The following is a 70,053-nucleotide window of genomic DNA, read 5'->3' as shown; positions in this document are numbered from 1 at the left end:
GCTGCTTGTATCTTTCTGGAGAAGACTCCTAAAGATGATGGTGTGGCTTTTTAGGCTCCCAGCTGCACATACTCAGGAATGTTAAAGACCAGATCTCCCAGTGAAGCAGAGCACCGGGCCAAAAGCTGGCACTTCTACCATCACCTTCAACTGCCAGTCAGTGCACCAAGGCTTGTGGTCTCTCTTATCCCTGGGTTGTGAGTAAAAGTCTGAAGGTTGGAGTTCCTTTTAGCCCATTTATCTTCTGGTTCTCTGTAGAGAATTGGTTTTCTAATTTGCCTTCAAATGTAGCAAATGTGGTTGGGAATCACAGCACGGTAAAAGGAAGGCAACTGAGTAAGGAAGACAGCTGGGTGATGTGAACCATGTCTTTTGTGTTCACATCTGTTTAAGGTCCATTTACTGGGAAAAAAAAAAAAAAACACAACACAACAAAAACCAAAAAACAACAAACACAACCTCGGTAAAGTTTCAGCATCCTTCCTCCATCAGATGAATTGTGAGCTCACTGTTAACATCCTCATTTATACCTAAAATACTCTGGAAAGACAAGAGAGAAAAAAGAGACTTCAAATTCTTGCAGTAAATGGAGGGACCACAGGAAGATTGCAGGCCCTGGACATCCATCCAGGGAAGGTGCAAACCTGGTGTGGGAAGCAGCTCTGGGAGCCCTGCAGTGTGCTGAGGAGTTATTCCCAGCCACAGTTTCAGGCTGGTTGAAGATTAATCTAGTTAGTGACCCAAAGGAAAACACAGGAACAATATGATCAGCTCAGCAGTTCTAAAATAATTTTGGCCTCTATTATGTCATCCTCTTTAAATACCAATTGTTTGTTGCTGGTTCTGTTGCCCATCAGCACTATTACTAAGAGCTGCTCTTTGCCATTTGTTCTTTCCTGTCCTCTTTGCAATAACTTCCTCCCTTTGCTTTTCTTCTACCTGGGAGCTGGACATCTGTCTTCCTCCTCGTTATGACAAACAGCTCAGAGCTCTTCTTTTCCCCTCTCTGCTCAGCTGAGAGCAGTGCTGGCTTTTTCCTTTTCTCCCATCAGCGTGACAAAGCTGCTGCACTCCCAGGCTGGCCAGATGTGTGGATGGGCTGGGAATTCCGACAGCTGTGGCTGGAGGGCATTGATGGGAACAGAATTCTGAGAACTCAGTGAATGCAGATGCTAACAGGAAAATGTTAGTTCCCAAAGTGGGTTTAAAAAGTTACTTATTTACCTGTGAAGTGGGAAGTGACAGGTCAAATCCCCAGTCCACCTTCTTTGTGGTCTCAGATGTTTGGGTTTAATTTTGGTAAAATGCCAGTAACTGCTGGAGGTTGTTCCTTGGGGCAAACTGCCCTCCTGCTGTGGTCATCAGTGGTGGAAGGTCATTGATTTATGAACTGTGTAAACCAATTGTGGTTGTTGCTCTGGGATTACGTGTTTTGAGGAGATCATTAAAAAGGCACAGCTCACAAAGTGATTGATTCCTTTGCTGCTCAGAGTTGGGCTGCCAGTGTAGAACATCCTGCATGTTTGAACTCAGCCAGTTGTGCAAGATGAACTCAGTCCTGGCTATTTCACCCCTTGTGTTGAATATTTCTTGATGAAAATATGAAAGTGCTTGAAAACTTCTGAGTTTTGCACGTCAGTGTTCAAGGTGACTGTCATTAGAGCTTTGCTTGGGAGAAGCTGCCCCGTTCCTGCCCTGAGAGGAGGGCTGATCTGGAGGCAATTCCTTGCTGCTGGAGAAGGAACCTTCAGCTTCACATGCTGGATCCCACCAGTGAGGTGGGACAGGCACGTCTTGGCCACGCTCAGCCCTGCAGCTGCTTGTCTGCCTGTAATAGGCATCTCTGTTGGCTTCTTCGGAATCAGACTAAACCTTCTTCATGCCAATTTTTGGGGACTGCAAAAGCTTCAGGAGTGAGAACGAGATCCAGTTTGAGGCAACTGATTTTTTTAACTGCTTTATAGAGGTAAATTTGAACATCTGCAAGTTGTCATCCTTCTAATTTGGCTTTTCTTGGAAACAGCCAACCACTCACACTGAAGCACAGAGCATCTCAGACTGGACATCCAGGGTCCCTGGAAATGCTGGTGTATTTGTACACCTTGAGCAGAGCCCAGCAGGTACAAGGAGGGATGGTGCTGATGGGCAGGATCTGTGCTGGAGCCCGAGTTTTTCAGTAAATGCATTTCTCTGCACTCTTCTCTGCAGCACAACCCTGTGCAGGGCTGATTCATAACAGGCCTGGGATTTACTGCTCCCAAACACGCACAAGACAGAACCTCTCCTGATGCCCAAGGTGGCAGCATTTTTAACATCACTTGCATAACCCCCGAGCACCATCAGGGTCTCTCTCAGTGCCAGATCAAGGCTCTCTGGAGCTTTGTGTCACATCCACACTCTGTTTGAGATTGCCCTTTGGTTCATCACTGATTCTAGTTCCTCCTACATGAAGCATGTGGCCACAGAGCCCATGAGGCCACAAGGGTTGTCCCTTCAGCCTGGAGGTCCCATCAGTCACAGCATCTGTTTGACTTCCAGCCCAGGTTGTTGGGTTATTCACAGAAACATTTTCTCCTCTTGCAGCACAGACATTCAGTCCTCACCCTTTACCAGGGTAGTGGGATCTCTCCTGTGTGGAGGTGGTTCCTTTCTTTTCTGGGAAGTCTCAGAGGAGCCAGTGTGAACTGGGGAGAACTGAGATCTTCCTGGCAAAGAGGAGACTCTGGGGAAGAAACTTTTTTTTTTTTCTCCAGAGCTTTCTCTCCAGGACAAGTATTCTTAATTACCACAGGGTAATTACTAGTGGATGAAATCCAAGCCCCTGCAGGCTCTTTGGTCACCAGTTAGTGACTTCACTTTGGGCTGAGTTTCACTCCCTCTTCAGCTCTGTAAAAGCCTGAATTGATGCCATCAAGAGCAAAAGACAAAGCAGGGGGTGTCTGCTGGTTTTGAGCTTGCACAACCCAAAGTTCAGCAGTGTTTGCAGGCACAATTAAAAGCCTCATGGTCTTTAAAACCCTCTTGCCAATGGTGGGATTCCTGCTGCCAGAAGGACACTGAGGTCAGAACCCGGAGGGCAGGATGTGTCCCAGGGCAGGTCGCTGAGGCAGGACAGACAATTCACATCCCAAACGCTCCCGTTTTCCTCCTGCTGCCAGAGGGGTGGCTCAGCCCAGCCCTCAGCGCAGGGGGGACGGTGTCCAAACCTCAGAGTCACTTACAGGAATGTGTCTCCCCTCCTTCAGTGCTCGGGCTCCCCAGGCCGGCGCTGGGAAAACCGGCTCGTTTCCTCGGGAGGCAAAAAGCTGGAGGCTGAGCCTTTGCGGCTCCCGCCTGTTCTCGCGCTGAGGATCACTCTGCCTGGGACACTAGTGCTTTGCTGGGTGAGGTGGGTGCTGGGGCCAGATCCCCCATCCCGGGGAGTGAATGGGATCCCCGAGGTGCGGGGAGGAGCGGAGGGGCTGGTCAGCAGGGCAGGACCCCCCTCCCCGCCCCTGCTCTGCTCAGCCGCGGGATTTGGTGGGAAGCGGCCAATGAGGGGCCGGGCTGGCTCCAAATCCAGCTTTTTGCAAAGCCCCAGATAAACCAGACTTCAGTGATAAGGCGAGAAAGGTTAGGACGAGAAGCGTTACAGCAGGTCTGGAGAGGTAAGGTGGCAGTTGGGTCTGAGGTGGGCGAGCAAGTGGCCCCGGCCTTTGCGTGGGTGACCCAGAGCTCGGGCAGCCTGGAAGGGGCAGTTTCCTTGGCTGCAGAAGAGGAGGTTGCTTTGCTGGTGTTCAAAGAATTAGATAGCTGGAGACACTTGGTAGCGTGATCAGGAAGCTGAACACAGATCTTCTGTATCTTTGGAGCTTCTGTGCTCATTCTGGGTGTTAAATAAGTTTCTTGGGAGTGAAGCTCTGGAAAATCGTCGTAATCTGCCGGCTCGGGGAGGCTCTGGGCTTTGAAATGGAGATTTGTGGTCTGAAACTGCTGGGGAGCTTTCCACCTACAGAGCTGGGTTGTTAGAGGATCCAGTTTTTTGATGACTGCTCCTTCTCATTGGTCAGATCCAGGTACAGAAATGGAAATAGAGGAAATAATTAACTGACTTAGTTAAAACAAGGAGATATAAAAAAGTAACAGTTGATGATGTAGAGCTGAACAGAAGGTGCATTGGTCCCTTCTCACCCTTGGTTTGAGATCTGTTGCTGATCAAAACTTGTAAGGAGCTTTTTAAGCTGTTTATAACAGCATAGGCAGGAGCTTTTCCTAGACAGTGGTAATCTCTTCTGTAAGCCACCTCAGATGGATGTGACATGTCCTCACCTCCAACCCTGCCACCCCTGCTGTTCTGTCCCTCCCTGCTAAAAAGAAAAAAAAAAAAAGTGGCAGATGTTGGAAAGTAGAGCCCATTGGTTTCATGATGCTGCTTGGGGAATATGATCCAGATCCTACAGGAGAGAGAGAGAGAAAGCAACAGAGTGAAAGAGAGAGGAGGCAATTTGGAGGCTCTGGAAAATAACTTGCTTATTTTAAAGTCTAGTATAGAAAGTTAAATCTTTATAGCAAGGTCCAGGGATGAAGCAGAACTGCTTGGGAATCAAGGAGGTTGCTGGGTTAATGTAAGTCATTTTAGAGTTGGTTTTTTTGTCTTTTTTTTTTTCTGCACAAAGTTTCAAGTGCATTGAAATGTCTTTGTCTTCTAGTGAAAGGTGCCTGAAATAAGGGTATTAAGATCTGAACAAGTTCTATAGTAACAATCTGGCTCTTACTGGGGGTTTCTTAACTTAGTTTAAGGCTTTAAGTAAAGCAGCAAGGTTCCCCATGGAAGGCACTTCAGTCCATTATTCCAGCTCCTGATCCCAGTTAGTTACAGGGCACAAGGACAAAAATCAGAAGAATATCCTAAAACTGGAGGCAGCCAAAACCATTCATAGTCCTATTCCTTGGGTTTCTGCCAAGCAATTAATGGAAATTGACACTATTTGTGTTGTCAGGTCAAAATATCCACTCCTGTCAGATCCTCTAACTCCTAGAGGGAAGCTCAGAGACAATCTAGGAAATATCCCACTGCTGTGCCATGAAATGGCTGTAGCACAGGTTGGAAAACGCATCTCAGATGCAGTTGGCAGGAAGAGAGGATGTGTCCCGGGGCTGCCCAGCCCAGCTCCCTGCCCTGTCCCCATTCCTCGCTCTCTTCTGGCCACACTGACTCTCTGCTTCCTTCCCTCCGCAGCTTTCCATGAAGGAGGTTGGAGACGGGCTGCACGAGCAGATGAACTGCATGATGGGCGCGCTGCAGGAGCTGAAACTCCTGCAGGTGCAGACGGCGCTGGAGCAGCTGGACATCTCGGGCGGCTCCGGGCGGGAGCAGCTCCAGCGCTGCCAGGGCAGCCGCGATCTGCCCGGAGCCCGGAGGGACGAGCGGCCGCGGGGGAGGGTGTGGGCGGAGGAGCAGAGCCCCACGGCCCCAAAACCCCCGGGTTTGTCCCTTCCCGCTGCGCTCTCAGAGGGCAGCAGCCTTGGAGACACCTCCTCCTCATCCTCCCTCGGGAGCCTCTGCGGGGAGGGGGTTTATCACCCGAGAAGACCTTCCTCCGTGTTGAGCAGAGCAGAGCACATCCACCCGAGGAGACTGGAGCCCCGGAGCCAGGACAGTGCCTGGGGACAGCCTGTGTGCTGGGAGTGCCCGGGCTGTGACGATGGCCATGACTGGACATCATCCCTCATGTCCCAGAGCAGGAACAGGCAGCCACTGGTCTTGGGGGATAACATCTTTGCAGACTTGGTTGGGAACTGGTTGGATCTGCCAGAGCTGGACAAGAAGGGGGAGAAGAGCGAGGCATCCCTGTCCATGAGCAGATCCCAGGAGCTCTGCAGGAAGTTCTCCCTCACAGCCAACATCTTCAAGAAGTTCCTGAGGAGTGTTCGGCCAGACCGAGACAGGCTACTTAAGGAGAAACCCTGCTGGCTTCCTCCTGAAGACAAACAGCCAGAAATCTCCAAGAGACCAAAAAAGATGAACAAACTCAAGGGGACATTTTACTTCCCACTCCACGGGAACATCCGGAGCCATCACAGCAAAGCAGAGCAGTGCCCAAAGGCAGAAAGCAGTCGTGAGAAACCCAAAACTGGCACCAAGAAAGTCCACAGTACCATAGACTACACCCAGTCTGGGTTTGACATCAATACAGCTGTTTGGGTCTGAGTTTGTTCGTGTCCCCTGCTCTGCCCAGCATTTGTTCCACACCAGAGAGGAGCTGGAGGCCACACACATTGTTTCAGGAGACTCCCAAGCTCTCAACACGGAGAGAGATGAGAGAGGAGTCCTCTGCAAAACCTGCTGTGGGCTTCAGTTGCCTGCAAGTGGTGCTTCCCAGGGAACTACAGAGACTTTGGAGACACATATTTTAAAAAATAATCAGGATCTTTAGCAGCTTTAGGGTGAGCTGTGCCAGAGGCCCAGCTCCTGGAGCCTGGCTCACTACAGCCATGTGGGCATGTCTGTCACCTCGACTTAAACTCCTGCAGCACAAACCTCCCTGGGTGCTCGTGTGTGTATGAGTGTGCAGATATCTATACAGTTTGTTGGTTGTTTTTTTTTTAAAAATCTATTCCTGCTTGTGTGCACTGAACACTGGGTTATAAACCTGCCATCAAGTGTTGTACCCGAAGCACTTGTTATTTAAATGGAAAGAAATAAGTTTGAATTTCTAAGACTTGAGCAACTTCTCTGTGGGGGTGTTGAACCCCAGCCCTGCTGTGTTGCAGCTCTGGGGTTTTCCCCCCTCAGCTGCATCTCTGCCCTGTCCCAGCACCTCTCCTTCCCTGCCAGTTAAACCAGTAGGATCCAAGGCTCCTTCCAGGGCAGCTTGTGACCCTCCAGCTCCCGCGGGTTCTGCTTCTCCCCCCGTGCCCTTCTCCCCACAGGTCACACCAGGCACAGTGTTGCAAACGTTAATTGCGGGTGTTGCACTGGGATACAAGGTTGCAGCAGCCGGTGATTGTTGTTGTTTCCTCTCGCTGTTGTGTACAAACCGTCTCCACATACCGAGTTCCTCAATGTCCAGCTCTCCGACAGTTACCAATAAAGTGTCCTGAGCCTCAGCCGGGGGGCTCCCCCCTCAGTCCTGCTCTTCTCCAGCCCCTGGGTTTGCTCCCAGGTGAAAGCCCAGCAGGCACGAAGCCTGAACTGGGAGCCTGCGGGCTGTGCCAGCCTGTTCCCAGCGGGACAGGCAGCCTGGGGAGCAGCCAGGAGCGTTTCCATTCCAGGAGAGGTTACAAATCACGGCGGGGAGAGGCTCCTGCAGGGCTCCCAGTGCTGCTCCCGGGGCTCATCCCACTGCAGCCCCTGCACGTCCCCGGGCAACGCTCTGGTGTCCATCAGCCCAGCACGGGAAAGGCAGAGGGAGAAAAATGGCTGCTGAGGGAAGGGCCTGGGCAGTCCCCAGCTCCTCACTTGCTGCAGGAGTTGAACGTGCTGGAAGTGACTCCCAGGGCAGGTGGTGGCAGCAGGGGGGGGCTGCTCCCGGGGCTCCTCAGGCTGCAGCCACCAGACACCTCCTGCGTTCAGCCGGGCTGTGTTGCACAAACCTGCTCCCCTCACTCCAAGTTTAGGAAGGGCTTCTGTGAGCAGTGGTGTTGTTTTTTTAACACATGCAATTCTATTCCTGTTGCAACTTCCCAAGACAGAGGCCAGTGGAGCAGAGGCGTGGAGGGAGATTTTTTTTTTCCCCTTGAAAATTAAATATAGGCACAAGCCAAGCCCTGTTTCTGCCCATACAAGGAGACAAGTGGGTTGGCATCTGGGTGCTCTGCTCAGCACTTTTCCAGGAACCTGAGTTGCAAACAAGCTTTTTTGTTTTTCCTCCTCGTGGCTTTTGGTCCGGCTGTTTACCCCCTTTTTCATTCTCTGGACATCAAAAGGCCATTTCTAAAGCATTTTCCTCCTTTTATCAGCATCGTCCTGTTTGTTGCAAGTCCACCCTCCCAGCTCTCACTGACCTTTCCACAGGGGCAGCAGAGGAGAAGGAGCTTTTTACAAGTGGCAGCACGAGAGAGAAGCAGCTTTTCGTGCCGCAGCCCCTGGCGAGCGTGGTCTCACCCCAGGGCTTCCCCCCTGCCCAGGCACACCCAGGCGACCCATTCCAAGGTGGCATTTCCCTGTGGCACCCCCTTCCCCAGGGGCACAGCCCGGCCGTACCTGCCCGAGCTGAAGGCTTGAGCCCCACGGAGAGATGAGAAGAGGCTGCAAAGAGCTGAAATCCCCACCAGGGGCTTTTTTAAACTCGTCACCGAGCATTGCCCTCAGCTGTGCTGGGGGTGGGCAGGGGGCGAGGGCCCAGCTGAGCACGGTGGGGACATGAAAAGTGCATTTCTGCAGGTCTTACCTCTCCAAGCCTGTGTATTCTCCAGCAAAAGGGAAGTGTTGGTGTAGGACACAGGGAGGTTCGGGAGCCTGCACTGCACATTGGGAACCCCCTCCGTGGGAAAAGTGCTCCTCAGGGATTTGCCCTGCTTCCTCTCACTGGTGCCCCCCAGCCCAGCACCTCCAGCACCCTGTGGAGGCTCCGCAGCCCCGGGCTGCACAAACCTCAACCCAAACCCACTTCACAGCACACGTGGCCCCTCTCACATGCTGCATCCCCCCCAGCAGCTGTCGTGGTGCTGCCCCCCCAGCTATGGGGTCTCGTGGGGAGCTGATGGGAAGTTTCTCTTGAGAACAAGCACTTCTGGCCCCTCTGGCTCCCAACGGCTGCCCTGGCCCATGGGCAGCACTGGGTCATCCTGCCCGTGCATGTCACGCTGGGGAGCTGCTCAGGATCAGCTGCTGAACCCAACCCTTTCTGTCCCAGCCTTGTCTGTCCCTGCTCAGAGGAAACCCGATTGTTTCTAGCTTCATGTGCAAAGGGCAGCTCTTGGCCTCATCTCTGCCCACGTGTTCCCTCCCCACCCCAAATCATCTGCCAAGCCTGTGCCCACTCCCCCCCAGCTCCCGTGAGCTGGATCAGGGCTGGCAGTTTTGGGGCCAGAGCCCATGGGGGGGTCCCTGCACATTTTCCAGGGTGTCCTCAGTGACAAATTTGGTGTGACCCAGGCTTCAAACAGCCACTTGAAAATTGCTGGTGAATGAAGTTTGATCTCTAAGTTCTTAGGAAATAAAAAACACTTAATAAACATTTGTAAGATGCATTCAAATAATAAAGAATATCAGCCAAGTCAGACATCCTACCTGATTTAATCTCCAGAGCAGGATCTGCTAATAGGTAAGATTTTTCAATTACCATTTCACTTCTCCAAGGATCTTCCTGGAATTTTAATGGCTTTTTCTCTTTTATTTTTTTCTTATTTTCTTTCTTTATTTCCCTTTTATTTTCTTTTTCTTTTTTTTTTTAAACACTAAACTGCCATGAAGTAGTTCCCTGTTATTAAGTATTAAACCTACCTAATTAGCACAATGACAGTCTTTAATGAGTCCCTGGCTCTGTGGTGTCTCTGGTAGTTAACAGCAGACACAGGACAGTCACAGCAAGAGGTTTCCCCACGATCCTGCCCCGTGGAAGGCAGGGATGGCAAAGGGGGCTCAGACCTTTGGATTCCTTAGAAATCCCTGTCCGAGGGGTGTGGGAAGGCCAGAGCAAGGGCAGGGGGCTTCACCTGAACACCAGCGTTGGCTCAGCCCAGCCCTTCCCAGCATCCAGCACTGCTGGGGAGGGTGGGGGTTGGATCTGGCTTAATGCACAGAGAGGATTTGGCTCTTGGCATTAACCAGGTGCTGCTCCAGCGCCGCTCCCGGCCCAGCCCCCCGGCTCCCGCTGACCCCCGCTCCAGATGGCCTCCAGAAGGTTCACAAATGGGCCTGTAATTAAAAAGCCTTTATTTCACAGCTTATTCTTCTGACAATGGGATGGGGCTGCTCAGGCTCAGGCAGGGAAGGGCAGCACCGGCCCCTGCTGCCCCCACGGCTCCAGTTTCTGATCTGCAGCCCCAGACCCACTGCTGAGCCCTCCCACACCTCCCTCCCCTTCCCTCATGGTCCCCAGCTCCATCCCCACTGACCACCTCAGCTCATGTGCCTGCCTAACCTGAAAGCCTTTCTGACTAGAGACAGCAAATTTAACAAATTCCCCTGGTACTGAGGCTGGAAGGAAGAAGCCAATTGTCCCAGCCTTGCTGAACTAGGATCCATTTCAGGCAGAGCCTAGAACTGCTTCAGTCACTCCAGCACCTTCCCAATCACCCTCTTGATATTATCAATCAGCAGCAGAATCTCTTCTACTTCTTTAAGCAACGTTCCTGAGACCTGGACCACGCTCCCTCAGCATCCTGGTCTCTGCAGAAAGAGGCTGCAGCTTGTTTCTCTTCCCTTTTGTTCAAGTTCATTTGTATCCACGTGGCATTTCTAATCAGGAAATCTTACCCCTTCCAGCTGGCAGGCAGGCTCAGCTGCTGGTTTTAAAGCATAAATAAACCCATTTTTCTGCAAGAGTTGGCCACAGCCAAGGCCAAGATGTGGCCCCATCCCCAGAGCAGTGTCACCCCTGGCCCAGCCCTGCCCAGCCCCCCGGGGCCATCTCAGCCTCCTCGTGCTGTTCCACACCAGGGCTGGTCCCAGCCCTCTCCAGCCTCATCTCATCTGTGTGTTTTTCAGGAGTGTTTCCTACAGCAACAGCTCGAGCAAAGCCTCTGGGCTGGCTCAGATTTCCCAGCTTCCTCTGGGTAGGGAGGGGAAGGGGGGAAAATCAATATCCCAGAAAGCAGAAACGTCCATGTCGGTGCTGACCTTGGGTGGGCTGGAGGTCAGCTCTGAAATCACTTCCCAACTGGCTCTACATGAGCACTGAATTCCCACTGGAGCCACAGGACACAGGCTCCAGGAGCCAGAGGGGTCCCTGCTCAGGTTCCCTCCATCCTTGGCACCAAATCCCACCCGGGCCCTTTGCCAGTGCGGGGGGAAGGGGCTGGATGTGGCCACAGCCTGGGGTGGGAGCCAGGGGGAGCAGCCCCGGGGGCTCCTGCTTGTGCCATCCCCCCCGTGGGGTGGGCACAGGTCCTGGTGGGCACAGAGCCCTCCCTGGCAGGGCCCAGAGCTGGGGGCTCCTGGCACAGGGCTGCTCGATGCCAGCTTTTCCACCCGTGTCTGTGCCTGCTCCAGCACCACAGCCCTGGGCTGGGGGGGGTCTCAGGAGTGAGGAGGATGATCCTGCTCCCTCATTAACAGACTAAACCAGCAATTCAGGCTGGACCTTCCCAGGGGGCTCTGACGCATCCACCACATCGGGCTGGTGTGTGTGTGACATTTCCAACCTAGAGATAAGGAAGGTGACAGCCTGTGGGGCTAACGAGTCCCTCTCTGCTCAGCTGTGACAGCCCAGCCTGGCGGGTGGGACCAGAGGGGCTGTCACCTCCAAAGGAACACCAAGGGGAGGCCCTGGGATGGGACAAGCCATTGCCTGATGAAGAAGTTGCTTTATTCTGAAGTGCACCTGCTAAGACCAACCTCCCTTTGTCCCCTGAGGATAATTGAAGTGTCACCCCAGGCCCCCCCCTCCAACCTCCATTCTCTGTGCTCTGTGGGGCTGAAAAAGTTCCTCAAAGGACTGAGCAGGTGTCTGGCAGGGAGCAGGACCTTTGCAGGTCCCTTTGGAAGGTCAGCAGGGAGTTAGGCCCTGGGTGGCACAGTGTCCCAGCAGCAGCTCTGGCAGCAGCGTGGGCAGAGGCTGTGGTGGCAGCCAACAAGGTCTCAGAGCACGTCAGTGTGCCCAGCACCTTTGCTGACCACATCCAGACCAACATCTCTCCCATTAGCCAGCGTGGGCAGCCAAGGCAGCCAGAAAAAATGTTCTGGGAACCTGGGGGACCCAGTCTCCCCCTCACCCCTGCCAGGGCAAAAGGAGCAGCTCGGGTCCCTGGAGCCACAACCACCACCATCCCTGCAGAGCCCAGTGTGTTCCCTCCTCAGGACCATGGTCCATAACCCCGCAGGCTCCAAGGGGGCTGCTCGTGTTCAGTCCCATCCTGGGGTCCCTTGGCTGCAGCTCTTCCCAGTCCCTGCTACAGAATTCCCCTTCCTTGTCTGTTCATTCCTTTCCAGACCAATTACAGAGGGTTTGCAGCCAGAGGCAGCCGGCCAGGCCTGGCACAGCAGCTGCCTGATCTGCATGTGCTCATGCTAATGGGGTGGAAACTGCTCCTGGGCGGCTTTGTCCTGAGTTTCCTGTGCCCTGAATTGAGCTCTGCTTGGGAAAAGGAGGGATCAGGTCCTCTGGATTTGACAGAATTCAAGAGGTGATCTTTCTATTTACTGCTCACCTGGGTTTCAGACTCTCCACTGGTGCCAGCAATGCTGTTAGCACGAGGATCAGAGCCTTTCACAGAATGTGTTTGTCATTTGCCTTTTTAAGGCGTCTCCTGAGATGGATGGGAACAAACACTCCACTTGCAGCCACAAACAGAGCCTTGGGAAATTCACTGGAGATAAGATGTATTGCCAGGCGAAGTCGAGCAAAAGTCCTCCTGCTGCTGAGCTTTTGTGGGACCTCTAAATCACTCCACAATGGACAGGATAAGACCCTCTTACCCTGCCTGGAAAACAGCAAAACCTGCAGTTTCTTACAAACAGCAGGTGGGTGATTCCTCCTTCCTCCTTTTCCTCTGCTCAGGAGGGACTTGGCGAGGGCTGGATGAGGGTGTGCTCAGGCCCTTTGTGTGCACATGTAAATCTCTTCTGGAACAACCTGTCACTCCCACAGCGTGTCAAAGGTAAATGTCCCCCAGTCTCCACCAGAGGGGATTGTGTTCCCAGCAGGGGTTCAGGTTTTTGCCATGATATGATTTAATGTGACAGGTGTAATTAGATATGACACATCTTTGCAACAATTCACTACCTTGGAAAACCACAAGCAAAGCTTAAAATAAAACAGAATGTTTAGACTCACATCTCTGGGCGTCACAGCTGGGGGAGAAAAGAGAGAAAAGCACCAAGTTAAGGACTTTCCAGCACTTCCTCTGGGAGACAGCAAAGTCAGAACACGATACTATAAATTAATTATTTAGATCCCAGCCCTGCAATGAGAGCCATCTGGCCAGATGCCTTTACCCTTATCAGAGCCCCTAATAACCCTCCATGCAGAACGAAAGATCCACCCACGTGTGTCTCTTAATGGTCTGAGGCTTCACTCCCTGCCTTGAAACAGGCAGAAATAGAACAAAAATTACTCTTAGCAGTTGGGTTCCTGAGCTCTTTCCGTTCCTCTGGAATTAAGACAAGGTCTTAAACCTCCAGTGCCTTTGACTGGGTTTGCACAGGGAGCCCTTCGGGCGGGGCTGCGGGTCCAGCCTGAGCTGGCGCTGCTGCTCCTTCCCAGCCCCGCATCCCGGCTCAGGCAGCGGGAAAACGCCGGGAGCAGGAGATGGCAAAGCCACCAGCTGGCCCAGGAGCCCTGCCGGCCTTTCCCAGGGAACAGACAAGAGGGAAAGGGTTAAAAGCTGTCTCCAGGCAGGAGAACAAAAACGCTATTGCGCTCATCTTGCTCGCTACGCTCATCTAATTACGTTATTTAACAGGATACTCTCTCATTGATTTTAATTACTCACATAATTTGGGAAGTAATTCACAGCGCGTCCCTGCAGGGTGCATGAGTCTGCGTTGGGAACAATGTGCTCGGAGTCTTCCTCGGCCCATGGAGGGGGAGGCTGGGCAGGACCAGCCCCGGTCCCGCCGGGGACGGGCCCTGGAGGCTCCTTCCCTGCCCGTTCCCCTGGGGAAGGTTTCCCTGCCCGGGCCAGTTTCTCCCCCAGCACAGGAGCTGCCAGGGGAGCTGGGCTCGCACCACGACCAGCCATCATCACCCGTGGGTGCCGATGGGGACCCACCCCAGGCCGCCCCCGCACCGCTCCCCCCCCCCCCGGGCTGGGATTCCGGGATTTCCAGCATTCCCGCTTTTGCGGGAGGTGTTGATGCCGCAGCCCCGGCCCCAGCTGCCCCGCGGGGGGGGCTGGACGCGGCTCTTTGTCCCCCGCTCCCCCTGGCAGAGCAGCTGCGGATTCACTGTCCCCGGGACACGGGGGGCTCTGCCAGGGACGATCCGCCGGGTCTCGCTGGCTGGGGGAGAAGCTCGACCCTTCCCGCAGCGCTCCCTCCGGACACTCCTGCAGCACCGAGCTCCCCGAGGAGCGTTCATCCCGCAGCCCCCGCCGCCGGTGACCGTTCCCGCTGCCCTGACCCCCCGACCGCGGTCACAGCCCCCGCAGCCTGAGCCCGGAGCTCTGAGGGCTCAGCAAAGCCGGGCTTGTGCAGCCCCCAGCACACACTTGTTCGGTTTCTTCACTGTCTTTTGTAAGTTCCCGACTTAATTAGGATGCGAACAATCCCAGAGGAATGTTTAATTAATATTATAAAGCAACAATGGGATGATTAAGCAAGTCTGGACAGCTGCTATTTATACCCAGGGCATGTGGCACTTGTTGGGGGCGAGCGTGTCAAGGAAAAATCATTCCACAGACCTCACTGTGCAATTTTATTGCTTGTTTTAATTGTCTGGTTCAGTCCTTTTCTCCTCTTTGTGCTCGCTCAGGCAGAGCAAGAGAAACAGAGATTGAGCTCAGAGTCTCTTGTTCAGCATAATTACAGAGTGAGAGCTTTCAACCGAGGAGCTGCTCTCCCAGCTCTTCTCTTCCCCAGCTACTAGGTCTCCAGAATCAACCCAGCGGAAGCTTAGGGCACTGAACGCCCTGAAACTGGTCCAGGAATATCATCCAGGAGGCCCCTTCAAGCAGAAAAATACCCCAGAGGATAGAGACAGGCTGGAAGAGCTTTGCCAGGAGCAGCAGCTGCTCAGCTCCCCTGTGCAAGGGGACAGGGTGGGACAGGGATGTCCTGGGCTGGGGCACACGAGGCTCAGTGCAGCCCCGGGGACCTGGAGGGGGCAGCCAGCACCACCTCCCACCCCCCTGGAGCCAAATACACTCCTCAGATGGTTAAGTGATGCTCTCATTGCACAGTGACTTCACTGGCAGTGGTTTTTAGGGCATTGGCTATTTAGGAAATATTTCTCCTTTGCTTCTCAGAAGCCTGCATGCAACCTGAAGTAATTGTATTTGCCTTGGGTTGAACTCTTTGCAGATGCTAAAAATAAACACTTGATTTCTTCTGCTTCCCATAGAGCCATCTCCACCGAGAGCAGCAACCAAACAAATGGATAAAACATTAAAGGAAATGGGAAATCCAACAGAAGTGAGGGGGCAACAGCAACACCCCCAAGCCTGTCAGGAACCTACAACTCACATAACACGACAAATAAATCCATGGCTTCCAGAGGCAGGGAACCCTGCAGGTCCCAGCCCCCAGCTCCAGGAGCTGAACCTCCCTGGCTGAAGCCAAGACCCCAGCACAGCCCCGGGGGCTTTTTCCCTGGAAAATACACTCGGGCAGCTCCCAGAGTTGGGTCCTGCAGCGCAGGAGACTCTGAGGAGCCTTTTCCCTCCTCCCAAAGGCAGCAGCTTTGCCTCCAGCTGCCCTGACTCATCCTTACGTGTCTTATTCACCACCTCACACTTACTCAGTTATTACTTCAGCCCTGGCCCCGCTCTGGGAAGCTTATCTCACACTGAATCCCTCTCGGTCAAGCCCCAACACTGATTGTTTCAGAAGCAGAGGGCCAAAAGCTGCCTGCCAGCTGTTAATCAAGCCCCACATCATGTATTGAATAAAGGGGAACACCCTGAGCTCAGGAGTGCAGCAAATCCAGGTCCTGCTCCTGCAAAACCTGGTGTGAAACCTGCAGTGGGACGGGCCAGCTGTGACAGACACCCCAGTGTGACACACCAAACCTGCAGCCTGCCTGAGGTGCACATGCCCATGCTGCAGTGAGTACCAACCCCAAGAGCAGCTTCTCTGCTTTGTGCTCTCATTCTGACACCCAAAACCTGGCTGGGTTTAGATCAGAAAACTTCACTCCGAGCCCAGAAAAACATGTATTACTGTCTGCCCAGTCAGAGCCTGTGATACACTGACTGACAGGACAAGTATGTACCTCCCTGTGCTTAAGTCCTGCAGAAAATGGATGTTTCTCTCACTTCCATTGAAATTGGTGTATGTTTCCAATGGCACCTCAGGAAACAGGAGGCTTTTGTCCACTGTTTAGGTTTTCTTGCCAGATTTCTGGTATTTCTGCACGAGGCAGCACCCAGAGCCATGGGCCAGGGTGCACCTTACAGGACAGAAACTGAGGGGCAGGAGGGTAGTGGCCTCACCATGGGACAGAGAGATGCTCCAGCTCGGGTTGTCCTTGCTGTCACATTCTGGGCCGACTCTGTCACAGCTTTAGCTGCTGCTTAGCAAGGTGCAACCTCTGCCCTTTGCTCCTCACACCCGTGGCTGTGCTGGGCCCATCCCTGTTCTGCAGATCAACTGTGACCAGAGCCTGAGGCCCCCGGTGTCGGGTCCCCCTCATTTCAAACATCATTTATCATAAAGGATTAACACGCAGGGCACCTGAGCAGCCATAATTAATAACATAAACTGCTTCAAATCAAATGAGTTCTCCTGTGAATGGGAAGCCACACTGACACAGCAGCTCGACACGGCTTCTTTCCAAAGCTGCATGGAAAAGGTCGTGTGACACAGGGTGTTCGTGGCCCCCAAACTCTCACATCCACACACCCACCTGGGGAAGGCTGAGTACAGGTCTAACATCTTGGAAATCAGCTTGTCCCCTGATGTTAGCAACCTGGGAGGGAAAGGGCAGCAGAGCTGCAACCCTGCTTGCTTTCACTGAGCTCCATCACCTTGCTCTCAACACGCCTTGCAAAAAGCTTGATTCACATTTAAAACATTTGTGGGGAAAAAAGGAGGAATTATTTTTAACTTCGATTGTGTGGCGAGGAGCTGAGCTCTGGCTGTTGCTCCGTGGGGTCGTCCTGAAGGGCACCCAGAGGTTTCTCAGGTTTCTTGGCTGCAAACCAGAGCTCCACGGAAATTAACTCCAGGAGCCTCGGGCAGCATCCTGCAGCAAAGGTGGCCCCGTTCAGCACAAGGTGGCCGTGCCCCACTGCCAAGGGGAGATGCTGCCCAGTGCTGCCTCCTCCAGCTCCATAAAGCCCCAGTGTGAGCCCACGGAGCTGCTCTTGGCCCCGTGAATTTGTCCTTTGTTGCTGGGGCGGTGGCGCCGGGAGCAGCTGCCTCCCCGCCGGCCGAGCTGTGCCCGGGAATGCTGCCAGGGGCTGCAGTGTCCCCCCCGCAGCACAACGGGCTCCTTGTTCCCCCCTGGACCACTGTGACGTGCCAGGAAAGGGGTTGGCTCGTAGCCTTTGACATTGGTACCACCCAAGGAAAACACCAGGGATGCTTGAGCTGGGGCTGCTGCGGGAGCGGCCGTGGAGGAGCCACCTCGTGTCTTCTAGTCAAGGGCTGGGAGGGCCAAGCCAGCAGGACAGACACCTGGGGCACCAGGACAGACACCTGGGGCACCAGCACGGGGCTGCAGCTCCAGCTCTGTTGCTGACTTGTCCAAAACCTCTGAGAAGTGATGTCCTCTGAAGTGCGTCCCAAGGGAGAGAGGATCCAGGACACTGTGGATAACAGGGTGTCACTCACTGCTCTGGCCTCTACCTGCTGCTGAGACACAAGGCATGAGCTGAGTTTACTTGTGTGTAGGTTCTCTGCAAAACGAGGGAGAAAAGGCTGCTTTCAGTCCTGGGATGATACACTGTTTCCCAACACTGGCATTAGCAAGTAAGTGAGCCCGGCCTCAGCCAGGAGCAGCAGCAGCACAGAACTGTGCAAGGGCGACTCTGAGTTTGCAGCATGGCTAATTAGCCCTGGCATAGCCTCTAATTACCCAGTTTCTAGTGCTGGCTTAGGGCTCTGCACTGAGCTGCCCTGGGCTGGGAGCTCAGAGCCCTTCACAGCACAGGTCCTTGTTGGCCAAACCTGCCCATCCCTGGCTCCAACCGTGGGCAGGAGCCTCCAGCACAGCCCAGGCCCCCAGGGGTGCAGGCAGGTGCAGGCAAGGGAACCTGGCAGGGGAGCAGCTCCTGTCCCTGCTCCCAGCAGCCACCCTTGTGGAAGGGAGCTTGTTTTCCAGGTGAGTGTGGGTGAAACCCTCACAAAACACCACACAGCACCTTGGCCACTGGTAGTGGTAACTGATCCTTCCCTGGTAACGGATCCAAGTTAAACCCAGGAACCCCCACAGGCACCAGGCTCAGGCAAGCTCTGGTTTTACTGCTGGACATTTTTTTTTGTGCTTTGCCATGCTGCTGGGGATCTTCCAGAGCAGCTCCTCTCCCTCCTCCTGCACAGGCTCTGCTCTGAATTTGGGGTGTTCTTTGCAGGGGGTCAGGAGGCAGCCCCTGCCCACGTTGGAGCCAGGGCACCCATCAGGGAACTAGTGTCCAGCCCAGCCTGGCAGGGAGAAGGGTCAGCACATACCTGGGCCTCTGCAAAATTCATTTTCACTCCTTCAGTACCTAGTCCTGGCAAAAGAAATAAAAGTAATTAGTTTGGCTGACTTTGCAAAGGTTCACTCTGAACTTCACATTTATTTTCTTGTGTTGCTGCTGGATGTGAGACCTCAGACACCAGCACTTGGCAACGTGGGGATCAGCCCTGCAGCTCAGAGGCAGCACAAGTCCCACCTGCACCAGCATCCCCGCTCACTCTGGGGACAACACAAGGTTTCCCTCCACAGCTCCTGCTTCTCTCGAGCTTGGATCACAATCAAAACTCACAATCACGGCTCTCAGGCGAGGGAGTTACCAGGCAGTGACTGACTGATCCAACACACATCAGATGGGAAAATAGGATTTAAAACAACCTTTAGATAGCACAGAAAATAGCTAAATACATTCTGAGAAGTGTAAGAGTACAGACAGCAGTGCATCACTTCAGCTGCATCTGTGCACAGCTCGAATCACTGCAATCAGGAGCAGGATGACTCTGGGGACCATGGGGCTTCATTGAAATTGTAAATGTGTTCCTTTCCTCAGAGCAGAGTGTTACTCTGCTTATTTGGATGCTGGTCAAAAGCAGAAGCCTCTGACTACATCTTGGGGGTTTTTATTTTAACCTTACTTCAGGACATTCTTCAGTAAACTCATCTTTAACCCAGTGAAACATGAAGCACCTGGTGCTTCAGGACACGTTCTGTGGGATGTGAAACTGTGTCGTCTCTGCTGCAGCCCTGGGCAGAGCAGGGGCTGTTGTGCTAAAATCCATCGGGTTAAAGAAAAAAACTGTATCCAGGGAAGAGAAGAAATTAATTGTGTAGGTGTCAGGGGAGCACCCAGGGGTCCTGAAGCCCGGGCTTCACTCTCCCGACTCTCTTCGCTCCTTCAGCGCGGCCCCTGCCCAGCCCCGGCTTTTCCCACACCACCACCTAGTGGCAAAGCCAACAGGCTGGAGAAGCGTTTCCACCGCTCCTCGACCTCTTCCTCCAGCCCTTACACCAGGTTTACTGCTCATTTGGGGACCCACAGAGCCCCAGGCTCCGCCTGCCCCCGCCTCTGCAAACCCCTCCAGCTTCTGCAGGAGACGTGGTGGTGGGAGCAGAAGTGTCTCCCTGGGGATTGGGTGGCCCTGGGACACCCATGCTGGGATCTTGCTACAAAAAAAAGCCACTGAAGAGGCTGGACTTGCCTTCACCAGCCTGACCAGTGTCACCACGGGAAGAGCTGGGCTGGGAGATGCAGCAGAGACACAACGCTGAGGTGGGAAAGCACCGGCAGGTCGAGCAGCCCGGTCCCCACACACCCAGGGAGCCACTCTGGTGTAAAACACATTTGGCACTGAGGAGAGGAGGTTGGGGGAACTCAGGTACCACACAGGACCTAGGAAATCCAGGTTAGGTTTCTGGTTTTATAGAAGAGGCATCTAGCAATCAGCAGGTACATTAAAATTACTTTATTACTAAAATATTTTTACATTTAGTAAAGATAACCAACCTGCAAATACCATGCTGCTGCTCCTCCTGAAAAAGGAAGAGCAGAGGTAGGTTGAAGACAACCAGCTAAGTAACTACATTTGTCCTAGTAGCTTGTAAGTAGGCAGATGTGTTCACATTATTGTAATCCAAATATTTTCATCCAGTCTTGTTTGGGCTGCGTTTAGAAACTGGGATCTCTGTATAATTCAACAGCTGCATCAGTAACAGTTTTAGAAAAACCTATTTATAGAAACTTCTCCCCCCTGGTTTCCAATAAAACTATCCAACAGGTCCAGGAACAACTGCTCACCAGTATTACATTTAGTTTTCCCATCTGAACAACCAGGACCAGGTCCGTCCTGAGTTTTCTCCACTGTGAAGATACATTTCTCTTCTCACTTACTCAGAAGCAAAGCAGGAGCAAGTCCTCCAAGACTGCAGGAATTCCAGCAGCATCACACCCAGGATGGGATTTACTTGCACACACACAGGAGGATGGAGGCAGAGCATCCACAGGCCTCTTCATACCCTGCTTTTCTGAACTTGATGGAACCAACAGGTATTTAAAACAAAGAAACGAACCCAAAGTGAAAAAAGCCCCTCCAGCTGACTGTGCAGATCAGGTAACATGGGCCAGGTTTTGTCTAAGGGTGGAAAAGCAGCTGCTTGCTTTGTAGAAACTGCATTTAGACAGAACCAACCTTCAGCTCCACAGGCTGGGGTAGAGGTGCTGCCCCTGGGGGTCACCAGGGCCCCAGCTCTGCCAAAGCAGGGACACCAAGTACACGGACAGCTGAAACTGAAGATCACAGTCAGACCCTGGTACAGCATCAAACCAAATTGGTACATACAAAAATAATTGTACAGAGGAAAATATTTTCAGCAGAATACAATCTTTAGACATTCAAAAGAATATACAAAAGTAACTCAAAGCAGCCATCTGCACTTCAGTGAGTGGTGGGGTTAAACACGTCCAACGAGGTGGGCACGTGAAGGACGTCCTGGTGGCATCCATCAGAACAAAGTCCTTGCTCTACCAGAATGGAAGAGGAATTCACAAAACATGGATAAAAAACAAAGCCTGGAAACCGTAACAAAAACACAGAAACAAAATGAAAATGTACTAAAATTTAATCATTCATAAAAGCTGTAATTTAATCTGTGAGAGAAAAACACATGAAGCAATATTAGGGTTGGTTTAGTAAATTATATATATTTTTTTGCTTTTAAAGCCATAGAAATCAGTTATCCCAGGTTTTTTTTCTATAAAAGACTCATTTTTCCAAAGCATTATGCACAAACATTTTTAATTAGAATATAATGGCAGAATGAAAATAATGATATTCTTTAACTTTTAAATATAAAATTAAGTCAATGACTTAACAAGTTATTTGCTGCAGTGAGTTGAGAGGAACATCTCAGATAATATATATCTATAGTTATAGATATAAAATATAATGGTGGAACATTTTTAGTGCATGACGGGGAGAAATTATGATTAAAGGGTCAATATGAATTTTTAATCATAGTAGCAATATCTAACATTTGAAATGCATCCATGCTCCTTTGTATAATCATACACTAGAGTCAATTGTATTTATTTTCACATCTGTTAACTGCTATTGCAAAGGAGGAATACTATTATCTTAAATTTCCAAGAGATATACACAGAGCAATTTATTTTTCCAGGGACTGTGTGCAAACCATTTTAGGATCTAAATTCTTCCCATGGTATATAAAAACAGGAGAAGCTTCTTCAGATATGTCATTAATTTCCATAAGGTCTTGAAGTCGGGAGCGCTGGCACTTTCCATTTAGGCAACAGTTCTTCATTCCTGCAATCTAGAAAAAGTAAAGTAAGATGATGGGGGATGTTCCTACCAAGGAGGTGACCAATCCTGAACAAGGTCTGGAAGCTTCCCCAGACAACTGCCTGCTCCCTGGCCTGGGAAAACACCCAGCATTCCAGCAGGAAGAGCTGATCTGCCTCCAGCACGGGGGTTTGCTCCTACCATCCTTCCTGCTCTGGAGCACAGAAAGAAAAGAGACTTTGGAAACTACAACCCTTGAACAGACAAGCTCCAGTTGGATGCAGAAGGGCAGTGAAAGAGGAACCACCACCCAGCTCCTCTGCCCTAGGAAAGGCTGGAGGACAAGGGCACTAGAGCTGCACCTGCTGGTGGGACAACAGGAAACCTCTCCTGATGGGGCTGAGGAATCACCAGCAGCTGGAACCCGGGGAGCCCAAGGAGGGCAGGGGCAGGGCTGGGTCCTTTTGAGACCCTCTGCTCACTTCCCTGACCACCTCTCCTCCTGCCTAGTGCTGAGTTGGGCCACCTGCCCCACACCTCCCCTGCCCCACGGGTGCTGTGCAGCCCCTGGAGCTACAGAAATGATGTTCCCTTTCAGGAGCACAATAACACAGCTGTCAGCACACAGAGTACCCTGCCAAGATACACAGGAAGATTACTTATAGCTGTGTCCAACCTTGGGGTGGGTTTCTGTTTCATTTCAAGGAGGTTTTTTTTGGTGGGCAGCTTTTTATTTCCATGCCACTGAAATCCATGTTCCACCCCAGCTAACTTGCAACTGTCCCCATATCACCTAGGACTGAGACAGCAGCTGCAGCACCAGCACAAGTTTCATAGCTGTGACTACATTTCAGCAGGGGATAAAAAGGAAGTAAAACCGAGCAGGGGTGGCTCAGGACACAGTGTCACGAGGCAGAGGGAGAATGTGCAAGAGTAAAAAGGAAGCTCCTTGCCTGTCTCCATCAGTTCCTGCTCTGTCACACTCATCAACCCCAGTGAAAGGGGAAAGGCAGAGAAGCAGATACTCCTCTGCCAGGCCAGTCAGCAGAACTGGTCTTTTAAACTGGACTTTTAAAAACGTCCAACAAATGCAGCAAAATGGGAAAAAACGTGTATTTGGGAGTGTGGAAGGAAGAGGAAAGGGGAATGAGTCCTCTCTCTGTTGGGAGCAGCTCATGGTCCTGAGCTGTGGGTGGAATCCAGACACCTCTTACCTGGCTCAGAGCTGCTGCACGACGGGACTCTAGAGCAGCAGACATGATTTCTTTTTAGGCTTCTTCTTTTCCACTGGTGTTTTTCTATTTATCTGTCTGACCAGGTCATAAAAGATCTGAAAATGAAAAACACAAACTGAAAAATCAAAGTGATAAAGCCCTATGCAAGTGTCAAAACAGAGGCAGGTTAGCAGGCTGGTCCTCCTTCCTGCTGGCTGCAGTTCTATAAAGTCAATTAACCAGTCTGCATTTACTAAAATATGTTATATCCTTAAGGATGATCTTGTCCCTGGTGCTCCCTGGGCTGAGGGGTGTCTCTGCAGAGCCCTGCCACACCAGCAGCAGAGCATTCCCACTGCAGGGAAAGGCATCCTCTTCCTTGGCTCTCACCTCCCTAAGGGCTCTTGACTCACCCACTGCCAGGATGCACTGCTCATTTTCCTCTTTGTCAAACAGATCCAACCTGTTAATAAGTTCACTTTTTGCCTGCTCTAATCTTTGGAGTTTATTAATAAAATCAGTGAGAAGAAGCAGAACATCTGCCCTGCACTCAGATGTTTCCAGAAGGGGATGATTACAGGGGCCTCTTTCAGCTTCAGAGACTAGTTTCTTGTGACTGCTTTTGCTGGGAGTTGTTTTCCCAGCAATACTCAACCCATTTATAGCAAAACGAGCTTTGCAAAAATGCTTGGAGCTGGGTCACAGTATTGAGGAGAAATATTTAAACCTTTGGAAAGCTCCACCCTTGCCCTTGTTTACTTTTTTCCTTCCTGGACTGGCTGACAGCTCACAAATTCATGTTGGTTCCAAGGAAATTCATAAGACAAATAAACAGTTTATAACAAATTGCAACAACTGGAAATTCAAGGTTTTCCTGCTATTACCTGCATGGAAAAGCACTAGTGCACAGTTAAACAGCTTCACATGAAATGAACATGATGGTGGCTTTATCAAGCTCTCATGTGAAATATTTTAAAATAGCATTAGAGCTGCTCATGCTGCTCCTTTCCTAAGCTCATTGCCACAGCTTCCTGCTCTCAGCCTCGGGCAAGAAGCAGCTCCTGTTCTGCAATGCACACAGCCAAGATGTTCAAAGGTGCACAGATGAGATACAAAAAAGTTTCTGTAGGAGAAACCATCTACTAAGTGGCATCTTCTGTGCTAATATAAAACAGGTACAGTGTTTCAGATGTGATAAACCAGAGCCAACATGATCTGAATGTGACTGTGATGGGAGGAGCCTGGAGTTTCTGAAGGCACCAACCACTTCTGCTCTGGCAAATGAGATCCTTGACTGTTCAAAGGTAGATCCTTCTCACCTTCCCAGGGCCAAGGGAGGTGGAAAAAATCCTAGGAATGCCCTAGAAACAGCCAGGGTGGTGCAGGGACATCACAGGGGCACCAGGAAGATGTTGGAAGTGTTGCTCCTGAGACTGACTCTCATCTGTACTGCAAGTTTCCTACCTGTATGAAAGGCTTCTCTCTCAGCAAATGTACACAGAAATTGATCACACTTTAGGCCAGATTTTAACAAAGTGACAAAGTCCAAAACAAGCTAAAAACCCCCAAGCCCCAGAGAAACACAAACACTTCCCCAGTCTGTGCACCAGCAGAACAAACAAATAACCAGTACAATAAGATGCTTGATTCATGGTCTTTCCTCTCTTTGATTTCCTCAGCTTTTCTGTTGCTCAGAACCAGACAAAGTAAATTGGCAGAACACCAGAAAATCAAGATGACAATAAAACCAGAAACTGATCTTCCAGTTTTCTTCTCTATGATCTGAGTCTCACTGGAGGCAGCAGACAGGGCAGGGAAATGGGGAGATGCCGGATTCACAGGTTCAGGATGACTGGATGCAAACCAGGGGCGGGCACTTCCCCCAGGACAGTGCAGTGCTCTGCCTGCTAGAGAATCCCCAGTCCTGCACAGCCCCCTGGAGAGCTTTAAGGCACCTTTAACTAAAGAGAGGTCCTGCCCAAACTGTGGAAATACAAATAAAATGGAGTTAGTTCCACTCCACAGTGATCTGCTCCATGACTGAACCACTAGTTGCTGCATTAACAGCCACAGTTTTACTACAGCTCCGACAGAGACACAAAAAGCAATCCCTGCTGGCAGCAGTCTGGCTCAGCGAGCTATATTTACCAGGTTAGATTAGTGCACACTGCAGCCAGGCTAATCCCAACCACAGAGGCTGCAATTCCCACAGCCTGGAGCTGCCTTCCCTTTCAGCCCCTGCGGAGCTGCGCACGTCCCACCAGCTGCCAAACGAGCCCTGGGCCCAGGCCAAGATCCTGCTGCTCCTGCTTATCTCACAGCCTCCTAAACGGTCCCAGTTATCTGCTGGCACCAAACCAGCTATGCTCGATGGGGTCACCTTAGCTTTTGTGGCTGGAAACCTGGCCTCTGTCACAGGCAGATAATTCACAGCAGAAAATAAAAACTTGGTGCCTGATGTCAAGCAGAGCTCCCTCAGCTGAACCACCCCAGCCCAGGCAGCAGCAAAAGGCACACTGACTGCAAAGGTGTTTCTCTCTCAGACACGGGGAACTGCTCAGATCATCTCCTCTTGGACCCAGTCTCAGTTTGTGCATCCCCAGAGGACTGGGTGCCTGCTTGAGCAGATGTAGCAGGAATGTGAAAAGCAAATACTTTCAGAAACAACAGCCAGCACTACACAACATGACATGGAGCACCATGGGGCACCAGCCACGGTCTGAACAGCAGTTATCTTGAAAAAGAATACTTTCCAGATAAAGTTTATCTAAGCTAAGAGTCACCCAGTTAACTGGGCCTACTCAGGACCCTCTGCTATTTGTGTCCTCTGACACGGGCTGTAGAAAGCACTTACCTGGAGAAGTCACCCACCCTTTACAGAGAAAAAGGAGCAGATCTCCTTAAACCAAACAGAAAGCAGCAGCTGAACACACTGCAGTGCAAGCCTGCCTGAGGCTGATATTTCAGAGTCACCCTGAATCTTCCTGATTAAGAAATACATGAAAGACTGCACGTGGGCTGAATGTGGCAGTCATGCTGAAGCAGGAAAGAGAAGGGAGCAGCTGATAGTTACCTCATTAACGTTGATTTTAGACTTTGCAGACGATTCTAGAAAGGCACAGTTACACCACTGTCTTGCTAAGTTTTGACCCTGTTCCTTGCCAACTACACGTTCTTCCTCCAGGTCACATTTATTGCCAACCAGAATCATTGGAACCTGGAGAGGAGACAAGCAAGAACAAGAGATGTTAACGTACAGCATGGACTGCAATGCTAAGGCTTACAAAGGCACGTGAGGAGGGGGAAATACAATATAGACAGGATGAAAAGCAATAAAAATCTTAAAGTTTAGCAGAGCTCACAGACTAGACTGGAATTTAGATGCCTGATGGGAAAGAGTTGAAGAAAGTCCATCCTACAGACACCCTGGTTCACTGAGAATTAAACACATGGAGGACACTGAAAAATCAAATAGTAATATTTCAGCACAATCCTAAGTTAGTAAAGATTTTTATTCTGGTCTCTACATTCAACCCAATACTAGTCAAAAACTTAATTTACTACTGAAATGCATTTCAGGATTTCGTGTGACAGCAGGCTAAACTGCCTGCCAACTCAGCCTGCTTCAGACAACAGAACATACAGCACGTGTGTTAACAAATACTTGTTTCATCCCCTTTGACCTATCTTGTCAGCCTGTTGTCAAGTCACACAACAATAAATGGAAGCACCTTTGGAAAGCACTGCCCTGGACACAGTACAAAAAGGAAGAGTCCTGTGCAGCCAAATATTCCCCCACAAGATCACCTGCCTTCCCCACCTCAATACAGGACCATCCTACTGACACGTTTTGGGGACACACAGAGGATGATCATTACCAAAGGCACATACACTCTGCTTGGTATTTACAAGCTTAGAATAATTAACATTTCCACCTAGAGACCACCTAGTAGCTCAGCTCTGGAAATGACATCACTTCCAATAAATAATCTCATGCAATATTAAAACAAACATTTGACACATGTTCAAGAGATTCATCCTACACCCATGATGCAAACAGGGGCAGGTCACTGCTCAAGCCTGTGAGGAAAGGGCATCTCCCCTCTCCTCGGGCTCTTGGCTTTTTGTGGAGTGTCTGGGTGAGTTAATGAGGAAGAAAGTGCCCTGGGGAAACCATATTCCGTGTGACACTTCCTACAGAAAAACAGAGAAATTTAATCCTGCAGGAAAGCAGCCTTTACTGATATGTTTGCATGAGGCTGCACAGAAAGGAGGGTGCTGCAGCTTGCCCAGAGCCGTGGGACAGCCCTGCCACAGCCAGCAGGAGGGGCCACAGAAGGGTCAGGCCCTGGCTCAGCCACAGCCCACTGGTTTCTGCAGGGCTGCCATCGTATCTGCCTGGTCTGTGCTCGTTAGGTTATAAATCCATTTGTCCCAGAAAGTATCAGAGTAATCGTTGGTGGGTGCAAGCAGCAAGAGACTTGCTCTCGTTGGCTATGTCAGGTATTGAGTTGAAACTCAGGAGAAAGAAACCAGGCACAAAGATAGATTTAAAACAGTTCTAAAAGCTCTTAGAAATAATGCCCTGACACCTGATTCCCAAAGGCTTTCCTCTGCTCCTCAGGCAGTCTCTACCACTGCTGCAGCCCACCAAGATGTCAGAAATAGGTAGAAAAGACCTTAAACAAGCAAACAAAAAACAACCAAAGTGCCCAAAAAAACCTCTGTAACAACTACAACACCTGCCCTCAGGTGCCACTTTTAACACCCACAGGACACTGGGGTTGCAGCACAGTCCCTGTCCCAGGCAGAGCCCTCAGCCCCACACAGTGTCACAGCCAGTCTGGACACAGAGCACAGCTCAGAACTTCCAACACCCAAGGACTCTGGGTTCCATCTCATTTCCAAGTTTACTTTCACAGCCTGCACCTCGCCTGGCTGCAGCTCTGGGCTCTGAAAGGCAGGAGGGCAGTGAGCTCTGCAGGACACATACAACTGCATCCTGTTTGCCCTACACTGTGTGAGGGGAGAAAAAGCCTAAAGAACTGCTGATAATGGGTGTGCACCCTGCTCCATTTCCTGAAGCTTTTCATTCTTTGTACAGAAAATTAGTACTTTCCAGCTGGAAAACAAATCACTATCCACTTCCTCTGGTAATTTACAACGCAGTGTACATTTTTACTCTACCTCAATGTTAGTGTTTGTAGTCCCTTCCCAACTCAACTGAATTCTAGATTGATTTTTGTGTTTAAAACTCACAGCCATCCTGACTAGAAAAAGATCACAACTTTATTTTTGAGAAATAAATTTTACTTATTACAAGAGAAACCTGAAGTCACTATTACAGATAAGGCAAATCCAAAATAGCTTATTTCACAGAGACCAACAGAATATTTAAAACTCTGTCAGATTAATCCCATTTTTTACAGTTTTCTAGATTGTTATGAGTAATTTTCTCCTACCAAAACGTGAAAATGCATTCCGAACATGCTCAGCAAGAAGTCTGTTAAGATATGAAATAATAGGCAAAAGTGGGGCATGTAGATTGGTAAACTGCACAAGTTTGACAGAGATCCAACTCTGTACAAGGTTATTTCAAAAGGTACCAATTGTTTATCAGAGACAAAAACAGCCTGATGAACAACTAGCTTTTGGTAATTTACTATTTCAGTAGGAGACTGGAATTTAAACTTTGTTAGAAATAGATAATCTACTGGTTTAAGTATTGGGATTTTAAAAGACACGTTCGAAACTAAACACAGGAAGAAGAATGTTCCCCTAACTCAGCAGAGCATGGCTTACATATCCAAAAGGTTCTCAAGCTTGGATTCAACAAGTAACACCCCCCAACACAAAATAAATAAATAAATAAATGCATTTTAATGATTAAAGCAAATCATTGGAGTAAAAGTGAAAGCAACAGCCCCTGTTGCCCAATGGACACACTCCCTGGCTGAGCCAAGCGCTGGCCCTGCCTGCTGCAGGGAGGGACTGTGTCACCAGGGATCCAGGCAAGCACAATCCCTACCTCAATGACAATCAGTTTTGCATAAATAGAAGTTGAGCTTGTTAAGCCAAGGAGGGACCCAAAGCCATTCAGAACAAGGTAATGGCCATGGGGCGATGAGGATCCCCAAGAAGCGGGTGCCCTCAGCAGGGCTGGGCTCCTCCCACCTGGCTCCTCACCCACCTGCCCCTTCCTGCCCCGCTGTTCAATACCACAAAGGGGCTCACTAGGCTTGGGCCTCAACGTCCCAGCCCCATTTCCCAATCCCACATTCCCCCCAGCCCCAGGTCATGGTCAGGGGTGAGGGCTGGGAGTGAGGGGCTGCTGCTGCCTCCCCAGCACAGCCTGGCAGAGGCAGCTGCTGCTTTTAAACTCTCAGTAGAAAAAAATACAGGCAATCTTTGAGGCAAAACCCTTGAACACATTACCAACTGTGAGGCAAAGAAAAACACTTCCGGCTTCTTCTAGAGGAAACGTACACTGAGAGGGAGTTCCCACACGTCCCCACAGCCACATGGCTCCCACAGCAAAAGGCACCAAACCCTCACCTACCTCACACCTCTAGAGATTAAAAGCCTGGCAAGGAGTCAGTGACAGGAGTTGGGGCCTGAACTGCAAACGCAGTAAACAGTCTTCTTCTGTCAAACAGGACTGAACAATAACTATCTTAATGTAATTTTTCTTCATTTTAAGAAGGGATTTAAACAACCAAAATTATAATCTTGCATCACTAGCTAAGACTCTTCTGGAATTTTTTAATTATTTAATACATAGAACATCACAACTTTGTACTTCTGTTTCCACTTCACACATCTAGAAGGAGCAATGTTAGTATCCATTTGGGAAAAGCAACGTTAGACCCCACTGTAGGACAGCTGGAGAGCCACTAAGAACATTGTTACTGTGGAATTCAGCTGTCATCTTTCCTTAACTCAAGGGCAATAAAGTACCACTAAAGCACAGTGAAAGAAGAGAATGCAACTACCGTAAAGCAGTTAAAGGAAGAGAGGAAAAACACCATTTCCAAAGACTGTTAAGCCTTCCAGTACATGTGAAAATCTGGCTTCACTCTGCCCCTTAAAGGGTGTTGGACCTGGAGTAACAAGACTGAAAATAACAAACATGCTAAGGAAACTTACTTCAACACAAACTTTTGGCATGCAGCAAAGAATATTCTTAGAAAGAAATTCTGCTCACAAATTCCTGTGTGCTCAGTAAAAACAAAAAAACAACAACCAAAACCTTTTAAACATTCACAAAGGAAAAAATATTCCACTTACATCTTCAGTGTCCTTGACCCGTAAAATCTGCTCCCGCAGGTCCTGTAAGTCGTTAAACGTGGACTGTGCTGTTATAGAATATACTAGTGCAAACCCTTGGCCATTCTTCATGTAGAGATCCCTCATTGCTGTAAATTGCTCCTGTAATCAAATATTTTTACAAGTGATTAGCTAGTGAATGCAGCCAGTGAACATCAGCAAAGGAACACTTTTACTGTGATGGGCACGTGCATGGGACTGTTCAGCATGCATGTACATTTGTAGCCCTTACAGAGATCCACCAAACATGCACATGGAACAGAAACATTCACACATCTCTTTCCCTTTGGCTTGGTTTGGTTTGTTTGTTTGTTTCTCTAATAGAGAAAAAAGCTTCTTGGGAAAAAAGGGAAAAAGATTAAGTAATAAAAATGGATCTGCAGACAGTGAGAAAACGAAGCTGCACTTACTGTCCCTGCTGTATCGAGGATTTCAAGCATACACTGTTGACAGTCTACTTCCACTTGCTGAGAAAAAAGGGAAGAGACAAACACAGTTAAAACCATAAAGTCTGAAATGGGACAAGCAAGAGAAATATGTATCAGCTGAATTTTTACTTCTGCCACACAGACCTCTATAAGCAAGCCAGCCACCTGTTTTAGTGTCTTTAATTATGGTAACATTTATGCTAATCCGTAAAACAACAGGTTACTTGACATTGGTGGGGTGAAGAAAGCAGCTCTGTGACAGAATTCCAGACATGACAGCACCAGGGATCCTGACAAGGACTCAAGGGCTTCTGCTCAGCAATTACCAGCCTGGATCCCAAACAGCTGTAAAGAATTTCATATGCCTTCAAACCTAGCAGAGCACATTTGAACTAAATGGCCCACCAGAGAACAGCCCAACGGCTGTGCTGCAGTGACACAACACACAATGGTGTTTCTGTTCTCTACAGCAATTTCTACAGATAGCACACACACAGCAAATATTGGTGTCTTGATGTTTTGAAGTAATAATTATACATCAAATTGCAGCAAACAGATCTGAGTGAGTCTGACCCTAGTTTGGTTGGGCTGTTCCTACCCCCAGGCATCAATCCCCTGGTAGGAGGATGGGCAGTTCAGTACAGCTCATACCCTCCCACAAGAAGGAATGGATGATGGATCCGGAAAATACCCCAGACTGATCTCTGGGCATGTCTAGGATCTCTATCAACAAAACAGGTAGGGAGTGGAGAGTTGCAGCCTCCAACTGCCTCAACTTGAGTCACTGGAGATTTAAAGTGAAAGCTCTTGGTTATATGGCGTAATAGAGGTTTAGGAGTGGTTTAATTAACAGCAAATTTTGTCCTTCCCTGATAATTCAGCTTTATAGTAGCCAATACAATTTTTCTGACTGCATTCAAACCCTCTAAGCTAGTAAAGCAGTCTGTAAAGCCAGAGGAAATAACCTGCATGAACCATTTCCCAGACTGATGCTTTCTGCTCATTGCTTCCTTGCCACAGTTTTACGCAGCCGTAACGTTTTCTCAGAAGAGACCCTTTCTTGTTCCAATAAACTTTTCCCGCACTATTAAAAAGATGCAAAGAGACTTGAAAGACATAAAACCAATGCATTTTTACCTTTCTGTATGAATCTTCTATTGTTGGGTCATATTTTTCAACAAAAATTCCCTGAACAAACTGTACAGTCTGGGGAGAACAGAAAGGAAAAAAAATTCAGAGAACTGAACACAACCAGGAACATTTACCAAGAAGCACTTTGTGAAAAATTAACAATACAAAAACTACTCAACACTGCTGTTAAAATCCAGTAGTGGGGACCAAAGAAAAAGGTATATAAATATTCTCTTTTTTTAAAATGAAATTTGCAGAGTTTCTGTTGTTTTAAGAATCACTTTATTTGAGCACGTTCTCAAAACTCTTTTGCAATGTCAACTGTTTGGCTGCTTTTTCATAGAAGATGAAATCCTTCCAAATGCCCCTAACTTCAGAGCCTGCAACTGCAGAAGAATGAAAATTACCAAATATGAAAGACTTGAAATTCAGTCAGAAGAACTGGTGCTCTGTGCACTGTGGAAAGGTCATTATGGAAAATCCACGATTCAGTTCAATCCCATCAGAGTTCCAGGGGAGCTACTCTGGATTACCCAGCTAGAGCACAGGCTTATTTCAGGAGCAGCAAGTTTAATCTGGAGCAACTCCAGATACTCCAGTTGTATTAAACCACTACAGAAGGAGACATCATTCATCCCAAAGAGGAAGTCTTTCTTCCCCTATATAATCATTCAAAGCAAATCTACTCTTAACATTTCCCATCAAGCTGTGGCCCATCCCTGGACGTGCCCTCGTTACCAAGAGGCACAATCAGCATCATATTGGCACTGAAGAGTTAAAGCAACAAGGAGGATTTGCAGTGAAACAACACCATGTTGTAGTCTACACTCAGACTGCAAAAACACAGAACTGAAAACCAACACCAGCCTCTTTGTCAGACATTTTAGTTTACACAGGTCAAAGAAGGAAACTTTTGAAGTGGCCTCTGTATCATTTTAAATTACACCTGGTAACCTCTCCTTGCTAATGCTTGTAAATGAGCAGACAGTCATCTTGAAAGCTGAATATTATTCACACTTAGCTGCTAATTGGCACTTATTGTGTCCTGTTAGAAACTGAACGGATCAGCGTTGCAGATGAATTACAATATATGCTTACTTAGCATCTAGATTGTCAAAAAGAATGTAACTTTTGTTCACCAGACTAAGTATTTGCATTTCAGCTTTTAAAAAGGCCAGTGATGGATGCTGACTCAGGCTGCACATCACAAATAAGGAAATTCAAAGCGTGTCAGATGCTGAGTAATTTGTACGTACAGCGTGTTAAGCAGCACCTGTTTTACCTCATGAGTCTTTCAATATTACATCACAAAAATAAGATACTCAGGGGATGCTGGTGGACAAATGAAGACAGGTTGCTGAGGAAGAACAGTGTATCGAAAAGAATTGACACCTCCATGTTGTAAAGATCAGGATGGGCTCTCTGAAAGAGCACATCAAATTTGATACATAAATGAATAATCTTTCCTCCCGTTCATCCGGCTTCTGCAGATCTACCAAGATTATTAGCAGCCCACTTCAGCAGAATAAACAACGGTGCAAGAAGCAGGATATGAACAGCAGCTTTATCATCTCCTGTGGAGAGGAACACGGTGTAGTTCCTTGTTTCAGATAACTTCACACTTGACCAGTTCTTTGCCTTTCTTGCTGGAGTGAGCTGCTTGACTGATTTGTGATAAACAGGTGACAGAAATCTCTCTTACAATGCCCTACTATCAACTCTGCTATGTAAACCTCTTGTTAGAAACAACACAAGCACTTCAGGAGAGCAAAGTGTCATCAGTCTGCTTAACCCTCTGCAAGGCACAAGCTGGAGGAGGCTTCTCATGCTGCCCATGGTTTCAGTTCAGGCTGCTCATTCGGGTTCTCTCCAGGATGCAACACACAGAACCTTCAGGGCAGGGGAGGCTGCCACAGGCACAGCAACAGGCACAGCACTGCTCCCCTGCAGCCTTGGCTGGTGATGTCAGACAGACCTGTAGTCACTTACAATATCAGATACACGTGGGCAGGAGAAATGAAATGCTAATTCCTGTAACAGGGACTCCAAAAACATGACCCAAATTCACAGATATTTCAGCAGTGCAACAGTGGCTACGTGGAAGTCACTACACATGCTAAAAGAAAAAAGAAATATCCCAATGCATTTAATGAGCATGGTTTGCAGTAAGACAGGCTGCCTTTGAAGCCTGTGCACAGGTTTCAGAGCTGCTTCCCAAAACTCACCAAAGCAGACTTCCCCACACCTCCTGAACCAAGGACCACCAGCTTGTACTCACGCATGGTGTGGTCTGTTCAGAGAGCGACGACCTGGAAAGCAGAAAAAAGGCACCAGTTCAAAGGACACCTGCACAGCCAGGCCTGAGACGCTGCCTCCCCAGAGCGGCCACACGCCTCCCTTCTCCAAGCACTCCTGAGAACAAACATCTCTCTGGTGAAAGCTGTGGGGTTTATTTTTCCACCTGGGCACTCGGGTTTAGGGGGCTGCTCAGACAGCCCCAGTTCACAGGAGATGCCCACAGCCAGACCCTCGAGCCTGCTGGTGCAGAGGATGGACACACCATGGTTCCAACCATGGAGCTGAGCTGGGCAGCTCCTGCTGCCTCCCCTCAGCATCCTCAGCATTTGAGAGCATAAAACAAAGAGCACCAGACAAGAAAATTGGATCGAAAAGAGAGGTTTACTGCTCCCACCCACCCCCAGCAGGGAAGGATTTGGGTCAGTATTTTCTCTCTGGAAAAGGTCAGGCCTCACTCAGGGCTGCCAGGGCAGAGCTGCTCTGCTCGCCCAAGCAAGGACTCTGCCTTTTTATGGAAATCTTGCAACTCCCTCCGCTCGCTGTGCAGCACCAGAAAACCTCTCCTCCTCACCGAGATTCCCTGACAAATAAGGCAAATGACAAAGCTGGTGATAAACATTTTACACTGTGTTTACATTTAGAAGCCAGGCTGGGCTGTCCCTATCGAGGGTGCTCAAGCAAACAATGACCTCAGCAGCGAATTCTCCCCCCCTGCCCCAGCACCACGGTGCTTTCTTCCCAAGTAAGGCTTCAGAAACACGAGTGCTATGAGGCTGGGCAAGCTCTGCTCCTCCGAGGCATTTCAAACTGACATTGCCACAGGATTTATTGGGCTGACTGGCTACACTTCGAGGATTGCTTTAAAAATACAAACATATTCCAAGCAGTTTGACAGAGACACGTGTCACCTTGTCGACCACCATTAATGACAGTCTGCAAAGAACAGGAACTGTATTTTTAGCTTTGTAACTGTGGACAACTCCCTGACAATCATCTGTGTCTCAAGTTTATATAATCATTAAATGGGGACAGGCTTTTTTTTCCCCATCACTTAAATTCCCAAGGGAAAGCTGTAGCTCACAGAGTTGAGATGAAACCCACGTGCTGCCACACAGCCAGTCCCTGCCGGGGCCACAGCCAACACCTTGTTGGAGACCCTGCCTAAACATCCTGCTCTGAGCCCTCACCCCTCAGCCACAGGATATTCTATGGTCTAAATAGGACATGAGTACAGGCTAAAAAAACCCATGTGCAGCTGGTTTAGCACAACTGGAAGCTCATTTTGAAGTTAGCAGAGCAGAAGCCCCTGGCTCACTGGGGCTCCCTGCGGCCCCACAGCCAAGCAGCCCTGCCCTCTTCCCTGCCCTGTAGGGCGAATAAAGACGAAGGCAGCAGCAGCCCCACAGGTTTAAGCACCTTGAGGTGGTTTTTATTCAGCTCTCGAAACCTGCGAGAGCTGCAGTTGCTTAACTTCACAGAAATTGTGAAACTAAGTCAAACTGAAGGGGATTTTCCAGAACGGTAACTCTGAGTATCTAAAAGCAGAGCAAGTGATGTCGATGAACTCCAGTTCACCAACACCATTTTTGGTTAAAATTCTGGCAGCTGTCAGCTCTTCTGCTTGAAAATTTCCCTGAGAAGTAACATTTACTTCCCTTCTTTCAAAAATAGTAATTTTGGATGGCAAGGAGAGGGGAATTCCAATTAGCAAGGATTTTTTTCCCCTGGTCATCCTTAGAAATTAAAAGGCAATGCATTTTTAATAAAGTATAAATGCAACTTATTACCCATTTTATCTTCATCTTCCTACAGTTCCACAGTCTGTTCCACCCAAGAAAACCCAGAAAGCAATCAAGCTAAGGGTTAAATTTAGCTGCAAACTCCTTCACTTCTTATTTATAGTAAAAATGCTTGTGGGAAAGTTTCAGCTGGGAGCAGTACAAGACTAACTTCTCATTTCTTTTCTACAGTATTTGCTGATTTATTTTTTTTCAGGTGAAACAGGAAACCAAGATCCTGAAACCCATGAGCCTTATTACTGTAAACCCCACACGCCTTAATTATCTTCTAGCTCTTTCACAAGTATGTTAATACTATCTGTTTATACAACATAAATAGAGTGCTCAAGAAACTACTATGCTGCATCCAAGCCAACTTTTCATTCAGCAGCTGTTGATGCCCACCTAAACACAGTCAGCATTCATTTCCATTCAGGGCTCTGCAGTGGAGCTCCATGCTGTGAAGCACCAGCATCTCAAAATGAAATCAAATTATGGGTGTTAATTGTTTCTTTAGATTCAAGAAAAGAACACAATCGCTAAGGAGTGCAAAAAGTAACTTTAAGGTTTTAGCAGCTCATCAAGAAGTTCATAATTTGGACATGGAAAGACAGGAGCATGAATAAAGAAGGCAAGCAAACCCAGCACTGCAAGGCAGTGGGTGCCAGAACTTCAGGCTAGCCTGGATCATGCTGTGCACACTGTGAAAGGCAAATGCCCGAGTACAAATGTATACACCTGAAGCAGGCAGCTTGTATTCAACAGCTTCTCCTTCCTTCCCCAAGCACTCATGGGGCTGCAAGGGACAGGAGGTGCAGATGTGAGGCAGGCAGCACGAAGGGCACGTGGTCTGGGGGCTCTGCAGAACGTGAGGAAACGTTGGCTCTAACTGATGACACAATCCCATTAAGTAAGATTCTAACAGAAGACTTAAAATAATTTAAAAAAAATCAGCACAGACACATTCTCAGCTCAGCCTTAAAAAGAAAAACTCTGAACTGTAATGATAGATTTGTATGTTGTACAACAGAGGGCATCAGGAAAGTTAGGTCACAAAACTTCAGGGCTTCTTTTTCCCACTACAAGAAACAAGGCTCAGGCAACTTTTTTTTTGTTTTTAAACAATGTGTAACACACAGCTCTGAAACTTCCCCAACTGCCAATGTTTTCAGTTAGCAATTTAATTTGAAATACATTGAGAACATTAAAACACTCATACCTTGGCATAAAAGATCTCTCATCAGTGTTAGCAGCCCTACTGAAGGTATTTCCAGGCTCCCTACAAGGGACTGAAACAAACAAACAACAAAAAAAATTAATCCTTTTTGAACACCAGTGTGTGTAAACATCAGTTTCAAACCACAACATGTCTGTTACAAAATTTGATCTTTGCTTTATCAACAGAGCTCTATGTGGTTTCTGAATCCAATGATCGTAAGCCCAAGAAATCAGCACAATTTCCCCTCACCTCTTGGGCAGTGAAAGACTGGAGGGTTCAGGCAGAAACCAAAGGCAAAACACACTTTCTCCTTGATTAAGTCATTTAAAAACACTTCAAAACTGGCACTTGCAGTGAAGGTAACCCAAAGGAATAAACCAAAAGGAAAAACTGAAGTTTCATAGGTTAAAAAGTAAAGAGCAGTTCAACGACCAACTCCTGCTGAAAGCCAACAGGATCTGGGCTCCCACATCCCTCCTTCCCACTCCCTTGGAACTCCCTCCCCACTGCCTTCACACCCAGCACGCAGGGAAACCAGGACCCCAGACACCAGGGAAACATGGAACTGAGGAACAAGCTTCAGGTAACCAGAGGAAAGAGACTGAAAACTAAGTCTGGACTAACCAGGTCAGATGGCCTGGCTGAGGGGAGGCACCTGCTCCACTGCAGCTCCTCGTGCCCTGCTGGGGCTGCACTGGCATTTGGAGCTGTCGTGGGGCTGGAAATGCCACTGAGGCCCAGGTTGGGCTTCCCTGGGCACTGAGCACACGGCCAACTGGGAAGCCTATACAGCCACATCTTAACAGATTAACAGACTCCTTCCATTTTGACAAGCTGGATTAATCAAACCCTCACCCACTAGAGAACTCCAAGCACTTGGGAACTTCCTGTGCTCCCGAGGCTCTTCCCTTCTCTCCCACAGTTTGCTTTTCCCACAATGAAGGCAACTTTCTTCTTCAGGAGAGACGGGCACTGCTTAAATCAAATCACTATGTTCCTGGGAACCTCTTCTCCCTAATACATTCTAGAGAAGCTGACTCTTACAAAAGACAAACTGAGGCCAGTCTAACACTGTTTGAGGTTGTATCAAGCTCACAATGCATTTTAGGAGATGAAGACATAATCCTTGTCAAGTATTTTTCCACATGTAACAGGCAGTGAGGCTGCAGCCAAGCAGAGCTCACCCAGGCAGCTCTTGCTGCAAGCTGGATTCAACACACACACCTGAAAAGAGGGATTTTTAGTGAGAGTGCAGACACAGTCTCAGCTAAGGGGCTGAAGGCAGATGACAACTCAGTAAGACAGGCTGCATCTTCACTCCAGAAGCACAAGGAACAGCCCTAGTTTAAAAAAGGGTGAGAGAAAAGGAACAGAAAGTGAGGCACTGAGCAAGCACACACCAACCTGCCAGCACCAGTTCCTGAGACCACATGGAACAGCCCCTGAAGGTGCAGCTCCTGCAACCATGGGCACTGTTAACCTGACATATTTTGCTCCCTTGCTGTTCCCTGGAAAGATGCACTGGGATAGAGAAGGATAAGGAAAGATGCTCCTGAGATAGAGGAGAGAGGAGCAGGGAGCAAACACCACTCCCCCAGCCCCTCCCTCTGAGTGCTGGCTCAGTTATCACCCACACCTCCCTTTTTGTCAGTCTCATCTTCACACGTGGAAACCAAAACACTTAACATTTCCAAGGGGAAATGTGCTGTCAGCATTTCATTAATCTGGGAGAGAAGGTGCTCCAGCCCCTCACCCCCCCGTGGCTGGGACACCCCGGCCATCACTTGCCTTTTTCTCAGAGAGGGGCAGATTCTTGGGACGTGACAGCCACATGTTGGTTATTTTTATCCTGGCAGTTAAATACTGAATCATGGCTAGTATAAACAAACCTGTTTCATTTTGAACTTGTAAATGTTCTTCATGCCAGTTTTTTAGATTACTCTAAACTAGGCCATGAGAAAGAGTGATTTTTTTTTTAAAGTATCTACTAAACATTGCACAATGCTCCACCAAAATCCCTTCATTACTCACAGCCGTGTTTGCAAAACAAACTCAAATCCAGCACTTCTGCAAAGGAAAGATTTATGATGACCAAAACCACACTAAAACTGACAGATCCCCTCCACAATAAAAATAACCCAAACAAATAGAATGATAGAACAGTGAAGGCTGGAAACTTGAAAGCTGGGGCTCTACCCTTGGCTCCACCAAGGTCCAACACGTGCCAAACCATGGATTGCAAACTGCCTGGCCCCCAACAGCACCTCCACTCACCCCCTGCTCCCTAAGGAGCTACTTGTTATACACCATGTTCTAAGATATCAAATTACTCAATGAATTTGAAAGCACATTAAATACTTCCCCAATATTAATCAAAGCTGCCAACAATTACGCAACCGTTCCACACAAGCTTACAGAACCGTGTGGGGTGAGGGACAGCGGATCACAAAGAAAGGGTGCTTGCAACTTGCGTTGATTAATTAACAGAGAGCTCATTTAAAAAGTAACAAGACAAACACCACCACAGACTTACCCTGTGAGTTAGCACGGAATTTACTTAAATAATGATGAGATGTTATTTGAAGTGTTCAACTGGAAAAGGCAAGAGCCTTCCAACCTGGCACACATTGACTGCTAAAAGCTCTGGTCCCGACCGTGTGCTCCTCCTGAACCACATCCAAGTTGCCAGTTTCTGCAGAATTTCACACCCTCCACAGTGTGTTGTGCAGGTCAGTGATGCAGGGCAAAACCATAAAAGCTTGGGCTCAGACTAAAGTCCTCTAGCAACAGTGCCGTGCCTTCCGACTCGGGTGCCGTGCTGAACTGGAGCTTTGAGCAGCCCACGCCCCACACACACACCCACACCAGCCATCATGCTGTCATTTGAAAAAGTGATTTTATGCACAAACATATTGAGATTGATCTTCCTCAACCCACAACCTTTTCTGCAACCAGCTTCACACTGAACTTGCAATTTCAAATACTGTAATGTTTACTTCCCTGGAAGTGACTCCCTGTTTATTCCCTTTAAACGCTTGGCTATAGCAGCACTCCAGGCAAGGAACAAGCACTCTGGGCAGCTACGGCTTGCCCTGCTGAAATGGCTGATTTATTTTTTGTCCTATTGGTTTGCATTTACAGAAAGTTGCTCGGGTTGTGTGCCAGACAGACAAAGACAGGGGAAAGGAAGCCAGAAGCAAAGCTCAAAGCCCAACACACTGCAGCCCCAAATTAGAACACCACGCTACGTCAGTGGCTGCTCTTGGCAGCCTCCCCTCCAAATCCACTGCAGCACTGCTGCAAATCCAGTACTGGGAGCACTGACCTGCCAACGGGAGGAGAGACACCCACCTCAACTGGGCAGGTTTAGGAGAAAATACACTTTTCTCAATCTTAGATATGAAATGTTTTAACAAGCAGTGTGTAGCCACATCAGGGGAACAGAACAGTGATAGCTCACCCGGCCGAGTGGCAGCTGCAGAGCAGAGGTCCTCCCTCCCACCACCATGGGTACACTCAGCCCTTTCTCTTCTCTTCATCTACACCTACTGAAGTATTAGCTTTTTTTGGAAGAAGAAGAGAAAAATATTTCCTTTCCCCCTTCCTAATCAGCAAAAGATATAAATGTTACAGGAACACACATTCAACACAGAAGCCATTTATGGGACTTTCTCCATCTGCTCTCTACCACAGCCACAATTTGCCACTGATTTCTTTTTTTCTCTATTTTCTTGAAAAAATGTTCTGACCTTTTTTTTTTTAATACAGATTGAATTCCAGACAGACTCTAGGAGGCTCGATCATAGCAAACCACCAACTACATTATACTTGGTAAGAATAATGTGTTGTGCTGATAGTAGCTTGGCAACGTTCTTAACTATGTTCTTCCTGGTTTATGTAATTAGAGTAAATAAGTGACATGAGGTAGGTAGATTGTCACGGCAATTTCAGCTTGCACTTCAATTATTTCATTTCTGCAGTAACAGTGACCAGACACTGGTCACAAAGCCCAGGCACTGGACACTTCCAGAGGCTGGAATCCAGTTGGTCCTTATTTGGTCTCCAGCAATGACGCTTTGATGGAGAGACCAATACAAATTCCTCCTCATTAAGGTTTCTTTGTAGCCTTGAGGTTTAAACTGCTCTTCATGTATTTCTATCCATGGGTGATAAATCTTAAGACTAATACTAAGCCTCTAAAAACACTGCCTGCCAGCACAGACCAGTGCCCTGCCTCTCAGGAGAGTGGGCTAACTTAGAAATTCCAGAAAACATTAAGATTCTTCAAATCTTACTGGCAAAGCTGCAATAATCAGCCTGTGTGTATACACTGGATTTGACCATGTAGACTGATCTAAAGGTCAGGTTTGCATATGCAGGCCAGAGATTTCCACTGCCTTAAAAACACCTCACTGTGCAGCGTGTGTCAGGCACAAGCAGCCCGAGCCCCGGCCGTTCCCACGCAACTGCCGCTCATTCACCGCCGGGTTCAACTGTGATTTTTTGAATGAAAAGCCCCACGTACCATATGGCCACTTACTCATATTACACTGTTTATCAGTCTAAATAAAATCCCTACAGCAATGAGTATCCATGGAACGAGTGCCTCAGTCCATGCAGGATGTATGTTAGCAAGTAGAACTGCACCTCTTGAAATGCTTTCACAGCCAATTTTAGGGCTTGATAGGGACCTGAATAGCAGTAAGTGCACAAACAGAATTAGCTTAAAAGAGAGAAAAAGGAACAGTTTCATTACTTTTTATAATTAAATGAAGTTATTTATTACGGTACTTAATCCTTCAGTATTTTGCTCAGTCCCTTAGTGCTGCTTCCCGGAACCTGGAGCAGAACGGGGCAGAAATTCACCTGTTTTTACAAAAAAAAATAAAAATATTCTTCTATATGAAGATTTTAACTGAAGGAATATAAAAAATGTTATTAACACTTCACTGTGATGCTCCTCGGGCTCTAGCACTGAGAACTTTCAGGAGGAGAGGACACATCCTGCAGCAGCCAACCAGATGGGTATCGCTGGCATCAGCCAGCTCCTCCTCTCCTCTTCATGAACAGCACTCAATCAGGAACAAAAGTCTTCTCTTTTTTATGTCTTTGAAATGACAAGACATAAGGCAATAGGGAAATAAAATTATCTATTTTTAGTTGATTTCTATCTCTTACTATGCAAATTTGTTCAACATATGGCCTGGAGACAGCCACTTCTGCACTCTGAGCAAGACCTTAGAAGACACCACACTTCACTGGAATGCTAATTGCTGTTACCCACAGCTCCTGTGCCTCACAGTGAGGTGAGGACACCCTCCCACCAGAGCCAACACTCCCACTCCAGCTGTTTTTTTCTACAGCAACTCTGCACCTACAACCTCAGCAAGACCAACCCACGGGCACCACTGCCTTTAAAAGAGATTTAGAACTTTATTAAACTTCTGCCCTTACAGATGCAGTTAATATGAACCTGGCATGAAAAGCACATGAAAAGAAGCTCCAGCCTCCCAGCTCTGTAGTGACTTGGTTTTTCTGACACCTGCTACTGGCACAGCCACCCTGCTGCCCTGGGAGCCACGTGAACTGGTAGTTGAGAGGTGTTTGTGATGAGGGTTTAGAGCAAACAGTTCATTGAACAGAGAGAGGCTGCAAAGCACTGAGATGGCAGAATAAAGGAAGAGACTTGCTTTCTGGGAATGACACCATTGAGGAAAGCACCCTGGGGCATTAAAACATCTGTTTGATCATTTTAAATGAGATTCCTGAAAAAGCTTCATTCTGAATTTGAGCGCATTCTAGTGATCAATCTGCCAACACAGTGTCCTCATGAAACAAGACAAAACCATAATAGTATTTCAATCACTTTGATTTTATAAGTGATCTGATGAGTTAAAAGCCTGGAAATGCATGAATATTTCATGAGCAAGGCTGCCTGGCACCGCTTCAGTCTGTCTCTTCAATCTTAATGTTATTTTCAACTAAAATTAGTGTTATAATCCAAAGCAAGAAGCAATAATTGGCCAAATTTATTTTATCTTCACCTTTATTTCATAAATTCATCATGATTTCTGATCTGCAGGCCTGACACCAAGCACAGCTCTAAGACATCAAACCTCAGGGTAAAGCAAGACATGCTGGAATGGGACAACTTACGCAAAAAGGAGAACTGTGCCAGAAATAACCTTACCCAGTGAACTATGATTTACTTTAAACTATCACGTGGTAAGTGGCATATAAAAAGATATTATTCTGCATGTCAGCTGTCTGTAATGAAAGTTTTCCTCTTCTCAGCAGCCCCTCCCTACAACTCCAAGTTTATTTGCATTAGAGAGAAGGATATTACATAAAAAGCAACATAAAAGGCACTGCAACCAATAGATCCAGTCCCACTGCTCCTCCCACACTTGGTGCTTTCTGGAGTAAGGGGCTATTTCCAATTTATGTGTAAAAATGTGTGAGATGTGAGATTATTCACTTAGGCAGAAACTTAAGGGCAGCCTTACTTCTAGAAGCACAGAGTGCTCCCCAGTACAGCCACAGCCATAGATGCTCAGATCTTTTCATAGCAGATTTCATAGCTAGGAGTTGACACGCAATACCCTGATTTAAATATGACAGAATCACATTTTTTCTGTATTAGAGCACTCCAGAAAGCAACACTGTTGGATCCAACAAATATTTCAACAAAAACCCCCAAACATTCCAGCCAGCCTTGAGTTTGCAGTTCCAGCCACTCTCAGCTGCCTTTGTGCCCAGCTCCAGCAGCAGCTCGGCACAGGACCAACTGACAAAGGCTCTTGCTGCTACAAGTCCCAGTGCACCTCCAAAAAGCAGTTTTTCCCATTAACTGTTGACAGGGTGATCATTACCTATCACAGAACTGCTAACCATACTCCTTACATGAGTGTGAAGCACCATTTCTCACTGCCTCATTTGAAGTGATTAATAAAGATCTGTTCCAGCCCTCCTACTGCTGTGTTCATACCCAGACCTCTCACTTCAGTACCCTAGATGGATTTAAATACTTTCCATCTTATCAATATTCTAAATAACAAGCCATAATGACTCAGGCCACCTGCTCAACAGGACTGCTATTGCCTGGCTCCCTGTGTTTTTAGTCAAACAAAGTGGAAAGGACAAGAAGGCCAAGCCAACCACCTGCAGTTGTGAGCTGTGAGCAGCCCCAGAGCTTCCTTTTTCACTGTCTGTCCTATGTTACCTGCTGCTTCCCTGTGACAAGAGCCCTGGGGAGGGTCAGACTTTCCCCCTAGATCAAGTTTTTTTTTTCATCAAAAGAAAACAAACTGCAGTTTTCCAAACATACTAAGGTCTGTCAGCATCTGGGTTTCTCAATCAAAAAAAATTAAGAGAGGTGCCATCACCTGGGTTCATGGGAAGCCACTACAGCTGCACTGGGAAGTGCCTGTTCAGGTACAGCAGGTATTTCCCAACATCCAATACCTGCCCCACCACTCAGCACGGAGCAGCAGCACATCAAAACACCCTCTTCATGTGGCCACATTCAGATGCCAGCAGAGCTGCCCTACCTGCTCCAGCCAGCTGACACGGTGAGAAGAGAGCCCCTGGTCATGCCCTGTGCTCTGCTCTCACAGGAGACACAGAAACAACAGTTCTGAACCTCTCCTCCAGAGAGAGGTCCTGGCTGCTACAGTGCTGTGAGTGCAACCTGCAAATACGGAAGTTATAAAACCCAAGATTATTTGGGATCAAAATTCTAGAAGTTCTCTGGTGTCCTGTTTCTTCCCACACACCCTCAAAGGAGCTTTCCAGGGCAGATGAATGCAATTTCAGCTGAAACACACCATTTCTGATTAGGAATGTAACACTCAGTGCCTCTTCCTTGAACACCACCCACCTTCCCACAGCTTCTTCATTTTAATATCATTAAATGGACTACCTTAATTACTGCAGTGTTTGCAAGAGGAGAAGTGATCTCTCAGTAAACAGTTTCTGTCCTGTTCAGAGTTCTGGAGATCAAATCTCATTTCACACCAAACCTGGAACTGAAATGGCATTAGTAGGTTGAGCACCAGAACAAAGTGCTTCTGTGTAAATACCAGGTGCCAGCAGCTGAGCAGGTATGTGCTGTCCTGCCTGATGCTCCACTGACCCTAGGCTCTACACAGCTTCTCCTTGCTCTTTTCTTTCTTCAGAAGGAAGCTCAGAGAAGAGGCATCAATTAACAAAATGGTCACTGGCATAGAAAGCACAGGTATCTTCTGGTAACGAGCCGTTCAGCTCTGAATGGTTCCAGTCAGCCAGCAGACATGGAAAACTATCTCATGGACACAACAAGCAAAGCTAACAAGCAGTGAAGACCCTACATGTGTTGCCACAGAAAGGCAGCTTGATATAAACTCCCAGAAATACGGGCTGTTCCTTGCAACTAACAATCCACCACCCCTGAGGCCAGAGAGCCAACATTCACCTATTTATCCACCACCCAGGAGCAGCTCCAGGAGGTGTTCTTTCCAGATGTGAGGGGCAAAGGAGACGGCCACCAGGTTACCTCCAGTCCCAGCAGCAGACCAACAGACAGGGACAGCCCCAAGCCAGACGTGCTCAGGAGCTGCAGCTTCTCCCTTCCCTGGCCCCAGCAGGCCCCATGAGACAGGCAGGATCAGGCACTGATGTCGAGGTAGAACCAAACACACACCCTGAGGTTTCAGAAACATAAGGCATGAAACATTATACCACATATAATTTGAATTTTTAGGTTCGGTGGTTTTTTTTGCAGATGGAAGACACTATCTACAGGTACTTGAGTTACCTCCTCTGGCCTCTCAGGACTGTGACCCACAGCAAATCCACTTGGGCCTTGGAGGATGCTTCTCGTGGCCTGCTCTGACACCCAAGCAAAAGCAAATCCACTCAAAGCACACTCAGCTGGAGACTCAGAGCTTACGTGGAAGCTAAAACTAACACTGAAAGGCAGAATTCATGTCATATGGCTAGATATTATTATTTCCCCATGTAAGTTGCAAGTCTATGTGCAGGCTAATCAAAGGCTATTTTCATTTCCACATATCTATATAAAACAATGGGAAAGCAAAGGAGTTAAATCTATGACCTGCCTAAGAGCCCTACTCTTATTGTACAACTGCAGAGAATGAATAACCCACTGCTCCTTCTAAGTGTGTGGCTTCAAGAAAGCAAAAGTCAACCATTCTGGGAAATGTTTTACCCATTTATCAGTTTGTCACAATTTGACTCAGGAGGGGCAATTAAACCAGGACACACTTGTTTATGTAGGACTGACAAATTATTCTTTACAACTTTATGCTCTATATAACCCTTTCCATTAACTGAAATACACTGAAGCAACACTGGCAGTGGGAAGCATATTGTACTTTCAGTCTGCTGAGTAACAGCCATGAACTAACACAGCTGCAGTCTTGTTCCAGCCTGTGCTTTACCAACAAAAAGCCAGGTCCTCCTTTATCCTCTCCACACTTTGGATGTTAGGGTACAATCCAAGGAGAAACCTGTTTGAGAGGGGAGATTTTTAGGACATTAATGGATACCCAGAGAGCAGTCTAGGAATCCAAATAATCTCACATCCTGGCTGCCACCAGACTTTAGCACTGCAGAAATTACACAAAACATTGACACAAGTTTTAGCATCTGAAGACAGACTGCATCAAATGAGATAGCTCAGCAAGATCAACTTTTCTTTCCAGCTTTCTCACATCCTCACTGAGCTCAGCCTTTAGGTGTCATGTTTCCAGCATCAGAAACTTCTGTGAAGTGTCAACACAAATATCTAAGTAAAAGTTTGACCCTGGGATTTATGAGCACCCCTTTGAGAAGATGCTTTCATTAAAATTGTCTTTAATTTATTATTGCCTATTAAATAAAATACTAAAATAAAATCAGTAACTTATTCAGAGCTCAACATAAAACAAATTCACGCTGTACTCTAACCACCTCCACAATAACTCCTCTTAAAAACAAAACCCACCTCCAATCAAGGCTAAAAAAATACCAAAAAAACCCAAACACAATCAGAACTTGACTGAGTTTTAAGTTAGGTCCCTCTTGAATCTGATTCTGCAGAATTAAACACACAGAGCTACCAGAAGTGCTTGATTATTATTATTAAAATACCAATATATAATATGACTGGGATGCACAGGCAGCCCCAGCTGACGGAGCCCAGCAGGCTTTGCTGAATGGATTTCAAGCAAGATTGAAAGTAACACCAGACCAAAGGGAATCCTGAATTTCTAACAGCTACACACACAACAAAGTTACAAATATAAACAGTAAAGATTTGAACTGTTCAGTCGATTCACTTCCTTTTCTCTAGAACAAGGAGATAACGTGTTCCTGTTCTCAGAACATCAGGAGACCTCTTTAAGATTATTTGTTTTAAAGTCTCTGAAGTTGCACAGAAGCAACCTGTTCTCTAAATACTACCTAGAAGTTCAAAGTGCCACCAAATGCACACTCATGGTACAAGAACAAGCACTGCAATATACAGCACAAACAAATGTTTAGAGTTGTTTATGCCTAAGAGTATGATTCAATATACAATTAAAACTTTGTCGTTGGAGTATGCCCACGTTACACTCCTGCTATCTAATTACATTTTTTAAGAACCGTCCTCAGACTAGATGAACAGCCATGAAATGTATCACAAATAGCCTGTGTCCGTATATTTGCAGTGTATGGTTTCAAACATAAACCATTTTGATAAACTACATAAACATGAGTCTCCAAATAAAAGTATGAACGTGTCACTGGAATTACGCTGTGCTAGAAATCGAGCCCACTTGGCATGCAGTCCTCAAAGCCCTCAGCAAAGCTCCTTACCCTAAAAACGGTCACCCCAGAGCCAAGGCACGTGAGGACAGACAGTGCTCCTCGTTCCTGGGAGTCCTCAGAGTCACAGCTCCTGGGTCTGCCAGCCCTGCTGGGCCTACAAAAGGCCACTGAGGTTTCTTCTGTACCAAGCACCATCCCCTGGCAGGACCACCCAGTCCTCCGGACACACTCTCCTGCGGTTACCAAGGCCATAAGAAAGATTTGCTTTTCCCAAGTGTAACTCACTTTCCTGTGGACCGTCCTAGCCTGACAGAACACAAACACTCCTCTCCTCCTGGTGTGTAGCAAACACTGCGCACGAAAACAGCTTATTTTTAGCAGCAGAGTGTGTGAGCACAGCACTTCCTGCCGGCTCCACCTTGAAGGGCGACACGCGTCCTCTCCTCCTCATTTCCAAAACTAGGATTTCACAACTTCTGCCGCCCGGCACAGCAGAGAGAAGGAAGAGACAATCTGCTGAGAACTGCAAGTGACAAATGCCCAGTTTCTAACTCGGCACTGAGAGCTCTGGCTGGAACACACAGTCAGTCTGCAGACCAAGACATCAGTGGCATCTTTTCTGCCACAACCATGAGCAGAACATGAAATGTTTTCAGTTATTACACTGATCTTTTCCATAGCAACAGGATGTGAATGTGGCATTCCCAGCGTAATTAATTCACTACAGCAATGTGATAATGATGTCAGAATAATCAGGCAGCATTTCATACTTGGGACACGATGAAGCACTCATACAAATTTAAAAAGCTACAGACACCACGAAGCCAAGGGTGCTCCATCTGAAACTCCCCTTCAAGTTGCCTCATTTTGGGTGACTGCTCTTTAAAGGCACAGACCTTTGACTGCTAAGGCACTTTCTGTTGTTTCTCCATGGCTTCATCCAGCACTGCCTGAAAGTCTCACAAATTCCCACATCACATCAGTTTCAGAACCTGAGGGATCTGCCAGCCCCAGTCAGAGTTAAGGACAAAACATGTTCAGCAAGAAAAAGCAACAACAAAGATCGCAAGAGTGAAACATTTCATGGCAGACCTTCACTCTCAACTGCACAGCCTCAATTTAACTCTTCAAATACTTGGTGTCTCTTCACGTGGAGCAATGCTACTACTCAGAGTTACAAAAGCAGCAGAAATTACAGAGGGCTGCTACAATACTACAGACAGGCGTTTTCAAGTCAAACAACTATTTTAAGAAATATTATCTCCCTTGCTAAGCTACTGAAAGGAAAAAAAACCAGAGTTTTGATGGTTTGCCCTTCCTGTTTGCAGCTCTTCCCGAGTTGTGAGCAAAGCTAAGCCCAAAAGCCAGCCCCAGGTCTGTCGGTCAGTACCGAGTCGGTGTGTCCAAATTTCAGCTCTTCTGCTGAGAAAGCTCAGCAGAAATCCTTGCAGCAAACGCAGCCCAGACGCCGTAAGCACAGACACTGCTAACGAGAAGTATCTAAGCACAAAAGTTTCCCCACGCAGAGAACAGTTTCTCTCTAACCTGTATTTTTAAAGGAAGAGTAAGAAACCCTGTCAGAGCTGCAGCGCGCAGACCGGTCCCCGGGCCTGGAGGAGGGAGCACAAGGCTGGGCAGGGCCGGCCGGGGCTGCTCGGCACCCCCGCACCTGCCGGGCTGAGCCCCCGGCTCCCGCCGGCCCGGCCCGCGGGCAGACCCCGGGCAGCGGGCAGACCCCGGCCCGCGGCCCCCGCGGCCCCGCAGCCGCCCGCCCCTGCACGGCCCGGCGAGCAGCGGGACGGCGCCCGCTCCCCTGGCGCACCCGAGGATGTGGGTTCCTCCCCGGGGCACGGTGACAGCCTCTGCTGCGCCCAGGGCCAATCGCCCCCGCCTGGTCCCCGGCAGCTCCCAGCGCCTGGGCCGCCCTCCCTGCCCGGAGCCCGCCCGCCCCGCCGGCGCGGCCGCACAAGATGGATGTCCGGCCCCGCAGCGCCCCGCACCGCCCCGCGCTGCCCTCCCGCCCCGCCGCGGCCTCCCCGGGCTGCCCTCCCGCCCCGCCCCGGGCAGGCAGCGCTCAGCGCGGCCCCGCTGACACCGCCTCGCTTCCCCGACACCCGCCGCCGGGCCCCGCGGCCGCCGGGACGCGGCCCCGAGGCCTCCCCAGGGCCCGGCCCCGCCGCGGCCCCCGCCCCGCTCCGGCCGCCCCGCTCACCCGCCGCCTCCCGGGCCGCTCCCGCCGCTGGGCTCCGGGCTGCGCTGCTGTGCGCGGCGGCTCCGCTCCGCCCTCCGCGGCCCGGGGAGGAGCCAGCGGGGCGGGCCGGGCGGGGACGTGACCGCGGAGGCCCCGGGAGCGCCCGGGGCGGCGGCAGCGCTGGGCAGGGCCCGGGCCGCGGGGTCGATCCCCGCCGGGCACCGGCTCCCCTGGGCCCCCCGGAACCCCCCGGGACAGACGGAGCGGGGCAGCGGCAGAGCGGGGCCCCAGCGGGTAACGAGCCCCTGCGGCGGGCGGGGAACGGGGCCCCCCGCGGAGCTGCTGCCCCCTCGGCCCCCGGCGCGGCGGCTCTGCTGGAAGGTGCCTGACGAGTGAAGGCGGGTGGCTCTGAAGTACCTGCACGGCCCAGGAGAAACACGGAGCTCAGAGCAGAGCCCAGAGATGCACCCCGGTCTGTGCCCCCTGCTCCGCTCCCCGCGCAGGGTCGCTCCGTTGCTCCCTCATCCCCACACGAGCTGCAGCTCAGCTCCGAAACACACGCTTAGGAAAAGCTACTGTCAACAGTCGGTAAATGTCAGTGTTTGTTTGGGGTTTTTGCTGGTTACAGCCGTACACGCCCCGTGCAGGGCTGTGCCTGCGCGCGTGGCTCGGATGCACAGCTGCCCACGGGTGGGACTGCACGGGCTTCTCACAGGAGATCTGCTGAAGTCCACGGCTGGAACAGCAACATTCCTGGCACTGGCACGGCCTTTCATCCAGAACTCCCATTAAAAAACAAACAAACAAAAAAAAACCCCTAAATATTATTGATCTGGCTTGACAGGTGAGGAAATGACTTCTCCAAAAACCCCAGCAGGTCGGTGGCCAGGAGGGGAACACAGCTCAGAGCCCCACTCATCCCCCACCCAGAGAAAGCTGGGCTGTGGTTCCCCAGCTCACGCTTTGTAATACACAGAGAATTTGGCTTCCAGGTACAACTGGTGGCTGCTGCTGTGGATCTATAAGTCCCTGTTCCTGATGGCTCTAGTCCTAGCAAGGTGCCTCCTTCCCCAGGGACCCCTGTGCTGGGAGCAAGCAGGTGAATCCCGGTGTGATTTGTGTAGCTGGAGGCAGGGCAATCCCAGAGGGATTCCCAGTCTCTGCAGGGCTCAGCAGGGGCAGTCGGGGTGGTGCCAGCATTTGCCTGTAAGGATGCTTAACGCTGGTGGTTGAGCAACTTGTTTCCTCTGAACACAAACATTATCACGAAATCTGTGAACTTAGGAAGTTACTGACTAGATCTACGTTAAAAAAGCCATGAAGCTCTAGCTGGAGAACACGCAGAGACAAAGTATCAGTAATAACTTGTTTTAAAAGCTTTAAAATCAATTAAAAAAAGATCATTCCTGTGGACAGAAACTGCACAAGGAGACTCTGAGATCCTGTAAGAGGCTCAGTATGCATGGAAGTGTATGAGCATTCTGGAGGGCTTTACCCAATGTTTCCTTTTCATTTAAAAGGTTTATTAAACTTTACTCCAAATACCAACACATCTGCAGCTTTTCCCACTCAGCAGTACTGACTGAGGAGTTTGATTTTATCCAGTGCAAACGTACCTATTTCACAGACTGTGGACTATCTTTTAAGTCTCAAAACAATAAGGGTCCAGGCACACTCAGCAAGACAAAGCACCTGGGTAATGTCTGCATAAAGTTGACAATTTGTCAGTTTTCTGCAGGTTTGAGTGGAAGCTGATAACATTTCCTGCTGAGTCAGGCTTTGCAAGTACATGAAATTAGATCTGGATGAATGTGAACCTGGTTATGAAATAGAAGGAGAAAGGGGTCCAAGTTCAGCTGCAATCCAAGGTGCTTTTCCTACCGAGTTCAACAGGGAATAAGCCTGGGTCTTCATTCCTCCCAGCCCCACAAGCTGCTCTTCTCCTGCAGCAGGAGGGACACAGCCCCACGGACAGACCAGCAGCACTGGGGCCCGTTTCCCCCTGCACCTTATCTCTTGTGCAACGGGCACTTGCTCCTCAGCAAATTCAATCTGTCAACGGGGTGTTCAACTCTGTGTCCACACCTTGTCTCTCCCTCAGTGCATTTTCCAGCTGGTAACAAACCCTGTTGTTTCAGGGCCACTGGCAGCCTTCCTGACATCACCACACACACCTGCCCCAGGTGGGCAAAACCTGAGACCTCCCAGCCCAGGGCAGTTCAGCTCCACAGCCCAGCAGCAGGACCAGGTTGTCAGGCAACAACCACCACGTCTCTGCCTCCTGCCACACACAGGATACACCCTGTTCTGTCCTGGACAGAGCCCGGGGCATCCAGTGGCCTTTGACACTGCACTTCTAGTTAATATTGTAATTTATCACAACCCTTCTGTTTACACAAAGCACGAGGTGCCACAGTGATGTCTTCCCTGAGCTCTCCAACCTAAATCCATGGATGCTCTTGAATGACACCAGTGCTGCACTCCCCTTCTCCTGGTATGTAGCAGCAGTGAAAGGCCGAAGGGAAAACACTGCTCTCCCCAGTCTGTCTGCAGTTGTTTTTCCTGGTTTTGCAGGGGTTGCACCAAGACTTACACAGAGGAATGAAAATTAATCATAATCCCCTGGGATTTTTTTATTTTTTTTTAATTCCAAAATAACAATTGCCCAATTGGTTAAATTATCACAAGTTCAGCTGATGTAAATATCTAGCTAATACCCACTTGCTGATTTAATGAAATCCAGAAGCAATTTGCAATTGCATAATGAGCTTGGATTCCTGGCTGATAGAATCACAGGACTAGAGAGGAGAAGTCAGTCCAGGAACTCACATCAATGGAGCAATTAAATGAAAGTGTATTTGACACTGTACAGGCTAATAACACATTATTATTGCTCTAGTCATTAAAACTAAAGGTGCTGACTGCGCAATTATTGCATCCTGGTTGTCTGAACTTAAACTGCATAAAAAAGGAACTGGTCCTCTCTCAGCTTATAACAGTAGTATTTTAAAAGCTATAATAATGTAAGAATCAGGCGGGAAAAATGTGCTCATTAGTGAGCTTTTGAAGTGCAAACATAGTATTTTCTTTACAGATGAGATTGCAGTGTGTCATTAGGAATAATGACTTAATTATTCACAGTGGATGCCCACATGGCTGCTCTGACAGCAGCTCCCCAGGCTGCTGTGGCCACAGAGCAGCCTCCAGCTCCCCCGGCAGCTGCAGCACCCGGGGTGCAGTGTCCTTGTGGGGACCAGACCGTGAAGGGTCCTCTGACACCCAGCAGTACCTGACGGGCCCGGCAGAGGAGCTGAGAGGCAGGGCCAACACCTTCTCTCTGCCAACATCTTCCCTCCTCAGACTGCAGCAGCCCTGCTTTCTGTGCCCACTGTCTGGCTGGGTGAAGCTGCTGGATAATTAGGCAGATGAGCTGGGAGGGGTGCGAGCTGGGCAGGTCCCAAGGCAGTGCTCTGCAGGAGGTCTAGCAGGTTTCCAAAAGGAAGCCTGGGCTGGCTTTTCCATGAACTAAAGTTCTCCTCTCCCAACTAACCAGTACCATCAAAGTTGCTTGAAAACACCAGTCCCAGTATGTCACCCAGCACTAAACCTCATCCTGCCCAAGCAGCTGCCAGCTGGTTTTGCCTGTTTCTAAGAGAGATCCAGCTTCCAGTTTTCTTCTTCCATTTGGTAACATTCAGGCAATGTAGTGAAAGGGCAGGAAGTATGGGGAAAACAAACAAAAAGAGTAAATTAAATTTTAGGCTTTTAAGCAGTAGAGGAAGTCAGAAACATTCCTCTGACTTTGTAGATAGGCTGGTAACCACAATGGGGCAAACATTGCTTGGAGATCAAATGTCATATATATTGAGATGAGAAAATCTAACTCAACAAGTGCTTGCTCCCATGTTTAATTCATTTCAAACACTTGTTTTGTTTAAACGTGGTCACACAATGACTCTGTCACAGCCAGGGAGCAATTTTTGATTAGTATGTAAATTCAGCACTCCAGCTACTTGCCTACAAACTGCTGAAAGCCCCTTGAGCTCTGAGATTTCCTCATTACCTGTTCCTGATTTCTTCCAGGGTCAGTCCAGGTGAGAGGCAGCATCCAGGGATTGGACATAGCAGGAGCCAGGAGTCCCCAGACAGCTCTTGTGCCTCTCAGCCAAGCCCCAGACCAGCAGCACAGCCAGGGGCTGCAGGAGAGGGTTTATAAAGACATGGGTGAGTTAAGGATGAACTCACCCAGGGAAGAGATGTGTGTTTCCAATTAGTGCTGCTAAGTGGACCTCATCACCCCATAGCCCTGGAGACCCTCCTCGCACTCCAGCATCTCCTATACCTCCTCTCAGGTGTCAGCAGGAGCTTTTTGAAAAGAGCTCTGTCAGGAGTTGCTGTTTCTCAGCTTTTTAATTAGTTTCTCCATTATAGTGATAATTCCAATAACACTCAGCCTTACGACAGCACCCCTCATTTTCTGACTGCTTCCTGAGCACAAGATAACGATGCTGCCCTTATGCTTCTTGCTGGGCAGGTATTTTCCCACAGAAAGGCCACTACTTTATGTTAAGAAAGCAAGCACCCAGTAAGAGGGACATGAGGCACCCTTGTCTCCTCACAGCCTTTGCTCTGGTCCCTTTCCATGTCCCTGTCCCTGTCCAACCAGCAGCACAGCCCTGGATTCCCCTCTGAATTCAGCTGGTGCCTCCTCACCAGATCATGAGTAATTTCCACTCAGTTATGACTCAGTTGACTGGAAACTTTGCCTGAGCAAGGACTGGATGTCTCGTTCATGGTTCTCCAGTCCTCACAAGGTTTCTCCCCGTGGGCAGGCAGGCGGGTGCTGCCACTGGCTCCCAAGGGCTGGCTGGTCACCCTGTGGGGCTGGACACCAGCAGCAGCACTCCCTGACCTGCCTTCCCACAGCTGGGCAGCACAGAACATGGTAAACTCTGCAAAAGAGGAGCCACGGTGCTTGTCTGCATCGCCAGGGGAGGAGCAGCCCAGCTACATCCTCCACACGTTCTGGGCTGCTTTGGCTTCCAACGCTTCCCTCTGTTGCCCTTTGAAAAGAAAGTGTTTGTATAAATAACAGCAGATGCATTTTCAAATAGCTCATCTCCCAGCCAGGGTCTAGCAAGCAAAATGAGCAGAGATAAAACAGTCACATCTGATGTGAGAAAGACGACAGATGGGTTTGCAGGGAGCCTGGGCTGGGCTGCTCTGCTGATGTCAGCATGAGGCCTCTGTCCCCCCACTCACAGACTGCAGCCCCCGGGGGCAGCAGGGCCCCCCCAGGACTCAGCACCAGCAGAAATGTGCTCCAGGCTTTTTGCCTGCTGGTTTCAGCATCGCTGAGGGTGTCCTTGGGGGCTGGCTGGAGCCACGGTGCAGGCACCTGCAGAGCCCAGAAAGTGCTTCTCTGGCTTCTTTGCTCTGCCCCAGGTGCTGCCAACCCCAGGGCAGACTTGGGGCCCTTTGTCCCATGGTGTGACCGTGCTGCCCCCACGTCCTGAGTGCCAGCCCAGCTGCCACCGCTGCTCCCCTTGCTGGGAGCTCAAGGGACAAGCATCCCGGGGATGGGGGTATTTACCTGCCAGGAGATCTCACCATTACTCAAAACATCCAGAAAGTCTCCCAAGAGCTGCTGTCCCCTGCGATGTCCCAGAACGTGTGCTGAGCTTGGAGGGACTGGAGCCAGTTCTGAGAGTTACCTTCACAACAGAAAACTCCACCTGTGTTTCCTGAGTTACAGAAACCACACGGGTATCAGCCTGTTTGGTTGGGTTTTTTGCAGCCTGTGCTGCACGCTGTGCTGAAAGGGGTGTGTGCTGAGGTGTGTGTGTGCTGAGGTGTGTGTGTGTGTGTGCTGAGGTGTGTGTGTGTGTGTGTGCTGGGGTGTGTGTGTGTGCTGGGGTGTGTGTGTGTGCTGAGGTGTGTGTGACCTGAGAGGTGTGTGTGTGTGTGTGCTGAGAGGTGTGTGTGTGCTGAGGTGTATGTGTGCTGAGGTGTGTGTGTACTGAGGTGTGTGTGACCTGAGGTGTGTGTGTACTGAGAGGTGTGTGTGTGCTGAGGGGTGTGTGTGCTGAGGGGTGTGTGTGCTGAGGGGTGTGTGTGCTGAGGTGCTGCATTCCAGACTGACAGGTTCACTCTGGTGGCTCCTGTCACCCCACGTGTTGCAGCTGGGCCATGTCCCCAGGAGGGAGCTGCTGGCAGCTCCTTTCCTCATCCTCTCTGCTCCATGTCCTCCCTGGCCAACCTGTAGCTCTGTCTGGGACCTTCCCTGCAGGCCACTTCAGCAGGACAGCAGCAGCTCTTTGGCTGTGCTGGGGTTTGGTGGCTTCTGCTGCTTCCCCAGGAGCCTCCCCAGCTGGCAGGTGTCCCAGCAGCTCCCTCATGAGGTTTTTCTGTTGAGGTTTGGTCTTCAATGAGAATGACTAACATCTTGCTAAGAAGTGTCCTTGGTGTGGTTCTTCCAGAGTCACCACATCTCCTCCGTGCACGGCAACTTGGGACCTGCACACCCCTCCAGAGCCTGGGTGCTGCCTGCCCATGCTGTCACCCTGCCAAATCTGTGAGGTTTTTAGCTGAGCTGCTGGTGACAAGGGCATCAGTTATGGAGGACAACAGGGGGGTTGGGCCTGGAGCCTCTGATTTGGAGCGATTTCTTCTCCAAGTCCAGCCAATCCCCTCAGCACGGGTGACACAGCCTGTGATCCCAACGCAGCAGCCTCTGCGCTGGCAAGGAGGAGGAGAGGAGCTTCCCAGGGGTCTGGCCATGGACAAGCCTGTGGCAGGTGTATCCAGCTGGGGTTTGGAGCAGCCTGGTGAGATGCAGAGCCATGACCGGGCTGCCCCTGCGCTGCTGCAGCCGCGGCTGGGCGGGAGCACTGCGGGCTTCTCTTGGGCTGTGATTGAGCAAATGGTGCCAGCAACAACATTCATGGCCCCAAAGCCAGGTGAGTGCTGCTCCCTCAGACTCACCTCTCCCACGGCGGGTGGAGCATCAGCTGCTTCATTTCCATCCTTGTCTGTTTCCAGCTGAGCTCCTGTGCCATCCAGGCCAGGTGGTGTGGAGGGGCAGTGAGGGCCCTCCATCCTAAGCAACAGCATCTACTCTGAAACCTCTCTCAGGCTGAGACTCAAGAAGGCTAAAACTGCTCAAAGGGGCATTAAAACTGAGCTCATTACAGCTGTGAAGTATCCACCTGGGAAAATGGCACCAGGCAGATCAGGTGGCTTTGGAGGGCAGAGCATCACATAGCACCGGCGAGCTGGAGCCAGAACTGACAGCAAAAGCCAGATGTGAGCCTTTGACAGGGCAGACCAGCAGCTCTTGGGGATGCTAGTGAGAGCTGTGGCCTCTCCACCCTTCGAAACACAAACCCAGACTGACCCACTGAAGGAGATGCTGCAGGGTGGCCGGGTGGCCCCGCGCTGTGCCGGGCAGGGGCCGGGCACGTCCGCAGCAAAGGCCCCTGAATGACACCCCTGAGCCTCTGCTCCCAGGAGGGCAAAGAGCCTTTCAGGCTGCAGCTCCAGGTGGCCACAAATCACCCATTTGTCTGTGGCCTTGCTAATTTGAGTCAGTTACAATGTTTGCCCTGGGTAGCCAGGGAGCTGCCGTTTGTCCTCGTTATCTGCCACAGCTCCTTGGCCGTGAGCTCGGCAGGCAGGTGGTAACGGGGCTGCCCTGGAGATCCTTCCTGCCTTAATGACCATGGAGCATGGCACGAGGCCACGCTGATGCCAGGCAGGCAGGGGGGAGCAGGATTTCCTCTGCTAATTAAACTTCCACAAGATAAGGAAGCCAAACACTGGCGGGTGCGCAGGGAACAGCCTCGAAAAGGGGCAGCGCCTGGCAGCGGGTCTGTCTGCTCCAGGCACAGCTCTTCTCCCTGCACAGCTCAGCACTGAGTTCTGGGGACAGGGACTGGCTCAAGAGATGTGGCAATTGTCCGTCCTGGAGGTGACGTTGCTGGGGGCATGCAAACCCCATGCTGCCTGCTCTCCACCCTGCCACTGTGCTCCCAGGCCTGCCTGTCCCATATTTCTTCTTCAGCAAAAAGTGTAATGGTTGTGCCATCCAGTCTCCCATAAATACAGCCATCCCATCACCTCGCAGCTCCTTCTGGAGCTCTGAGGGGCTGTAAAGCTGCACAAAATAGGTACTAAATCTTCTTTTTAGGTCAGTAACAAATGTTGGGTTATTACTTAGCCAGCAACACTCTCAGATTAAATTCCCTTCCACTGCTGAGTAAGTGCCTTGAGATTCCTGTGGCTCTAACCCATCTTGTAGGCAAACCCCAGATACCTTGTTTTGAGACTCTGAAATGTGTACTGGAGCAAGTGTTTAAGAACAATTAATTTCCCTAAAAATCAGGGCAGAAATCTTGGCAATGAGTGTGACTAGAAAAGCTGCTTTCTACTACAAGGAGAGATCAGTGTGTGCTGTGCTGCAAATAGTGAAGAAAAATAAGTGTGTGTCCCCCTTTTTTTTTTTCCCCTAGGGAACCAAATAACATCTCTCAGTTAATTGTAGAACAAAAGAGGTCTTGGTTTCTGCCATACATCATGGAAAGGGCTGGATCTAAATATTCAAAAATTAAAAATAAAAAGGTATAAACAGTGTTTCCTTCCTGAAGAGCCTCCCTGGTGAGCCTGGACCCCCCAGCCTCCGGAGCCTGGTCACCTTTGGCTCATCTTCCTGTTTGTGGAGGCTGCTCTGGTGCAGAGCTGTGCTCCTGGGAGGCTCTGGGCACTTTCTGCCCTCTCAGGACCAGTTCCCTGGAAAACAGTTTGTTTTCAGTAGCATCTCTGATCAAATGATACCCAAAAGGCTTCCACTGCTCCCCAGCACCTTTCTTTGTGCCTGCCTGGGAAGCTGTTGTTGCATGGCGTGGGATGGGCACGGAGCCTCTCTGCTCCCAGCCCTGCAGACCTGGTGCATAGCACAGGGGGACCAAAATTCCCAGCAGAGTCCACGCTGAGGGACCAGAGAGCAGGTGCCGGTGCCACGGGGGCAGCGGGGCTCTGGGGGGCACTGGGAGCACCAGCCCCATGGCTGCCCCATGCAGCATCTCCCGAGGTTTGGAGCCCTCTGCTCCTTTCCCCCTGTGAGGTGCTGTTCCTTGGGGGAAAGCCTCTGCTTCCACCTCCGAGAGGATTAGTGCAGCCTCAGGACCAAATCCCTCTGTTCATGACACCCGTGTAAATCTGGAGTAAAACCTTTTAAGCCTTTGGGGCCACTCTGGGCTTACCCAGACATAAATGGCTGTACTATAAATAAGGCCTTGGTTTGATTAGAGAACTAAAGGCAGGAAAAAAACACTTTAAAGATATCCAGGGGAAGCAGAAGCTCCCTCCCCCAAGTAGTTATGCTGACAATGATGAATGAATCCATGAATGCCAGTCAGAGAGTGAGTCATGTTTCATAAATAGATGACACAGGGATATTCCCAGTCCCAGAGTACTCACCCACAGCAGGAGATTTCCACAAAACACAACAGGTGAGAAGCCAGACCTGGGGGAAGGCAGAGGACAGAGCCAGACACCCACAGCCCACAGCCTTTGCCCATAAGGCAACCAAATTCCTGCTGGTCCTGGCCCAGGGGCCCCCAGGAGCTGGTATCCCTGTCTGGAGCAAGCCCAAGCTCTGCATGCTCCTCACACTGCTGCTGTGCCCATGGCTGTGTAGCCTTAAGGCCCTGCTGCTTTACATGGGTCCTTCTCTGGGCACAAACCAGGCATTGTCAGCTTTATTGGTGGCAATAATAAAAGCAGCCCCTGCATACGATGAGCATCTTCCATCTGCAGCGGCTGCAGCGTGAGGGTCCCTCCCCGCCAGGCGCGGGCAAGGGCAGGAGGGAGGTGAACTCCGGTCAAGTACACAGAGCTGGGAGAGGCTGAAAATAATTGTCTGACTTGAAAGGTAGCCAGGGAGGAGCAGCCAGCAGTGCTATTCAGATCGTGTTAATGGGCTTTTAAATGGCAAGGCAGGGCCTGGGCCTTCAGCTCCGTGTCGGGTGGAAGGGGCTGCGTCTCGATCACTTGTCTGTGCTTTGGACACTGACCCGGGAAGAAGAAAGGCAGGTCTGGAGTGTCCAAACCAGAGCAAACACTTTGCAGACCTCTGTTACAGTCCTGTGCACACAGCTGGTTTCCAGAGGGATTTTTAAAGCCCAGCTGCAGTCTCTGTGTGCACCTCAGTAACGTTCATCTAACCTGGGACACTCGTAGGCTGAGATGCAGATAAACAGCCAAAATTAAGGCCTCGTTTTAAGCACCTCTACTTACTGTGATTGGTGTTACAGCCACACATCTTGGGCAGGGTCTGTGTGGCCCTTCTTAGAGACAAACCTGTATGGAGAAGCTGCTAAATGGGGTTTCCAGCCCGTGTCCTCAACCCCCTGCCCCGGGGGCTTGGGGCAGTAATGCTGCCAAGTGCCACCCATGCCAGGCAGCTCAGCTGCCCCAGCTGCCCCCCTGCAGAGCAATGGCACTTTCCTCCCTCTCTCTTTCGAGAAAAAGAAGCTGCTCTAGGTTGCACTCTGTCACAGTTAAATAATTTGCTGGTGATAAAAAGCAAGAGCTGGGAAGAGAGCTCAGGGCCCGGGCTTTGGTGTTTCACCCTGTTTTGCCCCCCCAGCCTGGCCTTGCTTAGATGCAAAATTATCAGCTGAAGAGTTTATAAAAACATCCAAACAGTTTCTCCCACGTCAGCTAGACAATCTGTCTAAACAGTGCCTCTTTAAAGAATCTCCTGCCAGCTCAAACCTCCCTTTCATCTCCCTGTGATTTATTTTATGCTATTTTTATGGGATTTTAAAACAATCTCTAATGAAGAGCGAGGATGGGAAGTTCTGTGCTGTGCAGGAGGGTCCTTGGTGGTGATGGGTGCCCAGTGGGCACTGAGCTCTGGCCTGATCCATTTGTTGCCACTGGCCAGGTCCCTGATAACAGCCACGAAGAAAGGCTTTTAAAAAGAAATGGAGAGGTAATTTTGCATCTCTGGAAATAAAACATTCCAGCAGCACAATATGGTGCATTCATGGCCCCAGGTACTTGGAGAGAAAGGCACAGCCTTGGGCTGGGAGAGCTGGAAAACAGGAACTGCAGCTTCCACAGGCTGGGAAAAATCATCATCATGTGGGTGAGCAGATTGAGCATCTACTGGGGTCCTGTGCCAGGTGCTCTGCCCTGGCTGCAGCTTCACCCACCCCATGGCCACACCCAAAGAAAACCGTGAAGAACTCCAATTAAAATGCGATTAATTTTGAAATGCACAAACCCATCGTCCTTCCAAGCCCTGTCCCTGCACTCCTGCCCTGTTTGTAGTTTCTGGATTTCCAGGGGCTGCTGCCCAGGAGCCGTTTGGGAGCTGCAGCAGCCACAGCCCTGCTCTCCGGCAGGAAAACCCACCGAGTTGCCCTGCTCTGACACCCGGGCTCCCTCCTGCGCTCCCCAGCCGAGGGGCACGCTCATTCCCAGCTTTCAGGATCTTTAAGATGCAAAGCCACAGAATCCAGCCGAGCAAAACCACGGAGGGAGCAGCAGCATGGCACCAGCTCCTGCTGTTTTCTGGGGACGGGTTTCACTTCTGGAGCAGCATCTCCCCCGCCCAGGCACAGGGCAGCGAGTGCCCCGACACGGTGCCCTCCCCACAGGCGGGGAAGAGCTTTACCAGCCCCCCGGACTTCAAGGAGCGGAGCTGCTGCTGCAGCAGCTGTGCCTGCTCTGGGGAGGTGCAAACCTCCTGCCGGGGGCTCGGCAGGAACACTGGGCAGCAGCCCCCGGCAGCAGCCCCCGGCAGCCGGCGGGAGCCCGGGCCAGGTCCCCCCGAGGGGAGCGTGCTCAGCCGGGCCCTCCGGAGCCCTGGGAGCGATGCCGGCCTCCCCGCTCCCCCTGGCAGTGCCAGATGGTGGGAGCAGGGACAGGCTGTCCCTGCTGGAGTTGCCCAGGTGAGCTCCTTGAGACATCAGGCAGAGCCACAAAGGGCTGTCCCGAGAATTAAACAGCAGAGACGGGTCCCCCAGCTCCGCTGCAGCCCTCCCGGCATTAATGCCCTTCTGTACCACCCTGAGCTCCCCTGCTGGCAGAGCCGGGGGCTGCGGGTGCAGAGCAGGGCTGGGGGTCAGCAGGAGCAGGGCTGGGGGTCAGCAGGAGCAGGGCTGGGGGTCCCGCCCTGGCCCACGGCCGGACACCAACTGCTGCAGCCCCAGCCCCGCTGCCTCGCCCTCCGGCTTCACCCCTTCCAGTAACACCCGGGACCGGCCGAGGCTGAGCCTGTGCTCTGCTGCCACGGCTGCTGCCGCTGCTGCTGCCACGGCTGCTGCCACGGCTGCTGCCACTGCTGCTGCTGCAGCAGATCCACCTCTCGCCCTTCCCTGGGCTCAGGGCCCTGCGCCTGAGCCACCAGCAGGAATCCCCCGATTTCCAGCACAGTTCGAGCTCAGGGAATGGGAAGAGGAAGGGAAGAAGAGCTTTCCAGATCCTATTCTTCACTGACAATTTGCTTTTGACAGTGGTTGAAGTCATCTTTGGAACAAAATCTGGGTTCTAAAAGCAGTGAACTTTGTCCTTCAGCAGAGCTGCCTGAGGACCAGGGGGGAGTTCTCTTTTTTCCCACTCGTGACCAATCCTGACACATCCCCCTGGCCCCACATCCAAGGGAAGGGTGCACCCTGCTCCTGCCCAGCCCTTCCCAGCTCACAGAGGGCTCTGCCAGGACCAGATTGACCTTCCTCTTTTCCACAGAAGAGGAAACTGAGGCACGGAGCAGTGACATGACATTGCTCACCAACGCCAGGCGCCGGTCTCTCGTTCTGGCTCGTTATTCCCCAGCCCACAATCATTCTCTGTTAAGCCAGATGTGATCCTGCTTCACATTCACATCCTCTCTCTGCTTTGCTTTCACTTCCTTTCAAGGCAGGGCAGAGCCAGGGCAGCTCTCGCCACCTCTGGGCTGATGAGCTGCTGCGGTTTTTTTTCCTTTAAGGTAAATATTATATTTAAAAGTCCCAGAAAAAAACAACAACAAGCAAACCTCCTCCACACCTTCTGCACGAGAGCAGAAGCTGCTGGCAGGGGAGGAAGGAGGGCTGGGAGCACGGGCGGGGCCGCCCCGGGGTGCTGGGGCTGCGGTGAGTGCGGGGGTCCGGCCAGGAGCCCCCAGCCCCGGGGCTGTGCAGGGCAAGGAGGCTGCAGCCTCCTACAGCCCACCAGGACAAGGGCGGCTGTTGCTGCTGTTGACTCACACCCCAAGATCATTGTTGTGGGATTTTTAAAATTCCCCCCCCCCCCCCGGCTCTCTGTGTTACTCCGAAATATTTCTTTCTAGAACACCAGTTCCCCTCCCCTCCACCCCCGATGTGAAAAGGGAATCTGTGCTCAAAGCCTCAGCTGAGACTGCAGATAGACCTTCCCTTCCTGATCCTTATCTCACCAGGATGTAGGAGGATCCTTGGGGAATAGCTGGAAGCCTTTTGCTGGAGCCATCCAAGAGCCGAGCAGGCTGACAACAGCCTTTACATGGCAAATCCATCAAGTGCTCCGGGGACCAGGATCCAAAATGCTGTTTAACCCCATTGAACTATTGACATCCCTGGACTCTGCCAGCCAGGAGCTGCCCAGGGCTTACCCCAACCAGCCCCGGGCTCCTCCTTGAGCCGCCTTCTCCACAGAGCTCTGCGGGCACCACCCTGTCAGCTAAATGACATGAGCTAAAAATACACCTTCGAATCTTCATCTAACCCAAAGCCTTACGTTGCTGGCTCACAAACTCACTGCAGCTGCGTCCCGCCCACGGGCGGGGAGTTGTGCGTGGCAGCAAATCCAGGGCTGAGTTTCCTTGTGCTGGGCACACGGGGGTGGCCCCGGCTCCAGGAGCCCCTCCGGAGCTGCCCGGGGCTGGAGCAGGGACGGGAGGGCAGCGGGATTCCAGGCAGCAGGACCGGGAGGAGGCAGTGGTGGGGAACAAGGAGGGATCTCTCCATTCCTTCCTCTCGGGCTGGGTCACACCAGCACTTCCAGCAGCAGCATTGTGGGCATCTTTCAGGCAGAGACAGTGTCCTCTGGGAGACCACCTGCCTTCTGAGAAAAAGTGTGGGCAGGATCTAGTGCTGTTATAACTTATGGGCTGGTGCTCGTTTTCCTTCCATTCCAAAGCACCTTTCCTCAAGCAGGATCTGCTGTCCCACTGTGCCAGGTCACAGCATTTCCTGGGCTGCTCTTTGTGCAACCAGAAATCTGGCAGCCAGGGTCCAGCTCCTCCTTACATCCTACAGCACCTCAGCACTTATAGAGGCATTTGCTCTCTGGCAACACGCCAGGGAATTTCTTTGTAGCTCCACCAATTTGAGAAACAGTTTCCTTAAATAGAGTTGAAAAGACAAGGGAAATACTCTAAAAGGAAGAGACATTAGCAGGGGCAAAGTGGTGCCAAATGCTCATGTCAGCTCTCCTGTCAGCCTGCTAGAGTCAACCAACCTTGGGGGCTGGATCTGAGCCTTGTGCTGCTCATGGCTCATCTGAGCTTCTGCAGGGTTGGTCCTGCCCCAGCTCACCCTGCAGCTGCAGAAGCATTTGGGACAGCTTGAGAGACAGGGTCGGGGCTTGGGAAACGGGTGCCCCAGGAGGGTGAGGAAGAGCCTGCATCTTGTCAGGGCACCAGCAGAGCTCCAGACCCGTGGGGATCCCAAATGGAACCTCCCAGAGCTCTGGCTGGTGCCTGGGCTCTGCCAGCCCCCAGCACCTGCCTGCAGAGCACATTGATGCTGCTCATTCACAGAGCAAAACCCCCCACAGCACCAAGTTGTTCTCCTCAGGAGCCCTGTTTACAGCAGGCACAGGGCAGCAGAGGGGGGACCTGCTAAAGCTCCTATAACCCAGCCTTGCAGTAGCTGAGAGGCATCTGGCTGCAGCCACAGGGCAGCATGACAGAAGAAGGAAGTTGACAGCTGAGGGGCTGCGCAGACACGCAGAGAGAGTGTGGGAAGTGGGGAGGGCTCTTGCCCAAGCGTGGCTGCAGCCAGGACACGTGCCCCTGTCTGCTCAGAGCTGCAGAGTGCTGGCTGCCTGCTCCTGCCCAGGTAATTCCCAGAGAAGTGACACATTCAGCTTGCAAATGCCCAGCACATGTCCCAGCTGTGCCCCTGGGATTTACCTCCTGCAGCCACAGAAATCCTGTGTCCGATTTGACTAGAAAACCAGCACAGCCAAGTCCAGTTCCAGACTGGGACTCAGCAGCTCACCACTTCCCCAATAGTATTTCTACCAAAATACCCCCCAGTCAGGCAGAAAGAAGCCCTTACATTGATTTCAAGGCAGCAGAATTTGTCCAATTCTTTTGAGAGTGGAGAATAATAAACAAGTCTTAGTTCTTTCTGTCTTTGTCTTCTCCCAGGGCTGATTTCACTTCCCCATCCTCAGTTTTGCCAGGAAGTTGGCTGGAAGAGGCAGAGGAGTCAGTGTCTCGGAAACTGAACGTTACCCATGTTTGCTCAAGGCTTCGTTACACTCATGTGGCACCATCCACCTAATTATTCACTTTTTATGTGCTCATTCCTGGAGAGCACACTTTTCTCTTTGTCCCAGAGCCAGGTGACCCTGTGACTCACAGGCAGACAGAGCTCACATCTGCATCTCTTCAGCCTCATCTGGAAGGGGAGCAGCTCCTCACTGCAGACCCACACACTGCTGGGCTCGCCTGCAGAGAGCAGATCACACCTTTCACACTCTCTCCCCACGGTTTCCCACCACTTCCCACATCTTTCCTTGGCTCCTCTGTCTTTTAGAGGAAAGCACGTCCCTCCCTGAGCCTTTGTTGGTTGTCATACTGATTCCTAGTGGAAATGGGGGCTCTTGCTGAAAGTGTCACCTGAATTACAGCAGTGTTCTCGTCAGAAAGGTCCAAGTAAAGAGCATTTTTCAGCCACCTCGGGGCCTCAACTGAAATGGTATACCTGGAATTTAAATCAAGTATTGGAATTCAAAGAAGCACCCTTCTAATGTCCCCTGAACCGCATCATTTCCTATAGTGACTGCAGGGCGATTATCTATATTGATAAGGCAGCAGCTTAGCCCTCCAGTTACACTTCTGCCACATAAAACTGTGCCTGGGAAGAGGAAGCAGCTCAAGTGTCTGTTTATTGGTTGCTGGTAAGCAAGCTTGGGGAGGCATTTCCATTTTTTCCCCCCTTTAAAACAGATTTCCGAAGTGTGTGACTGATCTCGGGCTGCTGAAGGGATGCTGTGAGCTTCAGGAGATGTGGCCAGAGGGGGGAATGTTTCCTGGAGGCCGAGGTACTGGCAGCTCTGTGGAAAGGCAAGAGCTGATTCACTGAGGACGTGAAGCACTGGCAGAGGTTTGGGCACTGCAGAGTCACTGGAACAGCTGAGCACTGGACACGCAGGACAGATCCCACAGAAGATCATCGATGCCATTGGTCCCTTCTGCAGCTGAGGCCGAGGTGGGAGCATCTCCAACAGCTTGCCATGCCAAACAGCAGCGTGGTGCTGAGCAGCCTGGACGGGGTTTACATCGGTGCCGAGTGCTTGGTCGCTTTGTTTGCCACTTTGGGGAACATCCTGGTGGTCTGGGCAGTGAAGCTGAACGCGACGTTCCAGAACACAACGCTGTACTTCCTGGTGTCCCTGGCACTGGCTGACATGGCCGTGGGGCTCCTGGTCATGCCCTTGGCCATCGTGGTGAGCCTGGGCATCCGCGTCCGCTCCTACGCCTGCCTGTTCATGTGCTGCCTGATGGTGGTGTTCACCAACGCCTCCACCCTCTCCCTCCTGGCCATCGCCATCGACCGCTACCTGCGAGTGAAGCTGCCCATCAGGTGAGTGCTGGAACACCACGGGCTCCTCTGCTTCTGCCAGCTTTCCCATGCCCAGCCTCTGTCCTGCGGGTGCCACCTCCTCCCTCCTCCTTAACTCAGCCCTTTTCTCCCAAAGACTGACTCTAAACACACATCTGTCTGTGGAGAAAGTACCTGTGCCTTAAAGGCCACCCAAGATGAGCTACCTAGAGCAGGAACCACCTCTGCAGCTCATAGCACAGCCTTGACAGACCCTGGGGGGTGGGGGGTTTCTGCAGGACCCCTGTCTCTGTGCTTTTGCTGATCAGGATTTGGCCACGTGAGCCTGTGGTCCAATACCTGGATTCTCCAGATGTGCAGTAACTTGTGCAGGATGCTGAGAGTCCTGCAGATTCCTTTGCATTTTTTAAGTTGGTCTTTGAAATAAAATTCCTTAAATGTTTGCTGAAAATAAAATAATAAAAAAAGAACCAGACTTAAGGGCCAGCTGAAGAAGACATTCACTCTTTACATTTGAAAGGGAAAGTATGTAAGCTAGAAATGCAAAGCATAACCTCAAGCAGGAAAGAACTAATACTTACGGGAAAAGGACCTATGAAACTGAAGAGGGAAAGGACAGTTTGGTCCTGCAAATGGCATAAAGCACATGCAAAGAGTAAGGTAGCCCTGAGGGAGCTGAGTGGTCAGACAGGACTGCAAACAGAGGACAAGCAGGATCTAGGCAAGAGCAGCACTAAGTTCATAATGAAATTAGAAAACATCCAATTATAAAGAGGACAAGTTAAGCATCATTCATCTTATGGGTACTGCAAAGTAACTGGTACAAATTAAGGGCTTCTCAGAATAAGATTCCCCCCTCAAAAGCAGCTAATGCTCCATGAACAACGAGCCTGTAGTATTTGAACATGAGTTCTTGAAACCTTAACTATTTTAAGCACTTCTGTTTAACATGCCCTGGGTTTTCTTCCCCAATAGGTACAAGATAATCACTACAGAGAGAAGAGTCTGGTGGGCACTGGGTTTGTGCTGGTCTGTGTCCCTGCTGTTAGGATTAGTCCCCATGTTTGGATGGAACAAGGCAGAAGGAATAAGCTCTGACTTGCCCAGGTGTCGATTTACCTCTGTGATGAGGATGGACTACATGGTGTATTTTGGCTTCTTCACATGTACCCTTGTCCCCCTGCTCATCATGAGTGCCCTGTACATCGAGGTCTTTTACATCATCCGGAAGAAGCTCAACCAAGGGGCAGCTGGTGTGAGAGGGGCACGAGGGTTTTATGGACAGGAGTTCAAGGCAGCCAAATCTCTAGCACTTGTTCTCTTTCTCTTTGCCATATCCTGGTTGCCTCTGTGCATTATAAACTGCATTTACTATTTTTGCCCTGACTGTCAGATCCCCCCCTACCTGATGTACTTGGGAATCCTGTTATCCCACGTCAATTCTGCCATGAACCCCATTGTCTATGCGTGCAAGATAAAGAAGTTCAAGAACACCTACCTTTTCATTTTAAGGACCTACATCCTGTGCAAGAAACCAGACCCAGTCCTTAGAGGGCAAACTACAGACCAAAGATCATACTTAAAGGACAAATGTTGACCTGCCAGTACATAGCAGACCACTGATGAACCACTTTCCTTAGTTAAGAAACTCATGGAAAAGAAATGTTCTGTTTCAGCTACTTTCTCTCTTCTTGCACAAACTGCTTTATGATAAGGGGAATTATGAGAAGGGGAAGCTCCTCTTACTCAACCTCAGGCACATTTGACATTAAGCTCAAAAGGATCTTACGATCTTCTGCATTATTGTACCCCAGAGCATTCTGCTTAGTGGTTGCTGTACCAAGCCCAGATCTTCCAGGCAAGCATCTTCATTTAACAGGACCTTCCAATTTTATTAATGGCCTTGAGCATTACTTGGTAGAGCAGCACCCCAAAGCACAGGTAACAAGGCAGACTTTTTTGTTTCTACACAGCCAGATGTGCCCTTTCTTTTTTGTGTGTCCAGTAGCACCTGCACAACAAAACTGCAGCATCTCCTGCAACACCCACCTGCAGATGAACAACTGCACTATCCAACCTCCCTCATCTGCTGCATCTCTGTAAACCTGAAGCACAGCCACACTTTGTAGCAACCTGTTACAGATCTGAAGACTGCTCTAAAGGTGTCTGTAATGATGTGGAGAGGTTTGTCTTTGTACTAAATAATTTCAAAATACAGAAGAGATACTTAAGGCAAATTTTGCCCTGTGTTGTTGTTTGTTGTGTTGTTTTTTTTTCCATAAGGATTGGCTGGGTCCATGGAAAAATAGGATAAATGTGCTCTTTGTTGCTAGAAATGCAGCAGTTGACAATCCAGGCATGTCCTCACCAACTGTTCTTACATCCTTTGTCTTCTCTGTCTAGTTAGGCTGTGCATTTGGGTTTGGTCAACCAGCACTGCAGTCAGTGTCGTCACATTTTCATGGGTAATAATAAATATTAGATTGATTCTATGTTACTTCAGCTTGCTCTTCTCCCACAACAACCAAAAGAGCAGCCTGCAGGAGATCTCCACACTGTAGTTGGTGACCTGACCAGGAGGGCACAGAAATTGCAGGAGCTGTTACAGCTCACACAGCCTGCTTTCAGGGGACATGGGTCAAGCTGGAAATAGGTCATTAAAGGCCAGGATCTTTCTTCTCCATCTTTAAATAACAAAAGTCATTAGAAAAAGCAGAAAAGGGAGTGCATCGTTCTGGTATTTATCTCAGAAAGTGTTGGCGTCTGCTCCTTCAGCTGAGATCAGGCATCTCAATTTATTATCTGATTTAGCCCTTATCAGAGACCAAAGCTGTGCCCCGTGCACAGTTCAGCTCTATTAATACACAGGCCAGCAAAGGAAGTCACACCAGAGCTCTGCTCCACGGTCTCTCTCCATCAGATGACAGAGCTGATTGCTTTCTGCAGAAAAGCAACCCCCGCCTGGAGAGCCCAGACCTGCCGCCTCGAACGATGCTCCGCGAGCTGCTGCCGCGTCCCGGGGAGCAGAGGGAGCGCCCCGAGCCCCCCCGGCCGCGGGAGGGAGCCCAGCCCGGCTGCTCGGCCCCCCCGGCGCTGCCGTCGGGCCGCACGTCCCGCCCGCTCCCCCGAAGGCAGC

At 49.9% G+C, this 70,053-nt stretch overlaps 3 protein-coding genes across 6 annotated transcripts in view; 2 read left to right on the top strand and 1 right to left on the bottom strand.

Annotated features, from left to right (window-relative positions):
• INKA2 (inka box actin regulator 2) overlaps window positions 1-7,089 on the top strand; it is an 11,386-nt gene extending 4,297 nt beyond the window's left edge. Inside the window, exon 2 of the mRNA XM_051638904.1 lies at window positions 5,219-7,089. Coding sequence (XP_051494864.1) covers window positions 5,219-6,190 — 972 coding nt within the window. The 3' untranslated portion in view covers window positions 6,191-7,089. The remainder of the gene's footprint in view (window positions 1-5,218) is intronic.
• A 12,781-nt stretch (window positions 7,090-19,870) lies between these two features.
• On the bottom strand, window positions 19,871-50,202 carry RAP1A (RAP1A, member of RAS oncogene family). 4 transcript variants are annotated; one of them, XM_051638782.1, is made up of 9 exons: window positions 50,116-50,202; window positions 37,113-37,182; window positions 34,043-34,126; window positions 31,824-31,892; window positions 30,669-30,725; window positions 30,220-30,360; window positions 26,006-26,149; window positions 22,933-23,048; window positions 19,871-21,749 (listed from the first exon to the last, which is right to left on the bottom strand). In XM_051638782.1, the coding sequence occupies exons 3-8, from the start codon at window positions 34,097-34,099 to the stop codon at window positions 22,962-22,964; spliced, it is 555 nt and encodes a 184-aa protein (XP_051494742.1). In that variant the 5' UTR covers window positions 34,100-34,126; window positions 37,113-37,182; window positions 50,116-50,202; the 3' UTR covers window positions 19,871-21,749; window positions 22,933-22,961. The 4 variants fall into 4 exon arrangements, with proteins under 4 accessions (XP_051494742.1, XP_051494744.1, XP_051494743.1 ...); XM_051638784.1 differs by lacking the exon at window positions 50,116-50,202 and adding an exon at window positions 48,189-48,243; XM_051638783.1 differs by lacking the exon at window positions 50,116-50,202 and adding an exon at window positions 39,646-39,932.
• A 16,122-nt stretch (window positions 50,203-66,324) lies between these two features.
• Window positions 66,325-69,154, top strand: ADORA3 (adenosine A3 receptor). The gene is made up of 2 exons (XM_051638902.1): window positions 66,325-66,938; window positions 67,893-69,154. The coding sequence occupies exons 1-2, from the start codon at window positions 66,589-66,591 to the stop codon at window positions 68,512-68,514; spliced, it is 972 nt and encodes a 323-aa protein (XP_051494862.1). The 5' UTR covers window positions 66,325-66,588; the 3' UTR covers window positions 68,515-69,154.
• Window positions 69,155-70,053: the final 899 nt, after the last annotated feature.

The sequence above is a fragment of the Apus apus genome, chromosome 23, assembly GCF_020740795.1.
Source record: "Apus apus isolate bApuApu2 chromosome 23, bApuApu2.pri.cur, whole genome shotgun sequence".
In the NCBI taxonomy this organism is placed as follows: domain Eukaryota; kingdom Metazoa; phylum Chordata; class Aves; order Apodiformes; family Apodidae; genus Apus; species Apus apus.
Note: the sequence above shows the minus strand (reverse complement) of the source record. Positions and strands in the feature narration are given on the sequence as shown.

Excerpts from the sequence above, each read along its gene's own strand:
- RAP1A (XM_051638782.1), bottom strand. The coding sequence starts at position 34,099 with ATGCGTGAGTACAAGCTGGTGGTCCTTGGTTCAGGAGGTGTGGGGAAG. Across the intron at positions 31,893-34,042 it reads GTGTGGGGAAGTCTGCTTTG|ACTGTACAGTTTGTTCAGGG; the intron begins GTGAGTTTTGGG and ends TGTTCTCCCCAG. Across the intron at positions 30,726-31,823 it reads TAGAAGATTCATACAGAAAG|CAAGTGGAAGTAGACTGTCA; the intron begins GTAAAAATGCAT and ends CTTTTTTCTCAG.
- ADORA3 (XM_051638902.1), top strand. The coding sequence starts at position 66,589 with ATGCCAAACAGCAGCGTGGTGCTGAGCAGCCTGGACGGGGTTTACATC. Across the intron at positions 66,939-67,892 it reads CGAGTGAAGCTGCCCATCAG|GTACAAGATAATCACTACAG; the intron begins GTGAGTGCTGGA and ends CTTCCCCAATAG.